The following is a 65,837-nucleotide window of genomic DNA, read 5'->3' as shown; positions in this document are numbered from 1 at the left end:
CTATCATAAGCAAAAGAACAGTCTAATATACTTAAAATCAGTGTCTAACTGTTGCTAAGGCATTTTATAAGTTTTGCAACTTTGGAGACATAAATTTCGACACAATTTTGCGAGGGCACGAGGCCTAGCCAAACGGGATCAGTTGCCATAGCTGTGCTTGTAGACCTCTACGGCTTGAAACCTTCTCCACAAATTAAAATAGTTGGATTTGGCCGAAATATGTTTGAATTGTTACCTTGTTTCGTTTTGTCGCTGTGTGTACATCTGACTACACTTCTTAACGTTATGACAGGACAGACCGACTGTCAGCAACGTCTGACCGTAGCCGTGACGTCTCATAGACTAGGGTAAGAGTAGCTTCCCTTTGACAAAGGGCAGTTACTCTAGTGGACAGACCGATGGATTGCCGCGAAAGGCAATTAAAAACAATTGTTGTTTTGCGAATATGTTGCTTCGCCACTGTATAACAAACAGATTTCAGTTGGAACTATATTGGCTACTGTCAATGTCCGACTGACACATCACTTACCCTGTGACATAATATATATTAATGCGCGCATTCCAGGAAAACTCGCAATGTTTCGGTAATGTTTGTGAGAGAGGGAAAACGATTTAAAGAATGACATTATATGATAAAGAGGTTATCACGCTTGTTTCTTTGGGGATGGTAAATATCCTGTATTAGGAATAAACACTATGTTTAGGCTCGCTAAATACAATGTTTATTCCCAATGCAGGATATTTACCATCCCCATACACACTCGCGTGATAACGTCTATGGATTAAATGTTCTCAGACTGCATACCATCCAATTATACATAAGCGACAATTCAAATACGCTACATTTCAGTATTACATACCATCTATTATTTTTCACCGAAGGGAAACCACTCTTACTCTTAGTATATATATATTAACTGCCCTTGACAAGAAAAGGTCACGGTCATTGTGATAGCATAGAAACGCGCTTCTATTTTTTTCAGCTGAAATAAACGAAAAAGGTATGCTGATTCTCACAACATTTTGCGTGGAATGATTGTTATGGTATCATCTGTTATCGACTCGATGTTAGGCATGTCATAATCGGTATATACGATGTTAGTGGCGTGTTTTCTAGGATCTGCTGTACGTGTTTTGAAAGTGCAAGCGGAAACTACTCGGTCTTGGAGTCGGACATAATACAGTAGACCCATATTGTCAAATCGTTTTCTTCTTTTTACAGCTATTTAAACATCATTAGCCTCAAAAACAGGTCCGACCCTGTCTTAATTGTTGCTGCTTGCGGCGTTAAACAAACAAACAAACAAACAAACTACTGCCTTCGGTATAAGGTATTTTCTAAAACAAGCTAAACGAATGTAGGCGATTATGTTTCTAGGTTTGTCGCCACAATTTCCGCGCTAGTGAGGTTCACCAAAGTACTAAACGTCTGAGACCTGCATCACGTTCAGCTGACACGCCGTGATGGAACAAGAACATTGTTCAAAGCGGCGTAAACCTAAGTCACTCAATGACACTTTTGTCAGATGGAAAGCAGATAGGTTCTGGGAGCCATGTGTCTGAGCACCTATATGTACGAGTCCACGGACACGTTACATATAATTTCAAAAAACTGTTAATAAAAGTACAGGTATCAATCGGTTTATTCGGTAATAAGACCTCAGGCCCACGTACAGATATATACAATTTAGTTTCACATCAAGTGTTTCATGAAATAATATTTACAGGTAAGAAGAACGAAGACAGATAGCATCTTAAACACAATTGGCTAAGTTCTCAAGACAGGTTACATTGGAAGAGTTTAACATTCTAACTACAGTCTGTAGTATGTCTTTACGATTATTACCAGTAATAAAGTCTAAATATGGGAAATATTTTGAGCGAATATCTTCATAAATAGGGCAAACAAGAATTAAATGAATTTATTTTCAAATGCCCTTAACTTGCTCAATGGACAAAACCGGAGTGTATTATCAATGCCATCCCTCCTTCCTGTGTTGTGCATTATTTCCAGTTCTCCAATACGTAAAGGGGTAAGCGTGCGTCACTTTTCTTTTGATTATACATTTAATACGGTTCAAGTGGTAATGATGTCTTAATAATGAATACAATTCTAATTTCTCATCCAGACACTTCAGAATATCATGTTTGAACATGACAGTCCTCAGCCCTCAGAATAAACTCACTTATAAAATATTCAGGATCACAAGCACCTAAAAATTCCCACACATGTCTGAAGCCATGAGAATATAACATATTCTTAATAGCCGAAACCCATGTATTCCTACCAACGGCATCAAACCTAACTAACATATCGTAAACCCGTTTTGGAAATCTCTCTTGAGACATGTTAAGAAGCTTAAACCAGTATCTTAAACATCTTGCGTAAGAAACAATATAAATACCATATCGACCACATTCTCCGAGCACTGCAGCATTTGTGAATTTGGAACTAATACCCAAACACCCCAAATCTCCGAACTATATAAAATAATAGGTTAAATCTGAGTCGAATATTTTAAACAACACTTTAGGAGCGATATTTCGAAGTTTATAACAGCTGTTTTATAGGAATTAAACCTTTACTTGCTTTCAAACTTATGTCGGAACTGTTCTCGGCCAACACATCCTGCTTAAAAATGTAATACCAAAATAACCGGTATAAAACTATACAGAATGATAGATGAGTTGGTTAGTACACTGAAGAAGGAACTGATGCTTCGATATGATTTTACTGCAGGCTCACTTGGTGTGAATCACAATATTTACTCAGGTAGCTGTGAATGACCGTGGAAGTTGTCCGGGGTCCGGGGGTCATCGTAACCAATGAGATGAAATATTTTTTTGTGTCACGTAAAGTGTTTAAACATTAGATCATTCAGTATTTTTGATCGCATTGCTAATAATTTAAAAAAGCCGATATTTTTAATACCGGGGATTGAAGAGTTAGCTCCCTTGTACCACTGTCCGGTGCTGGAGCGCGTGTCGGGAAATGTTTGTTGTTGTTGAAGCCGCAGTCAGAACTATTTCAGCAATATTACTGTGGCATGTAAGTCATCGAGCCTGGACCAGAAAAAAACAGTGATTGATAGTTACAGATCACCAAGGTTACCGAACATCCAATCTTCAGTGGTTCGCTCTTTCTGCAGACCCAGGATTAATCCTTTCTATGATGAATACATGGCGTGATTTGCACATTTTAAGAATGCACTAAATATGTTTTACATGTTGGTAATTAAAATTAAAGGGAATGTCTCATCAAAATATGAACAATCATGGGAAATATCCCAAGGCAATTATTGAAATCAAGGTGTATCCTTGCTGTGTGATTGATAACTTTAGGCTTGTGTTTATTCCTCTCTGTATAAACATCAAGTGAGTGTCATGTGTGTACCCGCTGACACACATTGGCGTGGAGAGAGAGAGAGAGAGAGAGAGAGAGAGAGAGAGAGAGAGAGAGAGAGAGAGAGAGAGAGAGAGAGAGAGAGAGAGAGAGAGAGAGCTAGCTCTTAATGCACTAATATTCCCCACTTGACCAGCACTTAATGCACTAATATTCCCCACATGACAGGTGATACTCCAGGTACATGACGGCGACCTTGTCTGTAACCAATCTGGACCAGTCAAACCAGTGATTGATATTATGAGCAACGTCCTGCGGTCAACAAAGCCTGGCCCCCACCATCCACTAAATTGCCTAATGTGACCAGCATTGGTTGCTGAGGACATCTCAATACGGGGGATACATGCTTTAAAAACTATGAATATCATGGTGACACACCCGTATTCTTATCGATTGATAAGTCCTATCTCTGGTGACATATTCGGGTGAAAGAAAAACGCATTGTCCCCTTCCTGAAGAACTCAGTTTACAATTTAATGTGAACAAATAGTAATTAAAGTAAAGGAAAACCTACCGACTCCAATAACACGCATTTCTCAGTGCAGATGCAACACAACAGTATATGCATGTTATTCAAGACAACTGAGTTATGGAAATAATAAGCTTATTATTCAAAAACTGCCATTTAAAAACCCGTGATAGCTTTAAGTACAACACCGTACCCCCTTCCCCATCATCTATCACAACTGTCATAAATATTAGCTTTACATTGGATGAGTGACGGGCCTGAAGTCCGGCCTCTGTACTACTAGAGCCGTAACAAGAATGATGACGACTATTAGACGACAAAGACCGTAGGTGTTGCGGGACGCCAAGGGGGCTGAGCTTTAAATGAATTATGTAACGAGGCGGCCGTGGTTATACAGCCATCATATTCTGACTTGGTAAATTAATTTCCGTCAGCTGAGCAATCAAGGGGTCTTTTGTTCTTGCAACATCACAGAGATACACGGGACTTACCCATTGATTGATTACCTGCCTGATAGGACTGGTGTGCCCATACAGGCCCGCCACAATACTACGTCACGCACTGCCTCACGTACAGTCACGTCGATATACCACGTCACGCACTGCCTCACGTACAGTCACGTCGATATACCACGTCACGCACTGCCTCACGTACGGTCACGTCGATATACCACGTCACGTAGTGCCCCACATAGTAACGCTGATATACGACGTCACGTAGTGCCCCACATAGTTACGCTGATATACGACGTCACGTAGTGCCCCACATAGTTACGCTGATATACGACGTCACGTAGTGCCCCACATAGTAACGCTGATATACGACGTCACGTAGTGCCCCACATAGTTACGCTGATATACCACGTCACAAAGTGCCCCACATAGTTACCCTGATAAACGACGTCACGTTGTGCCCCACATAGTAACGCTGATATACGACGTCACGTAGTGCCCCACATAGTAACGATGATATACGACGTCACGTAGTGCCCCACATAGAAACGCTGATATACGACGTCACGTAGTGCCCCACATAGTTACGCTGATATACGACGTCACGTAGTGCCCCACATAGTAACGCTGATATACGACGTCACGTAGTGCCCCACATCGAAACGCTGATGTACGACGTCACGTAGTGCCCCACATAGTTACGGTGATATACGACGTCACGTAGTGCCCCACATAGTAACGATGATATACGACGTCACGTAGTGCCCCACATCGAAACGCTGATATACGACGTCACGTAGTGCCCCACATAGTTACGGTGATATACGACACCCTAACGTACCCCACCCCCATACCTTTTCACGCACTGCCAAGTCAAGTCGATATACCACGTCACTCGCTGGCTTACGTAGTCACGCACTGCCTTCCGTAGTCACGTCGATATACCACGTCACGCACTGCCTCACGTACAGACCCACAGCTATACCATGTCACATACTGCCTCGCCATAACTTGTCAAGAAATGTTACGTGTTCAGGATTGTCTGGTCAAGAGACCGCCTCCGTGGTCTAGAGGTAGAGCGTCCGCCCGGAGAGCGGAAGGTACGGGGTTCGATCCCCGGCCGCGTCATACCAAAAGACGTTAAAAGATGGTACTTGTTGTTACCCTGTATGGCGCTCGGCATTAAGGTGCTAAAACAAGGACTGGTCGGCTCGGAGTCAGTATACTGTGTCTGAGTGGGGTATTCATGTTAAACTGCGGTATGGTATCTCAGTGTGCTGGCACTATAAATCGGCATCAGTCCGGAGTAGTACAAGCAGCCACACACACACACACACACACGTGCATGCACGTCGCGATATAAGTGCAATAATGTTGGACGCGACGTTAAACCTAATTTCACTTCACCTCACCTGGTCAAGACTCGATTACTTACACACCGCCGTCATGTCGCTGGAATATTGTTGAGTGTGGCGTTAAACAACAAACAAACATCTAAGTCATCAAACAGTTATATGAAGTACTCCTGCTGCTACTGATGGTGCTACTACTGCTAGTGCTGGTGGTACTACTACTACTACTACCACTACCACTACTACTACTACTACTACTACTACTGCTGTTACTACTACTACTACTACTACTACTACTGTTGCTGCTGCTGATTCTACTACTTCTGCTGCTACTCTACTATATTTTCAGGTTTTGGATCAGGTCTTCAGCACCACCTCATATTACATCAAGTCAATCGGTACATTGTTCCCAAGAAGATGACGATGGTCATGACGTCAAAAACAATATTTATATGACGTCATTAGAACAATAGTTTTACATAGTCTATGCATGCTATGACAAACATTCTACAACATAATGTGGGTACCATCTTGAATAACCTATTCGCAACACCGAATTCCTTTTTATTGTCACTCGTGACGTAATGCTGAATTGCAGTCTTTTATTTTAAATCGGAACGTACACAACTGAATTGCGCGAAATGATGATAATTCTATGTAGTTCGTAAGTTCTTCTCTAAATATTCTTCAGTCACTGATAGAGACAGTCGCAATAACTTACAGCTTCACACATTGCGTGCTCCTTCTTCCTGTCGATGTATGGAGGGCGTGATTGACAGTAGCCGTCCACGCCTGTGCTGCCTGATACCCCGAGGGGAGGCAACTCGCAGGTATGGTGTCCTCGTTAATTCAATAAGCACTTTACCAAAGGGCATTGTCACCTCAACGTATCAATTTTAGGAGTAGAGACAATGGGGACGTTTATATCTATTGTTCGTTCATACTTGGACCTCTTTCGAAGTCGAGCGGAGAGAAGGTCAGCAGACAACTGGAACCCGGGGGACCAATTGGAGACGATTCAGTGTTATCTAGAGCTATCGGAATATGCAGGACAATGCAGTACCCGAAAATAAAGCATTATCATCTATAGATCTGATGATAAAATTCGTTTTAGACCAGTCACTATTTACCATGGATACTTAAAAAATAAGATAAGGACTCTCAGTGATTATAACACATTCTGCAGCTTTATATAACGATATTATCTTCTTGAAATCAAGTCAAAGAAAAATATTAAATAAAACTTGAAATACACAACAGAAAAAAGAAAAGAAAACACGTTTGACATAATTATTCTGTAGACTGCTTCGGTCATAACAACTGTAGCAACTTAAATCCAGATGATACAGAACAACATCCATGGCCATTGGGCAACCTTTGAAAATGGAAAGTTATGGTCAAAATTGAAATTTTCGATAAAGATATTAAACCAGACAGGACAATTATCACACAAACATGCGTCGTATGCGTTTTAACTGCAAGGCAGTAAGGGTGTGTGACGAAAACAAACGGCAAAATACAAATATAGTCAGTTAAAAGACAGGGTTGGCGCAGACCCGGAGTGTTACTTAAGATGGAAAGTGTGTCATGAATATCATGAGATACATTACTTCCAAAGAGTACACCTGTGTTGTTTCTTAACTCCAATGTAACATATTGTAAGTACTAGTATATAAAGATGAAGGAAATTAGGAACTGACATGTTACAAATTGATTGTTAATGGATTAACAGGCGCTAATTTCTAAAATTTATGTTAAACGAATTATCTCAGCTCTTTGTCATTGGATTAAAATCCAAGAAAGCTTAATATATCATATCACAGTAATTGCAGTTTATCTTGATAAAAAGACAGGGCCAAACCATATTTGCATACTCTAATTTGTGAAAGCCAGTATGAAACAAATTTGTTTAAGTAGGAGGTTAGGCACCCTACCACAGTTCAGTGGATTTGCCTCCCTTACACCAGTGTGTTGGTAATCGTAAACCGATCACGTGACGCACGTGACTGCATCAAGCCTCTTTCTGCGTACACCAGCAAGAAGCCAAACGCGAATTTCATAGGCAACATATTATTTATCGCCTTAGTGTAATTTCTTGTCCGTACGTTTGGTGAGAAGAACGATGTCAGGTCGGAGATCGAGGAAGCGGAAGATCCAAGCACCCAGCGACCGGAGATCGTCGCGGAAATCGGCTCGAGTCAACAAACCGACGAATCGAAGTTCTCAGCCTGGCGATGCAGACAACATGGCGTCAACTACCGTCCCACGGACATCGCAGCCCGTCGACGCGAGGAATGGATCAGGTGATGTATTACCTCATGTTTTCAATAATGATGCACGGTCTCATGTAGTGATAGGCTTAGATACCCCAACTATCCCGCTAGTACAGTCGGTAAATCACAACACACACGCTCTCGCATCTGTTGCCATTGACAACGATACGCTTAACATGCCTATAAATGCTAGGATTGCATGCAGTGGTGACAAAATGGTTGCTTTGTCAACTGACAATGTTGGTTCCTTCATCCCCCAACCAATTAGGGATAAAATACACAGTGGGGAATATGTAGATCTGGCTACCCTGATTAAGGGATTGGATAAGGAGCAACGTATGGATAGCACTATCAGAGTAAACTCAATGGGTCAATTGGAAATGTCACGACAGTCGAAGGACATACAGTCAGTGGTAGAGTGGACAACAGCCTTTAACATATTTGTCAGCATATACCTGGAGAAATTCCCCGAAAGCCACCAGCAAATGCTTAAATATTTGCACACAATTAGATTGGCCGCCAGCAGGGGCCAGGGTTGGCAGAATTATGATAAACAATTTAGGTTGCGCATAAGTAGATCCACAGACAAGGCTTGGGGCACAATCAACGCGGAATTGTGGATGTTATACATGAATGTCACTCCTCAACCTGTGAACCGCAGTTTCACCACTTTCAAGCAACCTTCACAATCTCCAACTGCAAACACCTTAAAAATTGGTTTTTGCTTGGATTTCAATGACCCTGGAAAATTTTGTCGCAGACAACATTGCCGTTTTCCTCATGTTTGCTATCAGTGTTGTAGGAGCCACCCATTCCCAAAGTGCCGATTAAACCAATCAGTTACAGGAAATCAACCAACCCCAGAGGTTAATACATTTCAGTTTCGCAACAGAAACCTCCCAAAACGTGCAAGCATTGGGCCACACACCTATCAAAGTAGATAAGCTATTAACATACCTGGAGTCCTACCCATTGTTAAGTGATGCCGGTGTTCTTCGTTGCGGTTTCACCAAAGGATTTCATTTACATTACACAGGACCCAGAGAGGCCAGTTTAGTTTGTAATAACCTAAAATCAGCTCAAGATCCCAATATGGAACAAATCATACTTGGGAAACTTTCCAATGAAGTACAATTAGGCCGAATGGCCGGTCCATATCATAACCCACCTTTACCAAACCTGAGGATCTCTCCTATTGGAATTGTTCCAAAGAAAGAAGTAGACGGGTACCGCATCATCCACCACTTATCGTATCCAGATGGTATGTCAGTAAATGATTTCATCAGCCCCAGCCTTTGTTCCGTAACCTACTCATCCATTGACGATGCAATTTTAATGATTCAGCAGCTTGGTCCGGGGGCAAAGGCCGACATCCAAAGCGCTTTCAGGTTATGCATGGTGCATCCTCATGATTTTCACTTACTAGGAATAAAATTCTTACATAAATATTATGTCGACAAAGCATTACCATTTGGGTGCAGTATAAGCTGCTCAATATTTGAAAAAAATTCCACTTTCATCCAGTGGATAGTTCAAACAAAGTTAAATTCTCAAGGTGAGTTGATGCATTACTTGGACGACTACCTATGCGGAGGATCTGGAAGAGATAAGTCTGAATGTCAGTTAGTCCTGTCAACATTATTAGCAACTTGCGACGAACTCGGAATCCCTATAGCCAGTCACAAAACAGTAACACCAACAACATTAATCAGCTTCCTTGGATTTCAGCTAGACACAGTAAGAATGGAGTTAACCATACCAGCAGACAAAATACAGGATGCTAAGGATAAACTCAGGTTTGTCATGTCAAAATCCAAAGCAACCAAACAGCAAGTAGAGAGTCTCATTGGTTCACTAAATTACATAGGTAGGGCCATTCCCATCGGCAGGGCCTTCCTACGGAGATTCATTGATTCAATTTGTGGTATTAAGAAGCCCCATCATAAAGTTAGGGTAACAAGGAATATGAAAGATTATTTTCAGATTTGGCTTTCATTCCTGGACAATCATAATGGAACGTCATTATTCCTGGATCAATGCTGGATTACCAATGAAGCATTACACCTCTATACAGACAGTGCATCAGGAGAGTCATGTGGGTTTGGAGCGTACTTTCATGGACGCTGGACCAACGGTTCATGGCCTGGACATTGGAGGACTTTAGGCCTAACACGAAACATCTTACTGCTGGAATTCTTCCCAGTCTATGTTGCGGTTAACATTTGGGCTGATGCCCTCAGGGGCAAAAAGTTAATAATGAATATTGATAACCAAGCAGTAGTGTCCATAATGAACTAGCAGTCAACTAAATGTAAGAATACTATGCAGTTTGTGAGGCAGTTTGTACTTCATTGTCTCAACATAAATTTATTAGTCAAAGGTCAGTATATTCCTGGTTTTAAAAACAGCATTGCAGATTCCTTAGCTCGTTTTGATCTTCAGAAGTTTCGTCAGCTGAAACCAGAAGCCAGAACCAAACCGACACCAGTACCCAAGAATCTGTGGCTTATCTAAAATCCGAGGCTTTTGCCCTTATTAAAGCATCAGTGTCGAGCAATACTCAACACACCTATGCAGCTGCATTAAGGTCATTTGACAAATTTCGTCACAATCATGAAATACCTATGATTTGGCCTGTGCCGGTAGATGATATTTTATGTTACATAGCCAGTATCACTAGGAAGGCCTTGGCAAGCTCAACTATAGCTAATCATCTCTCAGCTCTTGGCAGACATCACAAAATTAATAGCTGGTCTGACCCTACTGAAAACTTTTTAGTTCGCAAATGCATGCAGGGATACAGAAATACAGCAGCTCTGATGTCGACGCCTGATGCAAGACACCCATTTACAATTGACAGGCTATTTGTACGTCAGGTTATGAAGCTTGTTTATTTGCTGCCATGTTTAACTTGGCATTTTTTGCATTCCTACGTATTGGTGAGATAGCGTTTGTGACCAAGATGAATCAGGACAGAACACTTAAATTGGCAGATGTCGGTATCATTGCACAGGCAGTGCACGTTAAGATTTGCTTTTCGAAGAATGATCAACATGGCAAAGGCACAACTCTGATAATCCCAGCTAAGTCTGATCCTACAATTTTCCCAGTCAGGTCATTAAGTGCATATCTGTCTTTACGCTCAGCCCAACCAGGCCAGTTCTTCATCCATTTGAATGGTAAAGCCGTCACCAGATATCAGTTCTCTGCAGTACTCCGGAAAGCTTTACAATTCCTCAACTTTCACACACAAAACTACAACACACACTCATTCAGGATTGGAGCTGCTACATATGCAGTAACACAGGGAATACCACGTGAGCTACTTTGCACATGGGGTAGGTGGATATCTGCTGCATACGCTAAGTATATTCGCATCAATATGTTGTAACAACTCATTTTTGACAGAAATATGGCTTGTCGGCTCCAGCCTTATCTACTGGGCTCACCGGAGATCAGTTGCAAGGCCAGTGGGATTGGACCTGCGTCTGCAGAAGTATGGACTCAGCTTAACATGGTATGGGAGTAGGGGAATGAAGTGGAAATCATTGTTGCCATTTCTTCAGCAAAAACTAAGGCGCAGTCCACCACCAGCATGGCTTCTCCTTCATTTGGGAGGTAACGACCTTGGGGACGTGCCAACAACAGTACTGTTACAAACGGGGAGTCGGGATCTCACAAAAACTTCATCACGTGATGCCCTTCACACAAGTCATATGGTCAGATGTTCTGCAGAGGGTCACATGGCGGGGTATACCAGACGGCAGAGTAATGGAGCGCAAGAGGAAGAGATTTAATAGATTTGGTAGGAAAGGTGTACTAGACCTTGGAGGTCGCGTTCTCGGGCACAATGAAATTAACATAGCAGACAGGGGTTTGTTCAGACAGGATGGTGTCCACCTGTCGGACATTGGCAATGACATTTTCGTGAACTCATTGCAGGGGGGTCTTGAGTTATTTGCTGGTTTGTCCTCGTCCAGGCGTTCATTTCAAAACTAGTGTCGCTCGTACTCAGTTCTTATGCTTAATCCTCAGGGGAATGAGCTTGCTATAAACCAAGCTCAGTGGCGGAGGTCGTGGCAGGCAACTCAATTTTTCTCATTAACTGTAAGTAAGTTCAGCCTCAACATGCTAACTGCTCCTCATGTAGTGTACCCAAACCACAGAGGGTGACAGTGTATGTAATGACACAGGATGGACTGCAGCTCACGCCTCACGTTGTGTTTAGCCACGGAGGATGAACTGAACTGTCATCTCTATTCCGGCCCATTTGGTCATGTGTATATTCCGGCCCATTTGGTCATGTGTATATTCCGGCCCATTTGGTCATGTGTATATTCCGGCCCATTTGGTCATGATGTGTATATTCCGGCCCATTTGGTCATGTGTATATTCCGGCCCATTTGGTCATGTGTATATTCCGGCCCATTTGATCATGATGTGTATATTCCGGCCCATTTGGTCATGTGTATATTCCGGCCCATTTGGTCATGTGTATATTCCGGCCCATTTGGTCATGTGTATATTCCGGCCCATTTGGTCATGTGTATATTCCGGCCCATTTGGTCATGTGTATATTCCGGCCCATTTGGTCATGATGTGTATATTCCGGCCCATTTGGTCATGATGTGTATATTCCGGCCCATTTGGTCGTGATGTGTATATTCCGGCCCATTTGGTCATGATGTGTATGTTCCGGCCCATTTGGTCATGATTGGGTAGTTACTCCATTGCGTCCCGATGTGTACTCATCTAAACGTCGGACGCAAGCAATGTAACTGCATTGCTGTGTACTGTGTAACACTGCTTGTCGCGACTGTATTGTTATGTAATAAAGCTGCGCCCGTTTTTTGCCACTGAAGAAGCATCGTGTTATCTTTTGTATTCTTTCATTCACACTTAAAGTAGAGATAGAAAAACAATTCACCGGTGAAGAGTTGATCTTCAGAAACCATAGCATTCATTGATGTTACTTCCTCATTTCTACAGTGAACTATAATTTCCTCCGCTCTTATGAAGCCATTAGAAAGTATTTCGAGACACGTTTACACATAAATAATAACATATGTTCCATGGTCGTCACTGCAACATGACATCCCTATGGGGGACATGTCTGGGGAGCGTGCGGACCACGGCAACACATTGACGCTGTTAGCTGCAAGGAAGTTCTGTACGATTCGGCCCGTGTGGGGTCTGGCCTAATCATGCTGTGAAAGGACACTACGTGGCAGCTGTTGTAGAAATGGTAGACAATCGGACAACCAATGTCCTCCATGTAACGCTTAACTTTCAAATTTCCGTTAGCAATGACGAGTGGTGTTCTCTCCTGCCCACAAATTCCTCCCCGCAACATTACACCCCTTTTACCATACGGCACGGCCTCCTCAACGCAACATTACACCCCTTTTACCATACGGCACGGCCTCCTGAACGCAACATTACACCCCTTTTACCATACGGCACGGCCTCCTGAACGCAACATGCCGCCGTTTGCTCTCTCCTTCGGCGGTAAAGACGCTGTCTTCCATCATACCCAGGGCCCGCTCACGTTGTTTGGGTGTCAGTCACGGTATTTCTGTGGTGGTCTGACATGCCGTCGGTATCATATATATACCCTTATTGCACGCGTTGTTTGAACTGCCCAAGCGGCACGTGTTTTTAACTTTTCCCCATTTTCTGCCTAAAAACGTGCTGAGGACGTGTATCACTACCTGCAAAGAATATTGTTGTTTGGACGATGTTTGGACGATTGATATATTTTGAGACTGTTTTCAAAATTCGCAAATTCATTTTAAAGTGGTCGATACATTTCTTTTACTCTTCGGTAAGCTTCGGATTTTCAGAATTGTATCGACCCATGTGATATATTTGATATCAAAAGATTCTCGGGTGTGATTCTCTATATACATCACAAATGAACAATGTTCGCGATGACCTCGCGATGGTCGTTACTGGAGAACTGTCACTGTAGTGGGGGTTATCACACAATGTGATCTGATACTGCCATGCAAGACGTCAGCCGTTTAACCACTTAATAATCAGTCATGTCTTACAGTCCTCGGTAACCCGAGATGATTGTCTCCCTTTACATGATGACTGGTTGCAATGGTCACGTGATGGCCGCGCTCTGACCATCATCAAGACGATAACGTCTGTAGCGCCCCACGCTATTCCCCCGTTGACCATTCACCGACCAATCAGTGACCGACAATTTGATATTAGCTTGTGAAGCACTGTGTTATAAGATTTAATAAATGATAAGATAGAAGTAATCAGGCGAGGTCAACTAGTGCGTTGTAAGATTCGAGCAATTTATTCACCATTATTTTAAGAAAATGCCTATCTAACCGGCTTTATCTATTTCCCCCCGACTTCACGATTCTCGAGGACACTAAGGTCTGTAGAGAGGCGATGTCTTTTGGAATATTTCTTTTTTAAACCGGTTGCAGTTTTCCAAGCAGTGCTTGTAAAGTGTAAATATGTTGTCAGGCACAAGATAATCGAAAACCTACATTAAAAACCTTCATTCCAATACTATACTGACACGTTTCGAACACGCATTTTAAATTTTTGGGCAAAATGGCCACACAAATTAAAACAAGTTGTACTGTGTATTTAGACATGAGATAGCACAAAAATGTTATCGTTCGGGTTCGAATCTCATTCGACGTGTTTCGTGATGTATTTGAGCATAAAAACACTCATTGTCTGATGCTTGAAAACAAGATTATGCATATTCAGTGTGTGTCAGCACGTTATGAAAGATAATGCACTGTTTAGGGTGGAGGATCACTCAAAATCAGATAGTGTATTGTCTGGGTTTGGTGGTGGGGTCTTTGGTCTTAAGTGGTGACTATGTATGAGGTTGATCGAGACAGACAGCCGTCCCACCAGCAACAGAGACCAAGGCTATAGCGTCTGCGCCCCATAACACTGCATGTGCTGCAAACATATCTAATATCGATATTACTTGTTTACAAGATAACTTTGACCCAGAGGATCAACACGGCGGAAGAAACTTTGTAGAATACCTACCTATTGATGCAAGTACTTATACTGCCATACAGTCTACACACGTAACCCAGGAGGGGAAACAAATTCTAATTTGCATGTGGTACCTTCAGAATCAGGAATGACAACATGACACATCTGAGTTTAAATACATATATAAAAAATAGAAAACATACGTATCATGAAAACATAACTATACAGTAATATGTTTTCACAACAATGACTTCTGAACCATTTTTTATTGATTTCAAGGAACAAAAGGCATTAAGTTGACACAATCATAGTGGTATACATAATAAATGTATAAAAGATTAACTGAATGGAATGGCATAAAACTCTTTTGTGGGCACAATTTATGTTAGCTACATATGTTGCATTGTCTATGCTTCTCTATAACAGTTACCTCCCTAATTGTAATGTGTTTACTCCTGTAGCCAAACACGTCAATTATTCACGCTGTCCGAAATTGCTAATATCTCAATACACGGAAATTAGTTCAACTTTTCCCGCACAGAGATAGGCTGCAGGCCTGTCCCCGTCCCTCTTGACAGACAGACGCGCTTCACGGAAATGGGTCAACGTGCCACCGCAGCGGAATGCTGTATGGGGAAATTGCTCGGATAGAGCTGTACCGGTACCCTGCCCTTCGCCTCCTAGCGGCTTCAGGCGAGGAGCGCAAGCGGTCTGTGGCAGGTAAACCAGTCAATTACAGAGCGTGTATACCTGTTATGATTGTTCCCAAATAATAAAAAAACATGTTTAGTGTAATAATTTACAGTTAGGAATGCTTAAAAAATAATTTCCTTTTGTAGGTCGAAATGGAGGTGATATTGAAACGGCCATACATGTTGGTCGAATTGGAGGTTATATGGAGACACACATACATGTAGGTCCAAATAGAGGTCATATTGAGACAGAGATACATGTAGGTCGCCATGGAGGTTACCAAGTTTACACCAGACAATCCAGTGATTGAAGTCATGAGACAGAGGAGATTACATTGGACACACCTACTGGACCAGTGGATAGCTACTCAACGACGGGATAACTACTCGATACCTCCTCGATACCTCCTGCATGGCTGGATACCTTATACCTAACGAATTGATACCTACTGGACCACTGTATACCTACTGGATACCTCCTGGACCACTGGATACCTACTGGATATCTCATGGACCACTGGATACCTACTGGACCACTGGATACCTACTGGACGACTGGATACCTGGATACCTACTGGATACCTCCTGGATCACTGGCTACCTACTTGATACCTCCTGGACCACTGGATACCTACTGGACGCCGATACCTCCTGGACCACTGGATACCTACTGGACGACTGGATACCTACTGGTCGAATTGGATACCTCCTGGATCACTGGATACCTACTTGATACCTCCTGGACCACTGGATACCTACTGGACGACTGGATACCTACTGGTCGAATTGGATACCTCCTGGATCACTGGATACCTACTTGATACCTCCTGGACCACTGGATACCTACTGGACCACTGGATACCTACTGGATGACTGGATACCTACTGGTCGAATTGGAGGTTATATTGAGACACACATACATGTAGGTCCAAATAGAGGTCATATTGAGACAGAGATACATGTAGGTCGCCATAGAGGACTGGATACCTACTGGATAACTCGTGGACGACTGGATACCTACTGGATACCTCCTGGACCACTGGATACCTACTGGACCACTCGTGGACGACTGGATACCAACTGAATACCAGCTGCACTACTCGATACCTGCTGTATGATGGGATACCGACTGGGTACCTACCACGTGACTGGATACATACGACATACCAACTGCGCCACTTATTACCTGCTGGACAAATTGATACCTAATGCATGAGTGTAGCTACACTAAAATATTGGTTAATGATAATAAAGGTATTCATACATGATGATAATTGAACGTTTCACAAAAGCCTCACGTCGCACATGTTTTAACTTCACATAAAATGAATGCAGAATACAGGATGAATATGTGTCATTAAATATTCGTCATGAGAGAATCAACTACGGCACGTGATGGCCAGTGTTGGTAATACGTGCAACTTGCTAGGTAGATGGTAGTTCAATTAATATTTGTCAAACTACAATTTAACGAAAGTTATCGTCAATCACGTTTTCACATAATTTACTTAGTCTATTACTTTCATCTACAATACTAGCATGGTGTGCACTTTTAAAGCAAGATTGCTTAATTTCAACCCTGAATGTTGTTCACGCGATTAATTGCTACCAGCGTTTAATCGTGTCGGTAAGCATCGACCGATTGTAATGAATCAGGTGTCACTCTGCGTGTGTGTGAGGCACATGCTGTGCTATACAATCACAGCAACCATCATCTCACCTCCCGACTCAGATACCGCCGATAATAGGGAATAATTCAATTAAGCGGACGCGGAGACAACGTGCAAATCTGCCACTGTCACTCATTCCAGCACCTTGTGTTGATATCATTTCTTGCTAGGCCGCTTTGATCCGTCCCACATGTGTTTTAGCTATATCGACTGATGTGCATCATCTGCCATCATAGACGAGCCAGTTGATGAAGCTACATGATGACTTACATATTAGGTATATCGAAATTCACTGATACAGGTGAACAGTTTAGGTATATCAAAAGTCACTGATACAGCTGAACAGTTTAGGTATATCAAAAGTCACTGATACAGCTGAACAGTTTAGGTACATCAAAAGTCACTGATACAGGTGAACAGTTTAGGTATATGAAAAGTCACTGATACAGGTGAACACTAAACGGTAAGGTATATGAAAAGTCACTGATACAGGTGAACACTGAATGGAAAAGGTATATGGAAAGTCACTGATACAGGTGAACACTAAACAGAAAAGGTATATGGAAAGTCACTGATACAGTTGAACACTGAACAGAAAAGGTATATGGAAAGTCACTGATACAGGTGAACACTAAACGGAAAAGGTATATGGAAAGTCACTGATACAGGTGAACACTGAATGGAAATGGTATATGGAAAGTCACTGATACAGGTGAACACTAAACGGAAAGGTATATAAAAAGTCACTGATACAGGTGAACACTGAACAGAAAAGGTATATGGAAAGTCACTGATACAGGTGAACAGTATAGGTATATGGAAAGTCACTGATACAGGTCAACACTGAAAAGAAAAGGTATATGGAAAGTCACTGATACAGGTGAACACTGAATGGAAATGGTATATGGAAAGTTACTGATACAGGTGAATACTGAACAGAAAAGGTTTGTCGAAAGTCACTGATATAGGCGGCGAGCATAGTTATATGTATTTGATATCATTGTAACAGTTGTACGTACACTAACGTTGTTATAATACAGGAGACAAGCAAAAGTACTTTACATATATATATATATATATATATATATATATATATATATATATATATATATATATATATATATATATATATATATATACATACATACATACATATATATATATATATATATAGATGTATAAAATACTTTTGCTTGTCTGTATAAAATACTTTTGCTTGTCTCCTGTATTATAGCAACGTTAGTGTACGTACGTATATATATATATATATATATATAAACACAGGCGACACATATACTCAGACAGAAACAGAATCAGTGACAAACAAACAAAAACAGAATCAGTGTTAAACTTTTACAGCAGCGAATATGTTATGCCTCTTTCAAATTTCGTGCAATTCGATAAACAGCTTGGTTGCGTTTCTTGGGTCAATTTAACACACTCTTTCTCTGGTTCAAATTCAAAAATTCCTTCACTAGATTTCCAATGAAAAATATATATCTGCGAAAAAGTATTTCTTAACATCAGGAACATCAGTCAAGTGCGACGCTATCTTAACACCAAGACAGTCACAACTATTGTACAAGCGTGCGTGCTATCACACCTTGACTACTGCAATGCCCTCCTAGTAGGATTACCAAAACACCTGATCCAAACGCTTCAGCGGGTACAAAACTCTGCTGCCAGACTGATCACAAGAGCCAAACGCTGTGAGCACATCACACCGATTCTCAAAGTTCTACACTGGCTTAAAGTAGAACAGAGAATACGGTTCAAGGTTCTCGTTCTTGTGTTCCAGGCACAGCATGGTCTTGCTCCAAGCTACCTGGAGGATCTCATCATACAATACCAGCCAACAAGAACCCTACGGTCTTGTGATCAATCGTTGCTTGAAGTGCCACCATCTCCTATGGGGATCGCTGCTTTGCAAGGGCTGGTCCTCTTCTTTGGAACGCCCTGCCCAAAGAACTCAGATGGCTCAGTGAACTTAACAGTTTCAAAAAACATCTGAAGACACACTTGTTCAGCAAAATATATACGGCCATACCAACTGTGCGAGATTCAAGAGGGCTTTTGAGCAGTCAGTCTGGAAACTAGCGCTATATAAATACCAAGTTAATGATAATAATAATAACATGGATATTAAATGTCACCGTCATACTGCTCACCTACACTCGTCGTTAATTGATAGAATTTCTGTCTCTAATTTAATCTAAAAAGCTTCTTATCTCATTATCCACAAACAGGGGGCTTATTGAAGGCTAATAACAATGTTGACAGGCGTCCCGTATCGCTGTATCGCTGTAATTGTTTTATTGATAAAGACATACCAAAGGCATTGTTTGATAGAAATCACCAGTATGTCTACCTGAAATTCATCTGTTGTGTGTTTCCTCTTATTATTGTGCAATCTTGACATCGCATATTCACCTTTACAGCTTGCATGATGGAGAACCGACATAATCACAGAGAAACAGCTTTTGTAATAGCCTGCATTTTTATGACATGCCACCAGGCGTCGCTCACTGCCACAGCGGTGTTCATGGACATGTGATCGTTGTCAGAAAATGAAGACGCTGTGCTATGTTCTAATAGATGGTAAACATAGTAAAATATTTAAGAAACATGGTAAATAAAGTAACAATATTGAAATAGATGGTAAATAAAGTAACAAATTAAAAATAGATGTAATAAAGTAACACAATTAAAATACATGGTAAATAAAGTAGCATAATTAAAATATATTAAATAAAGTAACAGAATTAAAATACATGGTAAATACAGTAACACCATTAAAATACAATGTAAATAAGGTAACACAATTAAAAAAGATGGCAAATATAGTAAAATATTAAAAATATATTGTAAATAAAGTAACAAAATTGAAATAGATGGTAAATAAAGTAACACCGTTAAAATAGATGGTAAATAAAGTAACACAATTAAAATAGATGGTAAATATAGTAAAATATCTAAAATACATAGTAAATAAAGTAACAAAATTGAAATAGATGGTAAATAAAGTCACACATTTAAAACAGATAAATAAAGAAACACAATTAAAATACATGGTAAATAAAGTAGCACAATTAAAATCTATTTAATAAAGTAACAGAATTAAAATACATGGTTAATACAGTAACACCATTAAAATACATGGTAAATAATGTAACAATAAAAATACATGGTAAATAAAGTATCACAGTTAAAACAGATGTGATAAAGTAACACAATTAGAATAGATGGTAAATAAAGTCACACAATTAAAATACATGGTAAATAATGTAACACAATAAAAATACATGGTAAATAATGTAACACAATAAAAATACATGGTAAATAAAGTTTCACAGTTAAAACAGATGTGATAAAGTAACACAATTAGAATAGATGGTAAATAAAGTAACACAATTAAAATAGACGGTACAAAGTAACACAATTAAAATAAATGGTAAATAATGTAACACAATACAAATACATGGTAAATAAAATAACACAATTAAAATAGATGGTAAAAAGTAACACAATTAAAATACATGGTAAATAAGGTAAGGCAAATAATAATAATGTATAGTAAATAAAGTAACACAATAAAAATACATGGTAAATAAAGTATCACAGTTAAAACAGATGTGATAAAGTAACACAATTAAAATAGATGGTAAATATAGTAAAATATCTAAAATACATGGTAAATAAACTAACAAAATTGAAAAAGATGGTAAATAAAGTCACACATTTAAAACAGATGCAATAAAGAAACACCATTAAAATACATGGTAAATAATGTAACAATAAAAATGCATGGTAAATAAAGTATCACAGTTAAAACAGATGTGATAAAGTAACACAATTAGAATAGATGGTAAATAAAGTAACACAAATAAAATAGACGTTACAAAGTAACACAATTAAAATACATGGTAAATAATGTAACACAATAAAAATACATGGTAAATAAAGTAACACAATTAAAATAGATGGTAAAAGAAACACAATTAAAATGCATGGTTTAATAAAGTAACACAAATAAAAACATGGTAAATAAAGTAACACAAATAATAATAATGCATGGTAAATAAAGAAACACAATTAAAATACATGTTAAGTAAGTAACACAATTAAAATACATGGTAAATAAGTGACACAATTAAAATACATGGTAAATAAAGTAACACAAATAAGAATACATTGTAAATAAAGAAACACAATTAGAATACATGGTAAATAAGTAACACAATTAAAATACACGGTGTATAAAATAACACGCGGAAAATAGATGGTAAAGAAAGTAACATAAGACTACTTTAAAACGGTAAAACTTCTAAATTGAATAATAAACGTTTTGTATCTCAAATTGTTCTTGTAATCTACCATCATCAGAAACATAGGGAATATCATCAGGGAACTGCAACACGAAGAGTGCATGTCACCTCGCTGATACATCTCTTCACCAGGTTCACTAATCAATACAGAAAACATGGCCAAAACAATCGACACAATACAGTAAATACGCTTTAACACAAGATATCTAGGTATACTGTTTAATATGTTACAAGTGATTTCTATGGTCTAGCGTCTGGCGTCTGTTCATCCGTCCGTGAAGTTTGACTGCTTCTCCGAACGGATGAGGCTGAGACTGCAGGAGGATGTAGATATTCATAGAAGGCAAACGTGCTGTAATAAACACAGATTGTCAGAATGTGGAACATTGACAAAATAAGGAGCAACGCGAAAGGATTCCGATTTATTCAATAGAGTAAATTATTAAAAAAACTTTCTCGGAAAATTATTCAGTTATTTTATTAAACTGAAAAAGAGATATTATCTTAAAAGAAACAAAACGAAGTGGTGAGGTTTTGAAGCACCATATTGAGTTTCAGCTTATTTCCTGGAACGTAGATGAAGAATGAAGCTTTTTGTCTCTGAAACATGAATATAACTTCCAATGTGGCTTGTAAGTACATAACGTCCAATTGGCAGAGGGTATTGTCCGTCTGTTAACTATAGAGATGAGAAAGAAACTTCAGAAGTATGTTAGGATCAGTTTATGTCAATAAAACCTTTGTAAGTCTTGACGACCCTTTTTTCAGAAACCACAAGCTCCAGGCAAAAACTGTGAAGGGCCATCGTAGGACTTCCATAGTGGTCTGGAAAGGGATATTTTTAAAAAGAGGTGGTTCTTCTGAAACTGAAAAAGACATAATTATCAATTATGGAAACTGTTTTATTATCATCTTGCAGGAACCACAGGGCATTTTGGTAAGACAAGCAGCACGTCAGTGATGGTCACATGTATTCAAGACATTCAGAATAAGGATTTGTTTCTCTTAAAATTAAACGTGATCGAGCTGAAACTTTGGGGAGATGATATATGATTTATAACTTTGGAACACTGCTGACGATGTTGCGAAAGTAACAACTTAGATCTCACATACTGCTTCACTAAATGCGGTGACACATTAATATTTGTAACCATCTTGCACTTTTTCCACATTAAAAGTGTTAACCTAGAAGTGCCATAGACAAAAATATAAAAATAACACAATTAATTAACATATTTTTCGCATTAAAACGATTTATATTTTTCACATTTACCAAGTGTTCTATTTCCACAACAAAACCACCATGGCTTATGCCCCTTGCAATATGACGTCATTGCTGCCAATTGATTAACATTATGACGTCATCATGCTTTGTTAGAGCCGCTTCACGTGGTGTAGGTACAGGTGTGTGATTCTAGCGTCTCAGATGCCAGCCAGCATAGTGTTATGCTGAGTCACCACTGCGCCGGAGTGTGTCGTAGGCCATGTTGTTTTACCGCAATCTGGTACTTGATATCTTTTGCGTTGAGAATAGACAGGGACCCAGTTGAATTGGCACCAATTACGTCATAATCTAAGGGGGATAACTCAGGCTTGTTTAGCTAGAAAACCGAAGGCCTCATAACGGCAAATCATTTTCACTATATTGTGAGCTTCCTACTTTCACCGTGAAAAAAATTAGTGTATATTTTCAAACACAGATACTAACTAATTCTAAAATTGCTTTTTGTTTAGAAAAAGAAAGACAGTGATTTTTGCGTGTACACTTCCCCTTTAAGGTTTGAAATCTCACTGTCACTACACTTGACAGCAAACTAAGCAATTTCCTTTCTTAATGGATAAACATTTAGCTCACTTGGGATGTAGCTGGTAAGCGACTCGGCCATGGAGCTAGTTTTATTATTTGGTTTACTGGGCCGCCGAAACACAATTTAAATTGTGTAGAATTAAATATACATGGTTATTATATCTAACTAATGTGTGTCAACTAATTTCAGTTATGAAAATACTTTAAATTATTGCGTTGAGACAAGGCATTCCGAATAATATTTTCTTTCATGTCATGTTTTCATAATGTCAAACATTTTGTAAGTGCCGGACGATCCCGGTGGGGCAGGACATGCTCACCCTAGCGAACACCTGGTGTCATCACTTATTTCGATTGTTCCATTCGTATAATGTTCATCAGTATTTTACGACCAATAGATTTGTTACCGCAGGTATTATCTGGCTTTGGTGTTTTACATGAAATTATCATTTATAGTCCATAATCCGTTTAAACCATTTAAACCAGTGAAGTGCCTCTTGGTTTTCGGACAAATAGCTAAACCAGATTTGACTCGTCAGCTCACATCACTTGTGCACGTGAAATTTCTCAAATGGAGGTGTTTTAATACATACACATTTACACACATAATATAGCAACATCAAAACTGTTCTCTTCAATATTCATTTAAGTTTAATCAGTATCTAGGTCTGTTTCAACGGCATTGATCAATCTAGATACAATAAAATACAATTATTTTGTGTGAAGTCCTATATAGAAGTTCTGTGTCTTTCGGTACAGTGTTGTTATCAACCCTAGCATGTCTACACTGAGATTGTGCAGATCATACAAGATGTACAAAGTTGCGGGTCGTACATGCGATGGAGCTGAACATTATACCCCATTACTACTTTTCTTGTAGCTGCGTAGTACATATATGTTCTTTGAATGTAAGTTAAACACTTCGTCTTGACAATGTTGTATAGTTCCTCTGTCATAGTTCCTCTTCCATTTGCCATATCATCTGTAGAGAATGATTCTTTTCGATGACTATACTTTTAGTCAACAACCATATTGGGATTTCACGTTTATCATATTCCCCATATTTCTGCACATAGCTTATCAGATGCCACCTTTTGGAATTTGTGATCAATATAAATAATAACATATGCCAAATGTATGAAAACATGAAAACGGATTCTTCCACCTTTAGTCAGATTCAAATGGTGATTGGGACTTTTCTATCTATAGCCCATATTTAACCTCATACGAGGCGAGTGTCAGAATGTGAAATACCTACACAAGAGATCCCTCAAAATGCCTTCACATCTTTAGATAACGTTCGGAAGACAACGATACTTGGCTCAAGTAACCTAGCTAGAGGACTCCACAGCCTCTGTTGACAACTTCAAAGAGCGTCATACTCGAGACAAGTTGGAAGTTTTGTCAAACTTAATACTGAGCTTAGCAGGTTGACCTGCTTGTATGTGTCACTAATGATCATGTTGCCTGTGATGGGGGTATATTTAGCCAGTGTGGGCGAGATGTTAGGCATACTGACCGGTGTGGGCGAAATACAAGGTAAATAGCAGGTGCTTGGTGGAAGTGCTCGTGAGAATAGGATTGTAGGTGTATTGGATTGGGTATCTATCCACCCTGACTGAGAAATGGGGACAGTGACAGATCAACGTTTTGGCGACTTGGGCAAGGCGCTCGCTGTCGAGAAATAATGTAAGGGGTAAAATGATTTGTGAACTAGCCACTTTTAAAGAAATGGTTGCACCCTGTACAAATAACTTTGCATCAAATCCTATTCAATGTCACAGGAACTTTCTTGTTCAGTATAGGTCTTAATAAAGACAAAGTTAAAGTCAGCTATTGCACTATCCTCGTTTAACTAAGATAGACAGAGTAAAGTATTGCACTAACCTTTATAAACATACACCTTGTGAGATTCTCGTTTCAAGAATCTGATCTTATATATCACCTACTACAATTATAAACAAAACAGTTCCACCACAGTCCAATTATAAGAAGGTTCGATGAAGTTAATAAGCCTGAAATAAAGGTAACATGGGGATGATCAATAGCGTTTGATGTTTATTCATTATTATTCTTTCTGCATAATGTTAAGTATTAATCTGTCAGCACGCAGGTAATCCTTTCAGCCTGCTGTCTCCACACGCGTCCGGCTGGCACTAGGCAATTGAAATTAAAGATTAGAAGTGAAATAAACTATTCGTAAATATCGTTGTGGTGACGTCAGATACTATCCACGACCAGCAGCCCGGGGTCCACGTGGCGATATTGGGATCGGGGCGGGGCTGCACAGGGCGACTATGAACACCACACTCATCAGGGACAACACACCATTGCAATGAACAGTTTGAAGAGCGTTTTATTACTATTGTCATGTATAGACTTTCTTCTTCACAGCAAAACATACACTTTACGACTTCATCTTTTATTGTAGTTTGTCAAGATGGCGTCCCCTTCCCTCACGACTCCGAGGGGGGTGTGATCGCGGGGCAGCGTCTGAACTCACTCACCTGTGTCACCATTGATTAATCTTCAGGTATTTCTAATTGGAGTTTAATACTCGAACCCTCCCGCTGAGTAGCCAATCACATCTGTTATAAACCGTCCTGATTGTACCTGCTCACAAGCTCATAAACATTTCATCATGTCGGGGTGATCTGGTAGGAGTTTAACTGAAACCTTTGTAATGTGGGAAACTTTCTCTTTTGACTATTTATTCACAGTATGCTCATAAATGATCACCAACCGATTTAAGAAAGAAACACAAATAAACATCTGGTATTTTGTACATATGGATAATTTCATAAATCGTTCTCTTCAATGCGACACTTCCTCTCTTTTCCCTTCCTCCTTTCTCCATCCATGAAGCTCTTCCTTCTTCTCCATCCATGAAGCTCTTCCTTCTTCTCCATCCATGAAGCTCTTCCTTCTTCTCCATCCATGAAGCCCCTCCTTCTTCTCCATCCATGAAGCTCTTCCTTCTTCTCCATCCATGAAGCTCTTCCTTCTTCTCCATCTATGAAGCCCCTCCTCCTTTCTCAATCCATGAAGCCCTTCTTCCTTTCTCCCTCCATGAACCTCTTTCTCCTTTCTCTATCCATGAACCTCTTTCTCCTTTCTCTATCCATGAACCTCTTTCTCCTTTCTCCCTCCATGAACATCTTTCTCCTTTCTCCACCCATGAAGCCCTTCTTCCTTTCTCCCTCCATGAACCTCTTTCTCCTTTTTCTATCCACGAAGCCCTTCTTCCTTTCTCCCTCCATGAACCCCTTTCTCCCTACATGAACCTCTTTCTCCTTTCTCCCTCTATGAACCTCTTTCTCCTTTCTCCATCCATGAAGCCCCTCTTCCTTTCTCCTCCATGAACCTCTTTCACCTTTCTCTATCATGAAGCCTTTCCCCTTTTCTCCATCTATGAAGCTCTTCCTCCTTTCTCCATCCTCGAAACTCTTCCACCTTTCTCCATTAATGAAGCCCTTCTTCCTTTCTCCCTCCATGAATCTCTTTCTCCTTTCTCTATCCACGAAGCCCCTCCTCCTTTCTCCATCTATGAAGCTCTTCCTTCTTCTCCATCCATGACGCCCTTGCTCCTTTCTCTATCCATCAAGCCCTTCCCCTTTTCTCCATCTATGACGCCCGTATCCTTTCTCCTTCGATAAAGCCCTTCTTCCTTTCTCCATCAATGACGCCCCTCCTCCTTTCTCCATCCATGAAGCCCTACCTCCTTTTCTATCCACATAAAGCCTCGCCATTTCCTTCTCCATCAACACTTCCTCATTTCCCCCTTTTCCATTTCGCACATATCTTCATCCTTATACGCGAAGGCCTCCTTCCGTCTTCCTCTTCATCACTACCTCCCCCCAGAGCGAAATGGGCGTGAACAGAGAGGTGAGGGAAGTCGGGCAGAGAGAGACAGACATTAATATATATATTAGTTATATTAGTCTCTCTCTCTCTCTCTCTCTCTCTCTCTCTCTCTCTCTCTCTCTCTCTATATATATATATATATATATATATATATACTGAGTCAAATTAAAAACTTCACATTTTTAAAAGTAATCCCATATATGATATACAACGGACAAATGTATCAGAGAAGGTAATTTGTAATCATTAATGTCCAAAGAAGGATTTTAATTATCGGTGGTAACCATAATTTGTTCCAAGCACCTACGGTATTCGGTAATAACATCAACAGTTTAGTCCCAAGCACGAGAATCTGATGGCACACCAGTTCAGTAGCATTTATGGCCACCATGTGCGTTGACAACTGCCACACAACGCCTCCGCATGGACCTTGTGATGCTTGTGAATACATGATTGGGAAGACGACACCATTGTTGCTGCAAAATGGTGCCAAGATCTTGCAAATTCTGTGGTTGGTTCTGGAGAGTGCGCAGACTTCTGCCAAGAGCATCCCAGACGTGTTCGATGGGATTGAGGTCGGGAGACCTTGACGGCCAGTCCATGACGTTGACTCCCGCATTCTGAAGGAAATTCCTTGTCAAAATTGCTGTGTGGGGTCTGGCATTGTCGTGTTGGAAGATCAAACCGGGTCCATGTGCTGCCATAAAAGTCAGAAGTTTTGGTGCCAGTACCTGGTCGCGAGAAGCAGCAGCGTTGAGGTTGCCATGGATGACAAGAAGCCTGGACCGTGCATTGCCACAGAAAGCACCCAACACCATGACACTTCCGCCTCGAAATCTGTCAACTTCCTGTACACAACACTGGGCGTAACGGTCATGACGGCGCCTCCACACCCTCGCCCTACCATCAGCAAATCGGAGATTAAATCGGGATTCATCACTGAAGACGACTTGATTCCAATTCCTCTGGGTCCATCGTAAGTGTCGCTGTGCCCACAATTGACGCTGACGTCTGTGAAATTGAGTCAGAATCGGCCCGTAGTATGGCCGTCGTGCTTGAAGGTGAGCAGTTCTCAGACGGTTTCGAACAGTTTGCGCACTCAGTTTACCCCTAAACAGTTCATTTCTTGTTGATGTAGCCGTCGAAAGTCGGTTACGGAGGTGACGTAAGACAATCTGACGATCCTCTGCATGTGACATCACACGTGGTCGACCTGGCCGAGGGCGATCAGCGGTGGTACCCATTTGCTGTAGACACGTCTGTAAATCATAAACAGTCCGTCGACTACAACCCATCGTCCTTGCGACTTCAGCTACGGACGTTCCCGTCTGCAACATGCCGATGGCACGTTCACGTTGCACATTTGAAAGGCGTGGCATGACAAATGGCCGTAAAGACTTTTGTTTTCTTGTGCTTTTCTTTTTTTGTTAATGACTGCTAACAAGTATGGCTGAAAACACGTGCGGTATTATGGCCATGTGACCAGTTGAACGTGAAAAAAAACACTTTTGCCACTATAGTGCTGTGCACATGATTTTGATCGATTAACCTGCACAAAAACGGGTGTTATCTGAAGACAATAGGTGGCCATTTCTGTTTAAATACAAAATAAGGGCCCACAATGATAACTGGTCAAAATGTTAAAATTTTAAAGTATTATGTCAACTTCAAGTTTGACCATTTTGATATACGTACGCATGTGACATCACACGTGGTCGACCTGGCCGAGGGCGATCAGCGGTGGTACCCATTTGCTGTAGACGCGTCTGTAAATCATAAACAGTCCGTCGACTACAACCCATCGTCCTTGCGACTTCAGCTACGGACGTTCCCGTCTGCAACATGCCGATGGCACGTTCACGTTGCACATTTGAAAGGCGTGGCATGACAAATGGCCGTAAAGACTTTTGTTTTCTTGTGTTTTTCTTTTTTTGTTAATGACTGCTAACAAGTATGGCTGAAAACACGTGCGGTATTATGGCCACGTGACCAGTTGAACGTGAAAAAAACACTTTTACCACTATAGTGCTGTGCACATGATTTTGATCGATTCACCTGCACAAAAACGGGTGTTATCTGAAGACAATACGTGGCCATTTCTGTTTAAATACACAATAAGGGGCCACAATGATAACTGGTCAAAATGTTAAAATTTTAGGATTGTGAAGTTTTTACAGCAAACAATGGTCAGAACTGAATCATTTAAAACACAATTACATAGGCAACTCATGGCCTGTAAGAGCTGTGACGGCATGTCACCAGGCAACGTGAAGTATTCGTTACACTGCCGCAATACCAGTAATGTGGTCTTTAATATGGAAACATTATCTATAATAAGAGACAATATATCGCCTCACCATCTGTTGAGTGAACACACTGAAACTGTCTCAAGGTGTGGATGGCCCGGAAATGTGTTGAGCTCGGCAGGGTCACCATTGGGTACGGCATGTATCGTTGTTCAATCTCAGTGCAAATAGCTAGGATCCATGAGGAGAATGTACTTCAGGGTAATACACGAATTTATACTTTATCTTATCGAGATTTTATGAAGCGTTTAAACAAATCCGTGATTCAGTGTAAGTTTACATCGTGTATACACGTGTAGATAGATACACCCAGGTGTCCTAGTCCCAGTTACATCAACCCATGCAACAAATTGTGTTATTTCAATGATGTGATTGAACAAAGCTTTATCTGTCATGTTTATATATTCCAACATGTAAATATATTTGAAGAGGGAAGGTTGGGTAGCATGATGGTCGTTGCGCTTGTTCGTCAAACCGAAGGTCCGGGTTCAATTCCCCAACTGGATACGATGTGTGAATTCCATATCTGGTGACTTCGTGATGTTATTGCTACATTGCAGAAACATCGTAAAACTATTTTTGATGACTGTTTATTTTGGTTCCTTTTCATTAATACTTCTCACTATCGTTCGAATACCGCATTCTTTGCCTTTCACTCGGAATTCACCTAGAAACTGCGACTTCCTATCGTCAAACTTTGCGACCCCCTCCAACCCCTCCCCGTGGTCGTATGTATGTTTATGTATTATAGTCAATCACATCTATGTAATTTGCGCTCTGCGGTTGTCAGTGCGAAGCGCGGCAGTAAACCCGTGATGAATCCTTCCCCAATTCCATCTGTACTTGTATGACACTACCTTTATCTTCCATCAATTGCTTTGCAGGCGGGAGCGTAACAGCTTTATCAAAGTACAATTCGGAGAACCTTTTCTTTAGAAACTCTATTTAATTTGTCGTTTGATGACAGTTTATGAGATGTATCACAAATTATTGTGAATATTGATGGATGACAATTTATTTGATCTCCAGTACATGATTCTCCCGATACAAAGGGTGCTTTCTGTGTTTCGTGCATCTGCATATCTCAGGCCAGTGTGTGTCCATCATACAGAAGCACCCCGTGGCTCCACACCTTTGACCGGCTGTGGCCTAACAGGTCGCTATTTTCCGCCAAGACAATATACAATAAATTAATAACAATTTTCTAGCTTTTTATTTCTTGTCAAATTCTAGTCACAATTTGTTAAATCTTTACATTGACCCAATGTTAAGAAAGCTTTCTCTGCTCTTTTAAGCGTTCAATAGTGAATACGCGAATATCTTTCCGCTCCCCCTGTCAATTGTCTTTCTCTACTTTTTCACATTATTAAACTGTTAATATGTTTATAATGAACAATCCAGCCTCCTCCCACTCCAACGTCAGCATGAACGACGTGGTCTGTCACATCACCGACATGTTATCTGGTTGCTCAAATTTCCAATGGATGATGAAAGTGAATAGATGTAGAGAAAACGTCTTCCATGATTATATTTTGAGGTGATTGATTCTTACAAACCCGGGATGATAAGACTCCCGTATCGCCTGCATCAGCTGACAGAACAGATGGATCAAATCAGCCCCGGCGTGACAGCTGAGCGCTGCATCCTCTTGCTGCGGTGACGCAACAACTCCCCCTGTCACACAACCAGCTAATCCTTACTTATAAAACTGAGTAAATATTGTTAATCTCAAGAATCTGATCCTTTAATCTGCTGAAATCGGAATCCCGATAAAATGAAGGCATTGAGATTAGCTTGAGAAATTAATTTAATCCTTTCCGTTTATCGGATTCTAAGTCTTGAAATATTTAGCGTAACAGTAATGAGTATTTGGTTTGGGTGAAGGGGGAATATGGGCAGTTGAACGACATTGTCCAACTCAAAAGAGCAACACAAAGATGAGCGTGTGAATATGATGGCTGTGTCAGTCAACACACGTCCTCGTCATATACCCGATTAACATGAATAACAGAAGATGATAGCAATGACTTTTCATTGTCAATTAACCACCTTCGCTCTATTCGTCCTTCTTGTATTCTATCACCCACTTCCAACTGTGCCTACTCTTGTCTGCCTAACTATCGTCCACGTCCGTTTCACGGTTGTCACCTCCGTCTGTCCCTACTGGTGTCCACCTCCGTCTATCCCTACCGTAGTCCACCTCCGTCTGTCCCTACTGTTGTCCACCTCCGTCTGTCCCTACTGTTACCCACCTCCGTCTGTCCCTACTGTTATCCACCTCCGTCTGTCCCTACTGTTATCCACCTCCGTCTGTCCCTACTGTTACCCACCTCCGTCTGTCCCTACTGTTATCCACCTCCGTCTGTCCCTACTGTTATCCACCTCCGTCTGTCCCTACTGTTATCCACTTCCGTCTGTCCCTACTGTTATCCACCTCCGTCTGTCCCTACTGTTGTCCACCTCCGTCTGTCCCTACTGTTATCCACCTCCGTCTGTCCCTACTGTTGTCCACCTTCGTCTGTCCCTACTGTACTTCACCTCCGTCTGTCCCTACTGTTGTCCACCTCCGTCTGTCCCTACTGTACTTCACCTCCGTCTGTCCCTACTGTTGTCCACCTCCGTCTGTCCCTACTGTACTTCACCTCCGTCTGTCCCTACTGTTGTCCACCTTCGTCTGTCCCTACCGTGGTCCACCTTCGTCTGTCCCTACTGTTGTCCACCTCAGGCTGTCCCTACCGTGGTCCACCTCCGTCTGTCCCTACTGTAGTCTACCTCCGTCTGTCCCTACTGTTGTCCACCTCTGTCTGTCCCTACTGTTGTCCACCTCTGTCTGTCCCTACTGTTGTCCCCGTCCGTCTGTCCCTACTGTTACCCACCTCCGTCTGTCCCTACTGTTACCCACCTCCGTCTGTCCCTACTGTTGTCCACCTCTGTCTGTCCCTACTGTTGTCCCCGTCCGTCTGTCCCTACTGTTACCCACCTCCGTCTGTCCCTACTGTTACCCACCTCCGTCTGTCCCTACTGTTGTCCACCTCCGTCTGTCCCTACTGTTACCCACCTCCGTCTGTCCCTACTGTTACCCACCTCCGTCTGTACCTACTGTTACCCACCTCCGTCTGTCCCTACTGGTGCACACCTCCGTCTGTCCCTACTGTTACCCACCTCCGTCTGTCCCTACTGTTACCCACCTCCGTCTGTCCCTACTGGTGCACACCTCCGTCTGTCCCTACTGGTGCACACCTCCGTCTGTCCCTACCGGTGCACACCTCCGTCTGTCCCTACTGTTACCCATCTCCGTCTGTCCCTACTGTTACCCACCTCCGCCTGTCCCTACTGGTGCACACCTCCGTCTGTCCCTACTGGTGCACACCTCCGTCTGTACCTACTGTTACCCACCTCCGTCTGTACCTACTGCTACCCACCTCCGTCTGTCCCTACTGTTATCCACCTCCGTCTGTCCCTACTGTTGTTCACCTCCGTCTGTCCCTACTGTTATCCACCTCCGTCTGTCCCTACTGTTATCCACCTCCTTCTGTCCCTACTGTTATCCACCTCCGTCTGTCCCTACTGTTGTTCACCTCCGTCTGTACCTACTGTTATCCACCTCCGTCTGTACCTACTGTTATCCACCTCCGTCTGTCCCTACTGTTGTTCACCTCCGTCTGTACCTACTGTTATCCACCTCCGTCTGTCCCTACTGTTATCCACCTCCGTCTGTCCCTACTGTTGTTCACCTCCGTCTGTCCCTACTGGTGCACACCTCCGTCTGTACCTACTGTTACCCACCTCCGTCTGTCCCTACTGTTACCCACCTCCGTCTGTACCTACTGTTACCCACCTCCGTCTGTACCTACTGTTGTCCACCTCCGTCTGTCCCTACTGTTACCCACCTCCGTCTGTCCCTACTGTTACCCACCTCCGTCTGTCCCTACTGTTGTTCACCTCCGTCTGTCCCTACTGTTACCCACCTCCGTCTGTCCCTACTGTTACCCACCTCCGTCTGTACCTACTGTTACCCACCTCCGTCTGTACCTACTGTTACCCACCTCCGTCTGTACCTACTGTTACCCACCTCCGTCTGTCCCTACTGTTACCCACCTCCGTCTGTCCCTACTGTTACCCACCTCCGTCTGTCCCTACTGTTATCCACCTCCGTCTGTCCCTACTGTTATCCACCTCCGTCTGTCCCTACTGGTGCACATCTCCGTCTGTCCCTACTGTAGTCCACCTCCGTCTGTCCCTACTGTTATCCACCTCCGTCTGTCCCTACTGGTGCACATCTCCGTCTGTCCCTACTGTAGTCCACCTCCGTCTGTCCCTACTGTAGTCCACCTCCGTCTGTCCCTACTGTTATCCACCTCCGTCTGTCCCTACTGTTATCCACCTCCGTCTGTCCCTACTGTTGTCCACCTCCGTCTGTCCCTACTGTTTACCTTTTTGTTGTACTATTTGTTTTATGAATGTATAACAATTTTGAAAAAAGAACACACCCATCTTTTGTATTTACTTTCAAGACAAAATACCATCAATTCAGGGACGTTGGAAACTATAATGAGAAAGTCTGAACGCGTCCGCTCCGGCAGAGATGAATGTTAATAATGCTAATAAAGTGTTATTCCCCATGGAGCTGAGAGTCGCTGAACAGAGATCTGGTTTAATCCTGTCGGTTCTGCTGCAAGTGGGACCGATGGGACCCGTTGATATGGAATCTAATATGGTCAATCGGGAGGAGGGTCATTTGTTGTGCTGCCTTCTGACACCCTCCCAGATCTCCCTCAAGGATAAGCGCCCCCTCCCGCCACCTCGGGACGTTAGCTGAATCATATGTGTTTGTGATTTCTCTACTTTCGCGAGGGATGATGATTTCATACATTTTGTTCTGTAGAGTTGATGTAGCGGTGCTGAAAGGGTCTTCTATGCCTTGGTTAAAAAATTGGACAGTTAATTTTGCATCGTCAAAATATATGAGGTAAAAAAAGGGGGGGGGGGGGGGGGGGGGGGGGAGGCGGGGGTAGATGTATCTTGTGTCTCTCTGGGCCTCGTACTGATGAAGGCGACGGAGCTTATATTACAGGTTTACATGGAGCATGAAATATATGCTGGAGGTTTGTGTAGGGGGATATTTTAATAATTGGGTTTTAGTAGGTATCTTTTTAATTTAACTTAGGGTGTGAAGTTAACTTCAAGGGTGAAACAGGTTGTTAGAGCTTACATCGGTATATAATACTACTCGTTGAAGTTTATTTAAGCTTCATTGGAAGGTTTAGATGTACTCGAGTTTATGTCAAATACGTTTCTATAAATACAAGGATAGCAATGTGAAGGAATTCCTCACTGTACAGCATATGTTTTATAATTCCGCTTTTTACTGAGTTACTTAAACCCGCGTATTTACAACAAAGAATATTGAAGTTTTCATCTACCCTAGGGCCACTGAACACGTGATCTGGATATACTACTTCCCAGTAGATATACCATGTGTGTTCATGTCATTGAGGTGGTATTCTTAATATAATGTCTGTTTCACATAAACTTGGAGTTATTACTCCAAAAGTATTTTTCAAATTATTTGATACTCAAATACAGCCAATTTTATTGTATGGATCTGAAGTGTGGGGTTACCGAAGATATGAATGTTTAGAAAGAATTCACCTACTGGCATGTAAAAAGTTTCTTCGCGTTGGAATAGCAACACCAAATAATATGATATATAGAGAATGTGGAAGATACCCACTTTACATTAATTCACAAATAAAGTGTTTAAAATATTGGTTTAATATCATCCGTATGCCAGAACATCGGCTTCCGAAAAAAGCTTATAACATGCTCTTTCATTTAGATAGTATCGGTAAGGTTACATGGGTATCGCATATTAGGACACTATTATTCTCACATGGATATGGGTATATATGGCTTAACCAATCTGTTGGTGATCAACATTTATTTCTAAATGATTTTCGTAAAATAGCAATAAATATGTTCTATCAAGGGTGGCAATGCAACTTGGAAAATAGTTCACGTTATGATTTGTACAGAACATTTAAGACTCTATTAGAGCCAGAAAAATATCTATCAGTTTTAACAAATAGTCACCTAAGAAATGGATATATTAAATACAGACTTGGCTTGTCAAAACTTATGATTAACTATGGACGGAAAATATCACTTGAAAGAATACAAAGAATTTGTCCATTCTGTAACTCTGCAATAGAAGACGAAATACATTTTACCTCTGAATGTCCTTATTATGCAGAATTACGTAATAAATATATACCAGAATGTTTCTTATCTAAGACGAGTAGAATAGCTTTTGTTTCTATTTTGTCATCGAATGATGCCGATGTAATGTTTAAACTATCTTTATTTGTAAAACATGGGATGGAACTACGAAATAACATGTTGAGTGGAAATTCATAATTTTAATTACCTCACCCTAGAAAGTCCTCATGATTATCACCGATTGTTAAATGAATGTTATATTTATATATTTTTTGTTGTATCTCCCAATCTGTAAATTCTCACCCACTGTATTTATCTGAACTTGTATATGGGCCGATGGCCTTTGATACAATAAACATCTTTGACTTGACTTGACAAGTAAAAACTCGTGAACTTCTCTAATGTCTAGCCAAGGCCAACTTCTGTAAGTGTTGACAAAGAACATCGCCAGTGCGAAATCCCTCCCATCTCCACGTGCTTAGTGGCGGCATTCCCAGCAGCTACTTGTTAAAACTCTACATTTACGGCCATAATTCCATCTTGATTTCAAATGAACAAGGGCCTTTCTGAATCTCATACTCCCAACATAAATCACGGCTTCCGATGTTTGCAATAAATTCTACTCGCACAAGAAGCCATCAGGAAAACAGCACTTCTCGTTTAAACGATATTGGTCGTATGGAAAGCAATCTCCCTCGGATTAACCCCGGGGCTTGATAAATTGATAGCCTTATTACAAATTGACTGCGCGATAATTCTCCTTGACTTCTATTACTGTGCGACAGATAGAGACGGGAATGGGATCCCCCTTCTTCTGTCATATCGACCTCCGGGTTAAAGGCCAGCTCGTGACGGCACCCCAGGGACACAGCTCGTCCTGCGGGACCCGTGCGGTTTCTTTCAGGCTTAAGACGTGGCGTTGAGTCGGACTCCCGTGAACAGTAGCCCGCGCGAGTGACTCCCAGCGCCAGCGATTAGACGCTCCATGCACGTACATGTACGCGAACATTTATTCTTTGCCTTGGAAAATGTGCCCTTATGTTGCTGCAAATTGAGATATGGGTTGGGTATCACCTGTGTAATACAGAGGGCAAGTGTTCCCAGGCATTGGCGTCTCTTCGAAATATGCCTGGTAGATTAAATATCTTTCTTTTTAGATTGGCGGATAAGAATGCTTAAAACTTAGAACTGGAATTTTGGAATTAGAAAGAAGTTGTGTGAATTTGATTCACGCCAATATTTGGCGTAAGAAAGATTGTGTGTATGACAATGGAAAGAAATGTATGAATGAGTATGTACTGAATTAGAAATATCTTTTTCGAACAGTAAGTGAGTGAGTACGTTTTTCGCCGCTTTTAGCAATATTCCAGCAATATCACGGCTGGGGACATTAGAAATTGGCTTCACACATTGTACCCATGTCGGGAATCGAACCCGGGTGTTCGGCGTGACGCTTTAACCACTGGGCTATCCGACCGCCCTTTTTCAAGAAGAGACCCGATAAGTTTCCAACTTGGCGCTAGGCGCTATGAAAATGTACCGGAACTAACAGAAAGTGTTTTTATTATTTATCTCATGTCTAAGACGAGGCACATGTGTTTGACTCGCGGTCGTCTATATGATGACATCAGAGATTTGTACGACCTTTCAGAAAATGAAAAATTCTCATCTTCAAAAATCAAATCTTTGTTTCAATTTGGAGAAAATAATATTGACCGGGAGAAAGGTATGCTGCGTTTTTAAAAATACTTTGGATTGTTTGAAATTATTTTTTTGTCTGATAATGTACTTTAATACATGAAGTGAGAAATAATTAATTCTGTGCCCCAAACACACACCGTAACGAGAGATGTGCACACGTGCCTGGCATATGATGGAGCTTCGCCCACGTTCCTGATTGAGAATACTCAAGTTATATATTTGTATTATATATATATTGGTTTGTTGTTGGCAGAACTCTCGGTCAGCCTCTTGTTAGACAAGCGTTATATACAATCAACTGTGACGTTGTCAATAATTGATAATGTCATTTTCAATTATTAGCTATTTTGGGCAGTGGGGTAGCCAAGTGGTTAGAGCCTTCGCTTGTCACGACGAAAGCACTGGTTCGATTCCCCACATAGGTACAATCTGTGAAGCCCATAGCTTATGTTTCCCCGCCGTGATATTGCTGGAATTTTGCAAAAAAGCGGAGTAGAAGTATACTCGCTCGCTTAGTATTAGCAATTTTACAATGACATGATGACACGTCATTGAAAGACAAGTCGTGAGGTAACCCAAGAGCCTGATGCAAATATCGTGTTCCTCAGTAAGAAGTTCCCCGATATTCGCGTCCTTGTGTTTTGTTTGTTGTTTGTGAGTCAGGTCGAGATAGTCCAGTGATTGACATTAGCATCCATACACGCAATTGGGAAACGATGACATGCATCAAGCGAGTCAGCGAGCCTGACCATCCGATCCCGTTAGTCGCCTCTTACGACAAGCATGGGATGGCTGAAGATCAATCCCAAATAAACGCCACCTAGACAAGGTCGTCTCATTACATTATTTGCACTACGCAATAGATAGGTGAGTGAGTATGGTTTTACGCCGCTTTTAGCAATATTCCAGCAATATCACGGCAGGGGACACCAGAAATGGGCTTCACACATTGTACCCATGTCAGGAATCGAACCCGGGTGTTCGGCGTGACGAGCGAACGCTTTAACCACTGGCTACCCGACGGCCCCCGCAATAGATGGGTGTGACCCTAACAGCTTAACCAAAGATTGGGGTGGGCAAGGCAACACCAGGGACAGGCTGTGTGCCAGTGGCGTGACACCATATTTACAGACGAATCAAGGTTTTACTGCGATTCGAAGAAGACAGAAAACGTTGTTAGCGAAGTAGCGGCGAGCGGTATGCCAGAGCAACAATTCCTGACCATTATCGGTATGGGACGGTAGTGTCATGTTGTGGGGCGTTATCACACATGACAAGCAAACTGATTTGGTAATTGTGAATGGACATATGACTGGCCAGCCATATGTTGAAATTGTGCGTGATGACGTTGTTTCATTCGCGAGAACGCCAACGTGGCACTGATCGTGGTAGCTCTTCAGGCGGAATGGCGGGCAGTGCCAAGGGCAACCACACACGAGTTAATCAACAGTACGCCATGAAAGCGTCGTGCATGTATCGCCAACATGGTGGACAGATATTGATTTACAAAATATTTACAGACATTATACGTCATTGCACCCTCACTAACATTTCATCAGTTCCCTTATTGTTGTCGGTATTATATATTTCACCCGAAATACGTCTCTGTATTTGTGGACACGTAATAATAAAGTCTTTGATAGGCATATACACGTTGGAAGAACGTGAAGACATTACACCTTCGTCGTTGTTGTCCGTACCAACATTTCATGGCTACTCCTTGTCCCTTCACCAGGTGTATACTGAGCAAGCGTATTGAGTGAATATATTAGGGGCTGGGTGTGGGGACAGAGAACCAACAAGACTGGCATTCAGCTATACATGAAAGTTCGAAATCATATTATTATTCTTTGTATAAGCAAACATTTGGTGTTGAAATGTATATTACAAGGCTATCATGTGATAAATTTAGAAGTATTATGGCACGTTTCAGATGTAGTTCTCATCATCTAAGAATTGAATCAGGTAGACATAACAAGGAACCTAGAGAAGAAAGAGTTTGTACTGTCTGTAAACATGGTTATATCGAAGATGAGTATCACTTTATTTTAATTTGTGATTGTTATCAAGCTTTGAGGTCAGAATATATATCCTTGCATTATTATGAGTTCCCGACAAGACATAAGTACAATATTTTAATGTCATCTACCAACCCATTTACTGTTAAGAAACTAGCCATGTATATTCTGAAAGCTATGAATCTAAGGCAAAGTCTGTTGGGATCTCCAACTCCCATTACCACACTGTTACCATTGTATCATGGGCCTATGGCCTACAATACATCTGAATAAAGTGAATAAAGACAGAGAACTGACTAGGGGGACATCATTACAACAAGGCAGACAGGGTAATGCTAGGCTGTCGCACAGTAGAGGGAGTACACGCTGGGAAGGTAGTGGATGTTTAGCTTGGTTGATTCTTCCTTTTGTTTTTTGAAGTTTCTTTTTTTTCCAGCGATTTATTTTGGCATGGCGAATTTTGGTTTGTTGCCAGGTTATGCTACTTCTACTACTACTACTACTACTACTACTACTACTACTACTACTACTACTGTAACAGGTTTGATGCCATCAGGTGCCCCTGCTCGGGCTGCCCCCAAGACCCCCCCCCCCTTCCTTTCCAACCGCTGGAATCCCCTGAAGCAAACAAATCCAATAGATAAGATAAACAAATGTTTTCACATTCCTGTTTTAATACAGTATGTCTGCACATGCGTTAAACAATCAAAAGCCTAACATCAACAATTTCTACAAACAGTAGAACAGCGGATAATTGCTATCATTATTCAAAGTCTAATATACTGAAAATCAGTGTCTAACTTTGAGGTAAGGCATTTTACAAGTTATGGCTACTTTGGAGATATAAATTGCGAAAGTATTTTGCGAGGGCACTGGCCAAGCGGGAACAGTTTCCATATCTGTGCTTGTAGACCTCTGCGGCTTGGAATCTTTTCCACAAATTATAACAGTTGTATTTTTGGCCGAAATATGTAATTACCTTGTTTCGTTTTATCGCAGTGTAAACATCTGACTGCATTTTGTAACGTTATGACAGGTCAGGTCAACAACGTCTGACTGTGGCCGTGACGTCTCATAGACTAGGGTAAGAGTAGCTTCCCTTTGATAAAGGACAGTGACTCTATCGGACAGACCGATGGATTGCCGCGAAAGACAAGTGAAAATAAATTGTGTAGGCAATTGTTGTTTTGCACATATGTAGTTACGCAACTGTATAAGAAACAGGTTTCAGGTGGACCTATATTGGCTACTGTAACTGTCCGACTGACACATCACTTACCCTCTGACTTAATATATATTAATGCGCACACTACACGAAAACTAAACGAAGAGATTTTGAGCCTAGAATTAAAAAAGGCCATCATATGATAACGAGGTTATCACGCTTGTGTGTTTGGTGATGGTAAACAGCCTGTATTAGGAATAAACACTAAGTATTTAGCTAATACAGGATATTTACAATCCCCAAACACACTCGCGTGATAACCTCCGTGTATCGACATAGATTGGACTGTGAGTGTGGGAGCTCCTGATCTGACTGTGAGTGTTGGAGCTCCTGGTCTGACTGACGTGACTGTGAGTGTGGGAGCTCCTGGTCTGACTGACGTGACTGTGAGTGGGGGAACTCCTGATCTGACTGTGAGTGTGGGAGCTCCTGGTCTGACTGTGAGTGTTGGAGCTCCTGGTCTGACTGACGTGACTGTGAGTGTGGGAGCTCCTGGTCTGACTGACGTGACTGTGAGTGGGGGAACTCCTGATCTGACTGTGAGTGTGGGAGCTCCTGGTCTGACTGTGAGTGTTGGAGCTCCTGGTCTGACTGACGTGACTGTGAGTGTGGGAGCTCCTGGTCTGACTGACGTGACTGTGAGTGGGGGAACTCCTGATCTGACTGTGAGTGTGGGAGCTCCTGGTCTGACTGTGAGTGTTGGAGCTCCTGGTCTGACTGTGAGTGTGGGAGCTTCTGGTCTGACTGAGTGTGGGAGCTCCTGGTCTGACTGACGTGACTGTGTGTGTGGGAGCTCCTGGTTTGACTGTGAGTGTGGGAGCTCCTGATCTGACTGTGAGTTTTGGAGCTCCTGGTCTGACTGTGAGTGTGGGAGCTCCTGGTCTGACTGAGTGTGGGAGCTCCTGGTCTGACTGACGTGACTGTGTGTGTGTGGGAGCTCCTGGTTTGACTGTGAGTGTGGGAGCTCCTGATCTGACTGGGAGTGTGGGAGCTCCTGGTCTGACAGTGAGTGTGGGAGCTCCTGGTCTGACTGACATGACTGTGAGTGTGGGAGCTCCTGGTCTGACTGACGTGACTGTGAGTGTGGGAGCACCTGATCTGACTGTGAGTGTGGGAGCTCCTGGTCTGACTGTGAGTGTGGGAGCTCCTGGTCTGACTGTGAGTGTGGGAGCTCCTGGTCTGACTGTGAGTGTTGGAGCTCCTGGTCTGACAGTGAGTGTGGGGGCTCCCGGTCTGATTGATGACAATGTGAGTGTGGGAGCTCCTTGTCAGAATGTGAGTGTTGGAGCTCCTGGTCTGACTGTGAGTGTTGGTTCTCCTGGTCTGAGTGACGTGACTGTGAGTGTGGGAGCTCCTGGTCTGACTGACGTGACTGTGAGTGTGGGAGCTCCTGATCTGACTGTGAGTGTGGGAGCTCCTGGTCTGACTGTGAGTGTGGGAGCTCCTGGTCTGACTGTGAGTGTGGGAGCTCCTGGTCTGACTGTGAGTGTTGGAGCTCGTGGTCTGACAGTGAGTGTGGGGGCTCCCGGTCTGATTGATGACAATGTGAGTGTGGGAGCTCCTTGTCAGAATGTGAGTGTTGGAGCTCCTGGTCTGACTGTGAGTGTTGGTTCTCCTGGTCTGACTGACGTGACTGTGAGTGTGGGAGCTCCTGGTCTGACTGACGTGACTGTGAGTGTGGGAGCTCCTGGTCTGACTGACGTGACTGTGAGTGTTGTTCGGTATGATGAGTGCAGGAGTAGCGCAGGGCTGACATACTATGATATGTACATCTATGTGATCAATCACATTTCCTTCCAAACAATTAAAAACTTAAAGTGGTTAAATGACAAGTCTGCTACAGGTTCCCACGGAGATCAATCATCCCCATACAGACACGGCAATTAATTCCCCCTTGATATGACAGAGGAATAAGTGACATTATGATCGGCGGACTTGCAGAGGTGTCAATCACTCGCCGATAACTCAAACAATATGGCTGATTTATGTGCGTGGCTGCTTGGATGTCTCGTGCTAGGTAGACTGTGATTGGCTCAGTTTTATTTGTTTCATGATGGCGGAACACACCCAAGCCCAAGGCCTCCCGGAATACTCAAACCAGATGCCAGCTTATAATATATGTGACGAGGTGTCATCCTGCCACGCTGGACGCCGAGAATCGTCGTCTGTGATGTTCCCAATAGTTGAACAACGTCCCCAAAGACGTACACTACTACACAGCACACGACGTCGCAAGATAACCGATCTCGTCATAGATACGAGACCGCCGCAGTCTTTGTCGCCAGCACCATGTGCTCGTACTCAACAACTTCTCCAAAATGGTGTCTTCAGCTCAACAACTTCTCCAAAATGGTGTCTTCAGCTCAACAACTTCTCCAAAATGGTGTCTTCAGCTCAACAACTTCTCCAAAATGGTGTCTTCAGCTCAACACGTCAACAAGTGCCCTTGCCAACAGCTCAACAACTCCTAAAATGGGACTTCTCCCAGGAAGCGCTGCCTAGTCAAACCCACCCAGAACTTTTCGGCGAATGTGAAGACTCCCCAACACTGCAGCCTTCTGTATTACCCGAATTGTCAGAAGGGCTGTATTCCTGGTAGCAAACCCGGGCACTCTCCCAATGTCAGTCAACAGATTGGGAGGTACCAAACCTAAGGCACCGAAAACAATTGGGAGTCGGACAACTTGGTACTTGGGATGCAAGCGTGAAATTTCGAAAGCGAGGTCCGCATATTTGCCATGTTTTTCCTCAATCTTGTCAATCACATTACTGTCAAAAGGGACAGAAAATTCAATGATATAAATGATTTTATTGGATTTATAAAAAAGGACAAGATAGGTTTGTTGGCCTGGATAAGTCTGAGGCTGTATGCGGGCCTATTCCAAAGGATTTTATATTTATTATATTCCATGACGCCCTCTACATATTCAGGGTCGTACCATGGATGGACCTCTGTGTCAAAACCACAAACTTGGCGAAGACGGTAATAAAATGATCGAGCTACACCATCATGTTGCTTAAGGGTTTAGAGAATGGATGTGTCTGAGGAAAGCCTCAAGAAACATCTACCTATATGTACAATGATATGTGAGGTGAGGTGAAATTGGGTTTAACGTCGCGTCCAAGATTATTGCACTTATATAGCGACGTGCATGCACGTGTATGTGTGTGTGTGGCTGCTTGTACTAGTCCGGACTGATGCCGATTTATAGTGCTAGCTCACTGAGATACCATGCCGCAGTTTAAAACGAATACCCCACTCAGACACAGTATACTGACTCCGAGCCGACCAGTCCTTGTTTTAGCCCCTTAATGCCGAGCGCCAGACAGGGTAACAACAAGTACAATCTTTTAACGTCTTTTTGTATGACGCGGCCCGGGATCGAACCCTGGACCTTCCGCTCTCCGGGCGGACGCTCTACCACAAGACCACGGAGGCGGTCTACAATGATATGTATAAACCCTGGAGGTAGAAGGTGCCTTTAAGATACATGGGATACAACCCAACCTACTCGAGGCTTGCCTCATGATAAACACATAGTTTCAAATAATTGTACTGAACAGCTTGCAGAGGCTTGGGCCGAGGACTGGTTGTATTGATTAAGCGGGTGATTTCTGCAAACTGTCACGGCTAAATGAAATCAGATTTATGTACGACGTGATGTCAAAAAATGATAAATCTCATTTATCAATTATTTTCTAATGTACTTAGTGGTGCCTTCACAATTTAGGACAGTATTTACCTGGGCGTCCATGGAGGTGCAGGGGGGTATGGAGAACCATGTATCCATACAATAGTACAGTAATACTGTGTTCTACAGTGGAATACAATTGTGCACTTTATTGCAATGCAACCCTACAATATAGTAGAAGAGTGAGTGAGTGAGTGAGTTGGGTTTAACGCCGCTTTTAACAGTATTCCAGTTATATCGCGGCGTTTCGACTTAATGTGGGAGGAAAGCCCGAAGTGATGCAGGTCTCAGACGTTTACCACTTCGGTGAAACCCACGAGCACGGGTATGGTGCCGACAAACCTAGAAACATAATCGGGGTATAGTAGAAGAAACAGAAATAGTAGAAGTAACATGAATAGAAGAAGAAACAGAAGTAGTAGAAGTAACATGAATAGAAGAAGAAACAGAAGTGGTAGAAGTAACATGAATAGTAGAAGAAACAGAAGTAGTAGAAGTAACATGAATAGTAGAAGAAACAGAAGTGGTAGAAGTAACATGAATAGAAGAAGAAACAGAAGTAGTAGAAGTAACATGAATAGAAGAAGAAACAGAAGTAGTAGAAGTAACATGAATAGAAGAAGAAACAGAAGTAGTAGAAGTAACATGAATAGAAGAAGAAACAGAAGTAGTAGAAGTAACATGAATAGTAAAATGAACAGAAGTGGTAGAAGTAACATGAATAGAAGAAGAAACAGAAGTAGTAGAAGTAACATGAATAGTAGAATGAACAGAAGTAGTAGAAGTAACATGAATAGAAGAAGAAACAGAAGTAGTAGAAGTAACATGAATAGTAGAATGAACAGAAGTGGTAGAAGTAACATGAATAGAAGAAGAAACAGAAGTAGTAGAAGTAACATGAATAGTAGAATGAACAGAAGTGGTAGAAGTAACATGAATAGAAGAAGAAACAGAAGTAGTAGAAGTAACATGAATAGAAGTAGAAACAGAAGTAGTAGAAGTAACATGAATAGAAGAAGAAACAGAAGTAGTAGAAGTAACATGAATAAAAGAAGAAACAGAAGTAGTAGAAGTAACATGAATAGTAGAATGAACAGAAGTAGTAGAAGTAACATGAATAGAAGAAGAAACAGAAGTAGTAGAAGTAACATGAATAAAAGAAGAAACACAAGTAGTAGAAGTAACATGAATAAAAGAAGAAACAGAAGTAGTAGAAGTAACATGAATAGTAGAATGAACAGAAGTAGTAGAAGTAACATGAATAGAAGAAGAAACAGACGTAGTAGAAGTAACATGAATAGTAGAATGAACAGAAGTAGTAGAAGTAACATGAATAGAAGAAGAAACAGAAGTAGTAAAAGTAACATAAATAGTAGAATGAACAGAAGTGGTATAAGTAACATGAATAGAAGAAGAAACAGAAGTAGTAGAAGTAATATAAATAGTAGAAGAAACAGAAGTAGTAGAATGAACAAGTGGTAGAAGCAAACATGAATAGTAGAAGAAACAGACGTAGTAGAAGTAACATGAATAGTAGAAGAAACAGAAGTAGTGGAAGTAACATGAATAGTAGAAGAAACAAAAGTAGTAGAATGAACTGGAGAAGTAGAATGAACAGGAGTAGTATACTGAACAATAGTAGTAGAATGAACAGAAGTAGTAGAATAAAGAGGAGTAGAAGAAAAAACAGAAGTAGTAGAATGAACTGGAGTTGTAGAATGAACAGAAGTGGTAGAAGTAAAATGAATAGTAGAAGAAACAGAAGAAGTAGAATGAACAGGAGAAGTAGAATAAAGAGGAGTAGAAGAAAAACCAGAAGTAGTAGAATGAAAAGGAGTAGTAAAATGAACAGGAGTGGAAGAATGAGCAGGAGTGGTAGAATAAACAGAAGTAGTAGAATGAACTGGAGGAGAAGAAAGAACAGGAGCAGTAGAATGAACAGGAGTAGTAGAATGAACAGAAGTAGTAGAATGAACAGGAGTAGTAGAATGAGCAGGAGTAGTAAAAGAAACAGGAGCAGTAGAATGAGCAGGAGTAGTAAACTGAACAGGAGTAGTAGAATGAGCAAGAGTAGAAGAAGAAACAGAAGTGGTAGAAGTAACATGAATAGAAGAAGAAACAGAAGTAGTAGAAGTAACATGAATAGAAGAAGAAACAGAAGTAGTAGAAGTAACATGAATAGAAGAAGAAACAGAAGTAGTAGAAGTAACATGAATAGAAGAAGAAACAGAAGTAGTAGAAGTAACATGAATAGTAGAATGAACAGAAGTGGTAGAAGTAACATGAATAGAAGAAGAAACAGAAGTAGTAGAAGTAACATGAATAGTAGAATGAACAGAAGTAGTAGAAGTAACATGAATAGAAGAAGAAACAGAAGTAGTAGAAGTAACATGAATAGTAGAATGAACAGAAGTGGTAGAAGTAACATGAATAGAAGAAGAAACAGAAGTAGTAGAAGTAACATGAATAGTAGAATGAACAGAAGTGGTAGAAGTAACATGAATAGAAGAAGAAACAGAAGTAGTAGAAGTAACATGAATAGAAGTAGAAACAGAAGTAGTAGAAGTAACATGAATAGAAGAAGAAACAGAAGTAGTAGAAGTAACATGAATAAAAGAAGAAACAGAAGTAGTAGAAGTAACATGAATAGTAGAATGAACAGAAGTAGTAGAAGTAACATGAATAGAAGAAGAAACAGAAGTAGTAGAAGTAACATGAATAAAAGAAGAAACACAAGTAGTAGAAGTAACATGAATAAAAGAAGAAACAGAAGTAGTAGAAGTAACATGAATAGTAGAATGAACAGAAGTAGTAGAAGTAACATGAATAGAAGAAGAAACAGAAGTAGTAGAAGTAACATGAATAAAAGAAGAAACACAAGTAGTAGAAGTAACATGAATAAAAGAAGAAACAGAAGTAGTAGAAGTAACATGAATAGTAGAATGAACAGAAGTAGTAGAAGTAACATGAATAGAAGAAGAAACAGACGTAGTAGAAGTAACATGAATAGTAGAATGAACAGAAGTAGTAGAAGTAACATGAATAGAAGAAGAAACAGAAGTAGTAGAAGTAACATGAATAAAAGAAGAAACACAAGTAGTAGAAGTAACATGAATAAAAGAAGAAACAGAAGTAGTAGAAGTAACATGAATAGTAGAATGAACAGAAGTAGTAGAAGTAACATGAATAGAAGAAGAAACAGACGTAGTAGAAGTAACATGAATAGTAGAATGAACAGAAGTAGTAGAAGTAACATGAATAGAAGAAGAAACAGAAGTAGTAAAAGTAACATAAATAGTAGAATGAACAGAAGTGGTATAAGTAACATGAATAGAAGAAGAAACAGAAGTAGTAGAAGTAATATAAATAGTAGAAGAAACAGAAGTAGTAGAATGAACAAGTGGTAGAAGCAAACATGAATAGTAGAAGAAACAGACGTAGTAGAAGTAACATGAATAGTAGAAGAAACAGAAGTAGTGGAAGTAACATGAATAGTAGAAGAAACAAAAGTAGTAGAATGAACTGGAGAAGTAGAATGAACAGGAGTAGTATACTGAACAATAGTAGTAGAATGAACAGAAGTAGTAGAATAAAGAGGAGTAGAAGAAAAAACAGAAGTAGTAGAATGAACTGGAGTTGTAGAATGAACAGAAGTGGTAGAAGTAAAATGAATAGTAGAAGAAACAGAAGAAGTAGAATGAACAGGAGAAGTAGAATAAAGAGGAGTAGAAGAAAAACCAGAAGTAGTAGAATGAAAAGGAGTAGTAAAATGAACAGGAGTGGAAGAATGAGCAGGAGTGGTAGAATAAACAGAAGTAGTAGAATGAACTGGAGGAGAAGAAAGAACAGGAGCAGTAGAATGAACAGGAGTAGTAGAATGAACAGAAGTAGTAGAATGAACAGGAGTAGTAGAATGAGCAGGAGTAGTAAAAGAAACAGGAGCAGTAGAATGAGCAGGAGTAGTAAACTGAACAGGAGTAGTAGAATGAGCAAGAGTAGAAGAAGAAACAGATATAGTAGAATGAACAGGAGTAGTAGAAGTAACATTAAAGGTGGAGGACCAAGAAAGCAAGAATCTGGGATTGGAATCCATATGCATTGGCTTCTGACACGCCGAAGGGAGATAACTCTTAACAGCAAAACAAGGCGCCTGGGACAACTGGGCCACTTGTCAGGAACATGAATAGCAGAAGAGCAGTAGAGCTTGCCTTGTTTTTGCAGATTTTGACACTGCGAATGAGCTGTGAAGTGTCCTTACAGGCCAGGCGATATATCAAATATGTGTTGTTGTCTACCTGCCAATGACATGCAAAGGTGGACCGCGACTTGCGCATTGGTGGAAGATGTGGAGTATTAATACATATCAGCGAATCTCTGTGACATATCAGGCAGTTTACACGCCTCCTTGTGTGCCTGCATTGTGAGTTACATGCGGCGTCTGTGACTACGCACATCGGGCTTAGGTAGGAGAGACAGTCATGGTTAGATGGCTGCCCCACACCAGATTACCTCGCTCCAATATGCCAAGCAAGATGATAATGATATCCCAAGTCTAGCTGGATGTACGGCCTTTGTACCTTTGGACGCCTCATTGAGCTCTGATGAATATATCATATATCGATAAAAATTATGAAATGAACAGAACAACTCAGCACAAAGCAGTGCACCTTGTCGGGCGCCATAAACATTCCTCGACCTACAGTAATCATTACACCTATTTTATTCTCATTCACCGGTATTATTCGCTTCATAGAACTCAAGCGGGTCTATAAAGGCTGGGCCATTTCACTACACAGAGTTTTTCAGACTTGTATCTCGCATTGTGGATTATTACTTTCACGGGTCCCATGGTAGGTTAACTGCAATACTCTCTGATGTATCTGGAATCCAGGTGCGAGACCTGTGAGTCATTGTGGCGACTGCAACTTTCTGCAGCAAAGCTGATTATTACATCCCGCGAACCTACGTTAATACGTGCGCACTGGAAAGGCTCCTCAGTCAGTGAGTCCAGACCGCTTGCCACCATATACACATACTGCAACTGCACAATACATGCACTACAACAACCAATACATCAGTAAAGGAGGTTTATCTAACGTCGCATCATATGCAGTTACATCCCGAGGGCTTGGAAATGAGGAGGCTAGGGCCAGGAACATCAGAGATCGACAGCGTTAGCAATGATCCAATGTGACGGAAATATGACAACCCAATACTTAGGCGACAAACATGCGGTTCTGGGGAATTTTGCTTACCCGGAAGCCCTAAAGGGAGACAGACATAAGGTACTGGGCACCTATTCTCACCCAAAATCTCCATAGGGAGGCAAACATGAGGTACTGGGGACAAGTTCCGACCCAGAATCGCCACAGGGGGGCAAACATGGGGTTCGGGGACCTACTTCGACTTAGTGTTGCGTTACACAACTGTCCCGTACTCACTCGTTACTCAAGTGTGTGTTGTAGAATGCTGAGGGAGTATGTGTGTTACGAGGCGGCATTTTTTTCAAGCATGGAAATTATAATCAGTCATCCCAACTTCAGTGTATTCAGTTTTGTAAATAAACCAACGGGAAATAGTTCATATAAAGTTAAATAGAAATGAATTTATTCTGAAATAAATAAAATAGTGCATTTTTCAATCCACATTCATGAACAGATATTTTACCTCTTTGGAGACGGGCAACACTCATGAATTTTATGGACCGGTCGTCCACGTGTGACATCACGTCAACAAGACAACCATAATCGGTTGGTGCAGCTAGGGATTGCAAACTGCCACATTAATAGCTCGGACAATTCCTGGATGGAGACCATATAGTGGGAGACCCGAACGCCAACGGTTGAGGTAGCACAACATCTGGGACCGACGTCCAGCGATACGCCCAGTTTTGCTTCCACGTCACCGTTACGCACGCCTTGCTTGGTGTAGACAAATCTGAGTTTCAGAAGACAAAATTGGGACAGTATATTGCTCACAGATAAGTCCAGGCTCCGACGGCCGACGGCCGTGTATGAGTAAAAGTCGTTAGTTTTGGGGGTGGAAGTGTAATGGTATCGGGTAACACAGCTCATCATTGTTAAAGGCAAATTGAATGGCGTACACTACCGGGACGACATCGTTCGAGATGATGTTCTTCCCTTTATGCAAATGCAGGGACGTAACATCCCGTTGCAACAGATGATCATGCTCGCCCACATTTTGCATGTGTGGTAAAAGACTTTTTGAGGCTGTGTAACATTGCTGTACTGCCATGGAAGGCTGTTTCTTCAGACCTCGCCCCATAGAACATGTCTGGGATAAGATAGAACGAAGCCTACGACAGGACCAGAACCAACCTGTAACATTAGCTAAGTCGGGCCAATCTTTGGTTGTCAATTGGAACAATATCCCCTAGGCTGTTTTCAATCATCTGGTGCCTTCAATGAGTCGCCGCTGCCTCGCCTGCATCAACGCAAATGGTGGTCACACCCGATATTGATATTGTTACTTGAGTTGTTATACCCCTTCTTTCAGGGCCGGTCGCTCTGGCTCTTGTTTCTAGGTATGGGTTTTGTCAATGAGTGTGTTATGATAAAACATTGATCAAACGAATAATTACATAAAATGTTGGTTATTTCCAAGAAAACCCCATAATTCTTACACTACTTTACATGAAACAGGGTTAGTTTTTTTCCCCAAACACCATGACATGACCAACTCGCTCCAGCAAGAAAACTCTTGTGAAAGGTTATCAAACTTTACATATGCTTCGGCCTTTGCCATATGACTTGTATTTTAAAGTACTGGATTCGAAAGACAGTGAAATTCAATGTCGGTCCGGGTGTGCGGGTGTTGATATTCATGAGGAAACACAGACTTAAATATGTCGTTAACGTCATTTGTGTGTGAGCCAGTCACCAACCAACAATGTGTCGAGGTGTGGAAGGTGGTCCATGTCTGTGTTCACATACAAACGTCTCACTAAATACCTGGCTAGAGTACTCAGTCTAGACGTAGAAGGAAATGTTATTATTTGTTATTGGTGGATTATAAGATCAATGGGGTGACACACGCGGGGCACATTCACCCTTGATCGGACCTGGTTATGGATATAGCGTTGTTGGTGTCTGAGCAGAGCTTGTAGATTCCACACACTGGTGTTGGGCGTGTTCCAGACCCCCTTTAACCTAGAAGACTGGACAATGACACCACGTATAGCATAACCCCTTTAAGGCGATTATTATACATATACTGCTCAACATTTGCTAAGGGCCAAAATAGTCATCGTTTGTCAAAGGTGTGGTCCTTAGAAAAAGTTTGGTAGGATATAATACTATCAAAAATACAATTTTCATTGTATTTTACTTTTTAGAAGGGTATTTTTTGCATTATTTAAGGTCGCTGTTGCACACTCAGAGAGCAGTGTAAAGGGAACCTGACACAGAAGTCCTTCCTGTATTAGGTACTTTGGATTAGAACAAACACCTGCTCGCCATGCAGCGTCAGGTAGGTAAGGTGAAGTGAAATGGGGTTTTACGTCGCGATGGAGATTATTATCACTTAGCACTTATATAGAGAAACAACACCAGGAAATGTGTGTGTGTTGTTTGTTTGTGTGTGATTATGTGTGTGTGTGTGTATATATATATATATATATGTGTGTGTGTGTGAGTGCGTGCGTGCGTGCGTGTGTGTATGTGTGTGCAAGCCTATAGAGAGATACCATGTTGCAGTTTGACATTGATTCCCCACTCAGACACAGTATACTGTCTCAGAGCCGACCAGCTCTTGTTTCATCCCCTGAATGCCGAGCGCCAGGCAGGGTAACAACAAGTACCATCTTTTAACGTCTTTTTCTATGAATCGGGAATTAAACCACCGACGTTCCGCTCTCCGGGAAGAAGATTTATCTACTAGACCACGGAGGCGGTCAGACTGGTACTGGGACATATAATCTAGCCATAAGTCATTAGGGAAATATATAACTTTTAGTCAGACTAGCAGTAGAAGATTCACCTTCTAGTCAAAGAAGTAATGGGGAAATATACATTTATTCAGACTAGTAGAAGTGGAATATATAAGATCTAGTCAGACTGGTAGTGAGGAATAAATAACATCTTGTTGGATTAGTAACTGAGAAATATGCAAAAAAATCATCTGCGCGAAACACAATATGTATTCATCAATTCACGAATCAATTTTGAAAATACTTCATATAGTAGTGTTGTGTGTACCGTGGTAGCGCGTCTCCTATGACCCCGATGCGGGATGTGCCATAATGGATCTCATAGGGCTTACACTGGGGCGCTGACTCAACGTCAAATTTGGTTTGTTTGTTTGTTGGTTTATTGTTTAGAGTCACTATGAGCAATATTCCAGCTATATGACTACGGTCTGTAAATAATCGAGTCTGGACCAGACAATCCAGTGATTGACATCATGATCATCGATCTACGCAATTGGTATACGATGACATGCATAAACCAAGTCAGCGAGCCTGATCACCCGATCCCGTTAGTAGCATAGTCGGCTTTTACAGCAAACATGGGTTGAAGAAGACCTATTCTACCCCGGATCTTCACGGGTCACGTCGAGTAAGTGAATATGGATTAACGCCGCTTTGGGTAGTCTCTTTGAGTAGTCTGAAAGTCGGAAGTGGAGCAGCCTTTTAATGTTTACCACGTTGATGAAATCCACAAGCACGGGTATGGTGCTGACAAACCTAGAAACATCATCAGGGAAAATCGTGGCGTCGAACCGATACGCATTGGTTTCTAAGGGACACAACTCTGCTCAGCGAATTGTGGCGCCTTAGACGCCTGGGCCGCACGTACCCCCTCTAGTATAGTAATGTTACTGAAGCGCACTAACTACCTCCGAAGAACGAGTTCAATCTATTTTTAAATTAATTATTTTCCCATTTACATGAACCAAAAGTACATTGCTTGTACTTGGGAAATGCATGTTAACAATTTTATGTTTGTTTGTTTGTTTGTTTGTTTGTTTCAGTTCCTAATATACTGTATAAAGGTATATTCTAGGAACTGGCTACCAGGAGGCTATGTACACGGGAAACTGGCTTGACGTCGACCCCGAGAGACATATGCTGGTCGTGTGGGGCTTGATGGATCGGGTGGCGAGGCTTAGTGACTTGGGTTGATCGCGTGTCAACGTGCATCGAGGAGTGGGACAATGCTCAGAATATCGATCACTGGTTTAGCCGCCCTGGAGTTGCTGGACTATTTCTGACTGCGGTGTTAACAAACATTATTATTATTATAACATCGTGATCATAGGCGTCTTCGTGTGAAATTTAGCCATAGGACAATTTGGCAGGATGTAGATTAACCTATGGGCACCACGTGTGCTTTACTTCTGTCTTAACTATTTCTTTATACATATGAATCGGAATTTCCGCTCGGATTGGTAAAATCTAAACAAGGGAATTCAGCTGAGAAGTTTAACTTAAGTTATAGGTCTATCTGTTCAATAGTGGCCAGATAGCTCATATTAATTCCACTGATGTACCCACATGAAGCAGACATATAAGACATAAAGATCCCAAGTACCAAACGAAATTCTCCACAAGACGGTTATAACAAGGGGGATAACTTCAACTTTTCAAAAGAAAAGTCAACTTTCCCTTTGCCGTTTATGATACATGGAAGCAGTTTCACATTGTCGTACGTGCGTGCGTGCGTGCATGCATGCGTGCGTGCGTGCGTGCTTGTGTATTTGCGTGCGTGTTTTGGTCCGTGTGTGTGAGTGTGATTTACCCATCTGAACTAGAAATATAAGAGACAAGTGAAACCGCCTAATCTGTTTCATATTTGTATCTATGCATATAGATTCATAGGAACAAAAGACTCTCCAAAACATTGTATAACGACGTTCAATGGAACGATCGTTCCATTAATATAAGAGAGACAAGCAAAACTGCATTTTCTCTTTAAAATTTAGATCTATGTATAAAGAGTCAGAATGGCAACAAAACACTTTCCACATTACTGTATTACAAGCGTGATGACTTCAACTTTTAATAGTCAGCTTTCCCTTTATATTGAGCAATTCAAACTAGTAAGCTGCAGAATATCTGCACTTACGGGTAGCAGACCTAACTCAACATTCATATAGCATTTTTAGTTTCAACAAAATCTGTAAACGCGCTGCACTGTCACTGAATTGCATGGCCCACTGTAACTGGATTATCAGGTCCACTGTCACTGGATTGCATGGCCCACTGTAACTGGATTATCAGATCCACTGTCACTGGATTGTCTGGTCCACTGTAACTGGATTATCAGGTCCACTGTCACTGGATTATCAGGTTCACTGTAACTGGATTATCAGGTCCACTGTCACTGGATTGTCTGGTCCGTTGTCACTGGATTGTCTGGTCCACTGTCACTGGATTGTCTGGTCAACTGTCATTAGATTGTCTGGTCCACATACTGGATTGTCTGGTCCACTGTCACTGGATTGTCTGGTCAACTGTCATTAGATTGTCTGGTCCACTGTCACTGGACTGTCTGGTCCACTGTCACTGGATTGTCTTGTCAACCGTCATTAGATTGTCTGGTCAACTGTCATTAGATTGTCTGGTCCACATACTGGATTGTCTGGTCCACTGTCATTAGATTGTCTGGTCCACTGATTCTGGGTCACCTTCTACAAAGTGATCTTAGCGCTACGATTGCCGTAAGCCTATGTCAATATATGGGAGATCACCTTAGCACTGAGATCGCTGTGTGGAAGGGGGCCCTGGCTGAGACTTGATTGTTTCTTGGCCGCCCTCGTATGGCAGTAGAGTTGCTGAGCAGCGTTAGGCAACACAAAAAAACACTTACTTTTTTATGCAAATTTATGTGAGTGGTGGGCGCTACCGGTAGAACGGGAATGCTTAACCTTTTCGCGAACACCCGGTGTCATATCTGATTTTCAGTGATCCATTCATATAATGTTTACCACTGTTAGGCCTTTCATGCCCAGTGGGATCTGTTTCGGCAGATGGTCGACTTGGTTATTTTCTGGCGTTGACACTTTATAATTACATATGGAAACCGGTTGACACAATAATACACCCAGAGAGGTTTTGTAAGATATGTAACGGGGGTTATGTGGAAGACGAATATCATTTCTTGTTAATTTGTAATACAGCCATGTTTGTGTGTTAAGCAATGAATCGCCGTTTGGCCGCCTGATATTTTAAACAGGTAAACAGTAGCTATTAGACAAGCCAGGTCTAGTCAGGGATGATTGACTTTGCTAGTTAGACGAAGAAGGCGTGTGAATCAACCCATTTTAGGGACAGGGATGCACGAAATTAAAACAAAAATGCCAACTCTCTTGCATTATTCATTTATCAATCTTAGCACTTAAAAAAAGCCTTAAGCATAATGTTGATAACAATTATTCCAAACAGACACCTCAGTGTTCACAACACACATACGATTCAACATTTTTTCCGCATAGACACTTCAATGTACACAACACGCATAAGATTCAACAATTAGTCCAAACAGACACTTCAGTGTTCACGACAAGCACAGATATCCCATACAGACACCTCAGTGTTCACGAGATGCATAAGAATCAGAAATTATTCCACATAGACACTTCAGTGTTCACGACAAGCATAAAAAGCAACAATTATTCCACATAGACACTTCAGTGTTCACGACAAGCATAAAAAGCAACAGTTAGTCCACATGGTCACTTCAGTGTTCACGACAAGCATAAAAAGCAACAATTATTCCACATAGACACTTCAGTGTTCACGAAAAGCATAAGAATGAACAATTATTCCAAACAGACACTTCAGTGTTCACAACAACCATAAGCTTCAACAATTATTCCAAACAGACACTTCAGTGTTCATAACAAGCATAAAAATCAACAATTATTCCACATAGACACTTCAGTGTTCACGACAAGCATAAGAATCAACAATTATTCCGCACAGACATTTCAGTGTTCATAACAAGCATAAGATTCAATTGTACTGTGGGAAATGCTAGAAAAAATGTTTTTTGCCCGTTTAAACAAGATCAAATGTTTCACATACCGTTGCTATTAAAATATCAAGTAACTACCGATCCAGCTACCTGTGGTATGAAGTATTTCAGTTACAAGGAGTTCTATCGACAATATTCTACTATGTGCTCTTAATCTCTATATGCTGTCTTGTGGGCCGACATAAGGACTGAATATTGAATACAACAAAAACTGTGTATTTATACGTGCAGTGCGTCTCACTCTATAGGAGTATTATATAACACATTGTAGGAGAATAGGACATATTTCATATTGTGTATTTATACTTGCAGTGCGTCTCACTCTATAGGAGTATTATATATCACATTGTAGGAGTGTAGGACATATTTCATATTGTGTATTTATACTTGCAGTGCGTCTCACTCTATAGGAGTATTATATAACACATTGTAGGAGTGTAGGACATATTTCATATTGTGTATTTATACCTGCAGTGCGTCTCACTCTATAGGAGTATTATACATCACATTGTAGGAGTATAGGACATATTTCATATTGTGTATTTATACGTGCAGTGCGTCTCACTCTATAGGAGTATTATATATCACATTGTAGGAGTGTAGGACATATTTCATATTGTGTATTTATACTTGCAGTGCGTCTCACTCTATAGGAGTATTATATATCACATTGTAGGAGTGTAGGACATATTTCATATTGTGTATTTATACTTGCAGTGCGTTTCACTCTATAGGAGTATTATATAACACATTGTAGGAGTGTAGGACATATTTCATATTGTGTATTTATACGTGCAGTGCGTCTCACTCTATAGGAGTATTATATATCACATTGTAGGAGTGTAGGACATATTTCATATTGTGTATTTATACGTGCAGTGGGTCTCACTCTATAGGAGTATTATATATCACATTGTAAGAAGTGTAAAACAAATTATTTTTATACTTGCAGTGAGTTTCACTCTGTAAGAGTATTATATATCACATTGTAGGAGTGTAGGACATATTATTTTTATACTTGCAGTGCGTTTCACTCTGTAAGAGTATTATATATCACATTGTAGGAGTGTAAAACATATTATTTTTATACTTGCAGTGCGTTTCACTCTGTAAGAGTATTATATATCACATTGTAAGAAGTGTAAAACATATTATTTTTATACTTGCAGTGCGTTTCACTCTGTAAAAGTATTATATATCACATTGAGGGAAGTGTACAACTTATTATTTTTATACTTGCAGTCTGTCACTCTATTTTTGTCACTGATGTGTCAAAACTAGAAATGCCCTATACATGCCTACCATAAATCTTTTTGAGAGCTTTGCTGAGTCCGTGAATATTTGTAAACCTGATCAAACAACTTTTGAGCAAGAGTCTTTGAAATCTTCGCCGACAGAGCGTGCTCGATTTTACCTCAAAAGTTGTGAACTATACACACCAAAGGCTGGAATATTGCTCCACATAAAAGGAAAGTTGACAACTTGAAAGATGAAGTCATCCCACTTGTCAAACATTCTTGTGTAATGTGTTTTGTTGCCATTCTGAATCTTTATGCATAGATCTAAATTTTCGAGAGAAAATGCAGTTTTACTTGTTTCTCTTATATCAGTGGAACAATCGTCCCCTTGAACACTCCGCCATTGGAACTTCCCTCAAGACACATCTCTGCCACCAAACCTTTGACCCAACTTGTATGTGTTTACAACCAGCATAGGAAAGGGAATACAAATCATAATTATGATTATGATTATTATAATAACATATGTTTATCACTGTTACCATTACAGTGGTAACGATGAGAGGAACTCAGTGTTTTCAGTGTTTTCAGTGTCTTGTGCATTCAGGAATTAAAAAAGGCACGCAGTAAAAAAGTATGTTGCTTATCTTTCAGCTTTGTTACATTAATTGACAGGTGTGGATCGGATCGTAAACACACAGGATTATTATAACAGATGTTGATATAAAAACAACAACATATTATTCATTTATCAGTCGATCTATTCCGACATGACACAAAAGCTAAACGTGATTTGCGGTGATACAACTAATAATTCATTATCGTCATGTATAGTTGAATTTACAACTTTACGATAGAATACATCATAGCAACGTTCTATTACCCACCAAACAAAGACTACGTGTACTAAATAACAACGAAGGAACATTTATTGGAGGGATGAACACAAGTCAAATTGATTGATTAATAATACATAATGTCTCAATGATACCGAAATCCCACTTTTACCATCACCCCCGGCGTCTATATTACATTACCTGCACCACAGATCCAAACACGTTTGCTAATGTCTTTGATCTTTCGATAACTAGAAAAGTTGTAAAATTGTTTGTACATTTTCTCAATTACAAGGGATGCTATACAAATTAACAAAGGGGTAAAATAATTTTAGCGTAATTATGCCCCTAATTCCCAGGGTCCATGTCTCTCCTCTGTTGTATCATTGTCTACCCATTACCATCCTCCTCCTAATTCGCTCACAACTATCTCCGCCTGTTTGTCTGTATATCATAAACAAGGGGGACACACAATCGGCCCACATCTATCGAATTAACAACTACATGTTCCCCTTTGATAAGCATTCAAGGTTTTACGATGTTGTTCCAGTTAAACAGATTTTCTCTCGCTTCATTGCGGACGTGTAGTGTGTTATTTTAATGGCGGTCGACAGGGCTGGGAAACAATGGCGGTGGTCAAGTCACCCGGCCTAATTTCATTGGATTACGGGGGACGCAGCTGATCGCCACACAAACCCGTCACTGACATATTGTAGTACATCTAATTCCATTGTTAGGCAATTGATGGCCCCAATCACCAACAATCACAACCCCCTCAATCTCTGATTGCTGCTGGGACGATAGAGCTTCTTCTTAAACACGATCGTCGTCTGCTCGGGATTTGTCTTGGGGGTATTTCATGCGGTGAAATCAAGGCGTTCTCTCACAACATTACCTCAAAACAACCACCCTTCCTTCGGGACTCAAATCAGTTATGTTCTTTAAAACAACTTTATACGACCGTCTGATCGTCCGTCTGGTAATATTTCTTCAGGGTTTGCCTCACGCACATCCTAGTATCAAGAACACCGCTCAGACTGTTGTCTCTGGAGGGATAACATTTACACGCGAATATACCCCCCCCCCCCCCCCAACACACACACACCTTCAAACATACACTTACACATCACTACCAAAATTACTCACCAAAATTAGAAGAAAACTGGTTTCCCAGTCAAATTCTGAATTGAAAGCTCGTAATAAGAATAAGAATTAACGTATAAACATTTGTATTTACTATTAATTTTATTAGTTTACAAATTAATCTAATAATAATTTTTATAACAATTGCCTCTTCGTTAAATGGGATTGATTGGTATTTTGCTACGTACATTTGCTATAAGTACATTTCCTGCAAATATAAGAGAATTTTTTATTGATATTGTGTCCTGCATGTCGTGTATATAGACACGATTGACATATAGTCCAGACATACAAGACGCACATGAAAACAGCATGTTTGTAACAACACTCAGACACTATCTCACACATATACACAACATATACATATAAGATCTTAATCATAAGACGTTGAATTCGTACTTAATAACAACGATGGAAGAGGCTGATATACATAATATTGATAAGAGTGCGAGAGGCTGATATACATAATAATAATAATAATAATAATAATAATAATGGTTGAAGAGGCTGATATACATAATATTAATAAGGGAGGAAAAGGCTTATATACATAATAATAAGGGTGGAAGAGGCTGATATACATAATAATAAGGGTGGAAGAGGCTGATATACGTAATAAGGGTGGAAGAGGCTGATAAACATAATAATAAGGGTTGAAGAGGCTGATATTCGTAATAATAAGGGTGGAAGAGGCTGATATACATAATAATAAGGGGGATACATATGGCTGTGTGGTAAGTAACACGTAGTTATATTGTACCAGCACATATGCTTCGTAACAACGTTTTAAAACATACCAGTGAGTGTCCACTCAATCAATTCTGACAAATATCTGGCATGGCACAAATATGATGGGATGAATATCAAATCAAACCCGTCAACTCTATACTCAAGATACAGCTACAAGAGTAGACGCCATACAAATATTTGTCACATCGTGTTCCCCCGTTTGTGAAAAATAATCAGTTTCTAACGCTTCTCTGTGATGAGTGACTTCAAAATACTGTTCGAAAACGATTGTATATAATATTTCTCTATCAATTCTAAAATAAGCATGCATGATATGTTCCCACCACATTAATAAAAATTGAATTAATCATAATTTCCGAAAAACGCAAACAAACATATATTCGCAATGTTTGTACACCACACAAAAATGAAAACAAATCTTGAGACAAACAATTTTGAAGACGGGTAGTTTACTTACATAACATACTCACACAGGGATGGTGATGTCTGCCGCATCGTCCATGTCCCCCACCTAATTGGTCGAAATTGCCCCCGCCCACCCAATCAATGTGTCCCGCTCGTCAGACGCCACTCGCTGATCATCTTAGCTCCTCCCATATTGAATTATTACCTGTCAATCAAATCCACTGTCCCCAGCGACCTTTTAGAGGGCGAGAGTTTGAGGAAGAATTCATTGTCCATTGAGAGCAAGCAGCTATTTGTACCCTCTCAGCTCGTCACTACACAAGCAGCTATTTGATGCAACTCGAGCGCAAAATTCGACAGCTTTGTGGACTAAGTTAAAGTGTACCTGTGCTAGCGTGACGTGCTACAAACATAGCGGGGACACAGGCCTAATTCGCCAGGAGAAGTTTACACCTTGCCCAGGACTATATTAATACATATGTATATAGATATATATGGCACGCTAGACCCACATTGAGTTCATACGAATCAGACACCTCTTGTGACTTCCATCTTCAGTTGTCGAGGACATTTATCGCAGTTTCCTGGAACTTGGAAAGACTTTGTAACCGACTTTCTGGTATTGTGGGATCGTTGTACAACATCATCGACGGCAATGCACACCATGTCGGACCCCAACTACGTTGATGTTGAGCGTACTGACGAAAGGTATCGCGCTCCTTGTGAATCGGACAAGTTTTCGGCCGAAATGGATGGCGGGGCTTGCAAAAGCGCCGACAGCAGTCTCAACGACAGCGGTGCTAGCGTCGACACAACCTCTACTGTTACATCAGATGAAGAAAGACGCCACAACGACGACGACATTAAGATGACGTCATCAAGTGAAGATGAACACATCGTAAGAAGCCCAGCGAGCAGTAAAGGTAAACAAATATATGTTTTGTTGGCGTTTTGTGTATTTCGTAAATTAACGACAATACATATCACTGACCAGTACTTATTTCGAAACACATATTAGAATTCATATAAAAAATATCATTTAAACTTATGTGACAAACTTATTTAAACTTATAGCACAAGTTTTTTGTTTGTGCCTACGCGACAAGGAACGTACGGACATACGTATTTAGAGATGATTCACGTGAGTTGACCTCGATGTGGCTTCCACGGCGACAATAAAACACTAAGTTCATGATTTTAATTTTAGGTTTAAAGGCAGTTAAATAAAATTACTGTTTGCAGTTATCATCAATATTTGCCCTATTAGTATTATAGCTTAATCCTCTGCACTCGACTGCTTACTGTAAGTGTTGGTGTTCAAGTTATCTCTCTTCGTCAGTACCAGGTAATTATCACAAGAGTCCGTGTAATAATCCACTAGAAAACAATTTTTAAGTGTACTTATGAATGTAAATATTTTATAAATTGAAAATGTGAAAATATGTAATTATGGCATGTCTTTTTAAACATCATTCTTCTTGCAAATACTTACTTGTATGGTTCCCTGTTTTTTGTTCAATTCATTTTCATTATTTACTAAATAATAATAAATCTATCTAAAAGCCAATAAAATATTTTGATATTTGTTCATATGGAATCAAATCGTAAACAATAAATTAACGTTCAGTATTCCAAGCTGCAGCCTATATATGTGACGTTTTTATCTAAAGGGAGGAAAATATTTTCATAGACGAATGATTTCTGATATCACAGGCAACCTAGTGCTTATTTAATTCTTTTACGCTCTGTTGGTTATTTTCATCCCGACTTTTCTTTTCTTAACTGTCATGCTAACATGCTAACATGTTAGTGTCGTGTTGGCACAGCTGGATAACGATTGAAATAAATAATGCACATCGCAAAAGAAATAACATATAGTAAAAATCATCTGATGGTATTATTATCGCACATTATACAAGCAGAGCATCAAATGGTGGCCTTATTTACCTTTCGCGTTCATCACCTGGTAATTGACATTAATATAGAGATAGTTTAGTGCAGAGGTAAAATGGGTGATAGGAAATAATTACGATACTTAAGTAAACGTATAGTAGAAATGGATTCAGATAATACACACTGAGTCATAGAACAGCTGACCCAGAACGAGATATAGTATATACTGCAAGTGTATCTAGGCGTGCATTTTCGGTCTCGTGACAAGTATACATGATTTTGTTTTATTCTTTCTTTGACACAAAAGTATAGAATGTGAGACCTGAATAATATCTCTATCTATATTCTTCCATCTTAAACCAATTAAGCTAAATAATTTTATTTTAAATATTAATTTGTTTCTATGAATTACTAAAAGTTAATTATTATTATTATCATTAACGAAAACATACAAAGAATATATGTTAGAAACGCTACAATATTATAGTGAGCAAGCTGGTTTCATCCTTTTCATGATTGGTATTTGTTCATTGTTCGACAATCAACATTAGTAATTGTTCATTGTTCGAGTCAACATTAGTATTTATTCATTGTTCGACAATCAGGCATTGTCCCTATCAAAAACGATCCTAATTAGTGGACAATACACCGAGGTGACTCTCTATCCGACATACGGGGCACTTTGTCTTACCTTAGATCATACACATACACAGGTAAGACATCTCGGGCGCACGTGCTGTATCCGGTATCACATGATTTATTGACCAGATTAGCCTACTGGTCATCTTGGGAAACATGAAGTGGTCATTGTGTGATGTTTATCCCCCCCCACCCCTCAGGTGAAGTCCCCCCAACACTCGTTCTTTGTCCAGCTTACACAACTGCAAGACATCAGCCCTGCCTCTAGACAGTCATACACACTCATAAAGCACTCTTATGTGAAACGATTCGCAATTGTTTCGAGTTTAAAATAAATAATTATTCACAAGAAACAACGTCAATCTAAACATTTTAACAGAGTGAAATTACTATAATATAATTTTTTCAATTGAATTTTTTTTCTGTATATGTTCCTTCTTAAGAGAAATAACATTGCCGACAAAATAGAATTGTAACATATTTTGGACTCATTTTTCTAATACAGCATATATTAAAATTTATAACAAGGCGTTAATAATCCACTGCAGCCGATGTGTTGATGGGGAACTGGTGTAGATCAGATGTGACTATTTATTTCAGTGTCATATGTCAAAACATATAAATAATAATACAAATAACTGGACTTTGACCATGCCTATATTGTTTTTTTAATACACTGACTCATATTCAACTTTATATACAAAATAAGCCGATACTTACGCCGCTAGAACCCCAACATACCCGATTGGTCACCCAACTGCTTCATTCTAGTGTGTCATTTCTTTCTTTGGAGCGTTTTTGAGTTCTGAAAACAATTGTTCGGCGATACGCATTTAACAATATACACAATGATGTCCTTACAATTAAAATCCACATACTGTTTATTTCTATTCTCCCTAAAGATTGTAATCGTTGTTTAAAAAAGTGCGAGGGTGTTTAAATATATGTTAAATGAGCTCTGGTAATTAGGGAGGGGTGCCTTTGGAAAAGTAAAGAAAACGCAAAAAACCCAAGATATGCTAATAACGTGAGACTTGATAAAAATACTTCATTAAAGATTGAACAAAATTAAAACACGAAGTCTTCCACTTCAAGAAATTTAAACAAAAGAACAAATGTCTTAAATATTCGTAGACATACCGGGTACGCAGAAGTATATTTTCAGCATCACACAAAGGAAATAGCTCCACGCATAGCAACACACACGTAGTTAAAAAAATATATCAGCAATTTTATATCAGCTGCGAGCCACAATAAATAATTTATTCCCATGGAAAATAACATTCGTAAAATGATAAAAATGGTAGGACATAAATGGCCTCACAGTTTTACACCAGCGAACATTTTATGTGCAAAGTCCGATGTGCAATTGAGAAAACAGAAATTTGTTTTCTGCAGTTGAGAGAACAAAGTTACTTCATAGATCTTGTAAATGTCTTACTATATACTTTAGTTTTCGTTTATTAGTTGTAACATTTCTGTTCTAAATAATGTAAAAGTTTTACATAATTTTACATATGATTCATCGTATATTAAGTTGAAAGGTAATCGTTAAAGTAGGCCGATACAATATGAAACTGACGTTGACCAAACTCTGTTAAATCTTTACAGAGTGAATTATTTTTGTATACAAAATTATAGAGAAATGTCCTCATGAAATATTTTCTCAAAAATGCTTTTACGATTTCATTGATAGCCTATGGTCGGATATCAAACTTGGCTTTTGTCCGCCCCTTATCTGAGTGCTGAAAAAATATTTTCCCTCGAGAAATAACAAAATTATATTGTTAACCTTTATTAATATTTGATCCCGTCTTTACAACGAGTATGTTTGTTTAGAGGCGCGTCAGTAGCTGTGTCTATTACACTAATCAGTTAAACCCAAATTAACACACCTATCACAAGCCAAGCATGGTCTAAATTGTAATTACAGAGTGTCTGAGATTAATTGGACAATCTGTGGTCGCCTGCCGCACCCGTAGACAACAATTAGTGTGATCTTTAGGTATCCCTCATCACCTTTACAACGTGTCGCCAAAAGTTAACATGTGCGGTAAAGATTAAAGATCCACGAATTAGGATTATCCTGTCTAGTGCCGTGTCGTCCAATGAATCCGGGATCACCCTCTAGACAAACATAATTATTGGATTAAACTTTTAAAAGCGCGTGAAAATCCGGTGAATTCAATCTGTCCGAATTTCATGATCCTCTAGCTGCTTATCACTTGCTTGATAAAGGTGTTAGGATCTACACCGAAACGTCGCACTAATTGTAATAAAGAAGTTGTTCATCCATAGAACTCGTCTTACTCCAACAGAAATAGTTATCTCAGTGGGAGAACTGTGAATTGTTTCCAATGTTCCAACGATTATTTGGGTAGAATTTAAGTAAGTGTTCATATATATCGACGACACCTTTGTGAAAATTGGAATATGTATAACACCTTCTATAGATTCCTCACATATATCCCTCCACATCTGAAAA

The 65,837-nt window shown here is 40.6% G+C and overlaps 4 protein-coding genes and 2 pseudogenes across 4 annotated transcripts in view; 5 read left to right on the top strand and 1 right to left on the bottom strand.

Moving 5' to 3' along the window:
* Nucleotides 1–7,921: 7,921 nt before the first annotated feature.
* On the top strand, nt 7,922–8,820 carry LOC139465909 (uncharacterized; annotated as a pseudogene).
* A 1,753-nt stretch (nt 8,821–10,573) lies between these two features.
* On the top strand, nt 10,574–11,948 carry LOC139465903 (uncharacterized; annotated as a pseudogene).
* A 16,385-nt stretch (nt 11,949–28,333) lies between these two features.
* On the top strand, nt 28,334–41,533 carry LOC139465565 (macrophage receptor MARCO-like). The gene is made up of 2 exons (XM_071247279.1): nt 28,334–28,352; nt 41,040–41,533. The coding sequence occupies exons 1-2, from the start codon at nt 28,334–28,336 to the stop codon at nt 41,531–41,533; spliced, it is 513 nt and encodes a 170-aa protein (XP_071103380.1).
* A 262-nt stretch (nt 41,534–41,795) lies between these two features.
* On the top strand, nt 41,796–43,262 carry LOC139465564 (collagen alpha-2(I) chain-like). Its single transcript, XM_071247278.1, has 2 exons — nt 41,796–42,467; nt 43,092–43,262. The coding sequence occupies exons 1-2, from the start codon at nt 41,796–41,798 to the stop codon at nt 43,260–43,262; spliced, it is 843 nt and encodes a 280-aa protein (XP_071103379.1).
* Nucleotides 43,263–44,202: 940 nt separating this feature from the next.
* LOC139465563 (uncharacterized) lies at nt 44,203–47,193 on the bottom strand (the record flags this gene model as incomplete). The annotated part of the gene is made up of 3 exons (XM_071247277.1): nt 44,203–44,223; nt 44,954–45,016; nt 47,131–47,193. Coding segments are annotated over 3 exons (147 nt in total), but the record flags the coding sequence as incomplete, so codon positions are not given.
* Nucleotides 47,194–61,142: 13,949 nt separating this feature from the next.
* The window catches only part of LOC139465908 (homeobox protein vab-7-like), a 7,368-nt gene continuing 2,673 nt past the window's right edge, over nt 61,143–65,837 (top strand). Inside the window, exon 1 of the mRNA XM_071247899.1 lies at nt 61,143–61,743. Within this exon, the coding sequence (XP_071104000.1) occupies nt 61,476–61,743 (268 nt within the window). The 5' untranslated portion in view covers nt 61,143–61,475. The remainder of the gene's footprint in view (nt 61,744–65,837) is intronic.

This window comes from Haliotis cracherodii, unplaced genomic scaffold (assembly GCF_022045235.1).
Source record: "Haliotis cracherodii isolate W230 unplaced genomic scaffold, xgHalCrac1.p SCAF_18, whole genome shotgun sequence".
NCBI classification, from domain to species: Eukaryota; Metazoa; Mollusca; class Gastropoda; order Lepetellida; family Haliotidae; genus Haliotis; species Haliotis cracherodii.
The sequence above is the reverse complement of the archived record's forward strand: the minus strand, read 5'-3'. Positions and strand labels throughout refer to the sequence as shown.

Excerpts from the sequence above, each read along its gene's own strand:
- LOC139465564 (XM_071247278.1), top strand. The coding sequence starts at position 41,796 with ATGACTGTGAGTGTGGGAGCTCCTGGTCTGACTGACGTGACTGTGAGT. Across the intron at positions 42,468-43,091 it reads CTGGTCTGACTGACGTGACT|CTCAACAACTTCTCCAAAAT; the intron begins GTGAGTGTTGTT and ends TGGTGTCTTCAG.